The sequence below is a fragment of the Megalobrama amblycephala genome, linkage group LG17, assembly GCF_018812025.1.
Source record: "Megalobrama amblycephala isolate DHTTF-2021 linkage group LG17, ASM1881202v1, whole genome shotgun sequence".
NCBI lineage: Eukaryota > Metazoa > Chordata > Actinopteri > Cypriniformes > Xenocyprididae > Megalobrama > Megalobrama amblycephala.
The window spans coordinates 37,422,918-37,495,006 of NC_063060.1; the positions used below are offsets into that span (position 1 = coordinate 37,422,918).

At 35.7% G+C, this 72,089-nt stretch overlaps 3 protein-coding genes across 3 annotated transcripts; 2 read left to right on the forward strand and 1 right to left on the reverse strand.

Annotated features, from left to right (window-relative positions):
• Positions 1-2,792: 2,792 nt before the first annotated feature.
• Positions 2,793-15,689, forward strand: klhl20 (kelch-like family member 20). The gene is made up of 12 exons (XM_048163473.1): positions 2,793-2,945; positions 4,230-4,596; positions 4,743-4,949; positions 7,781-7,939; positions 8,701-8,795; positions 10,513-10,628; positions 10,746-10,929; positions 11,065-11,208; positions 11,337-11,470; positions 13,928-14,136; positions 14,211-14,317; positions 14,480-15,689. Exons 1-12 carry the CDS (start codon positions 2,851-2,853, stop codon positions 14,562-14,564), a joined length of 1,902 nt encoding a protein of 633 aa, XP_048019430.1. The 5' UTR covers positions 2,793-2,850; the 3' UTR covers positions 14,565-15,689.
• Positions 15,690-17,598: 1,909 nt separating this feature from the next.
• On the reverse strand, positions 17,599-21,778 carry cenpl (centromere protein L). The gene is made up of 5 exons (XM_048163322.1): positions 21,643-21,778; positions 21,170-21,332; positions 20,831-21,082; positions 18,606-19,157; positions 17,599-18,508 (listed from the first exon to the last, which is right to left on the reverse strand). The coding sequence occupies exons 1-5, from the start codon at positions 21,657-21,659 to the stop codon at positions 18,434-18,436; spliced, it is 1,059 nt and encodes a 352-aa protein (XP_048019279.1). The 5' UTR covers positions 21,660-21,778; the 3' UTR covers positions 17,599-18,433.
• A 153-nt stretch (positions 21,779-21,931) lies between these two features.
• Positions 21,932-48,055, forward strand: dars2 (aspartyl-tRNA synthetase 2, mitochondrial). Its single transcript, XM_048163321.1, has 17 exons — positions 21,932-22,432; positions 22,506-22,605; positions 23,924-23,990; positions 24,131-24,232; positions 24,331-24,426; positions 25,517-25,640; positions 25,735-25,781; positions 28,384-28,490; positions 32,668-32,737; positions 33,071-33,250; positions 35,062-35,169; positions 35,894-35,956; positions 38,783-38,935; positions 40,839-41,057; positions 44,670-44,780; positions 45,223-45,298; positions 46,528-48,055. The coding sequence occupies exons 1-17, from the start codon at positions 22,255-22,257 to the stop codon at positions 46,719-46,721; spliced, it is 1,995 nt and encodes a 664-aa protein (XP_048019278.1). The 5' UTR covers positions 21,932-22,254; the 3' UTR covers positions 46,722-48,055.
• The last annotated feature ends 24,034 nt before the right edge of the window (positions 48,056-72,089 follow it).

Below are 72,089 nucleotides of genomic sequence, written 5' to 3' on the forward strand. Positions count from 1 at the left end.
TGTAATATAAGTCTAAGGTGTCCCCTGAATGTGTCTGTGAAGTTTCAGCTCAAAATACCCCATAGAGTTTTTTTAATGAATTTTTTTAACTGCCTATTTTGGGGCATAATTAGAAATACGCGATTCAGGTTGCGGCCCCTTTAAATCGCGCGCTCTCTGCCCATGGAGCTCTCGCTTGCCTTAAACAGTGCATAAACACAGTTCACACGGCTAATATAACCCTCAAAATGGATCTTTAGAAAGTGTTCGTCATGCATACTGCATGAATGCGTCGGATTATGTGAGTATCGTATTTATTTGGATGTTTACATTTGATTCTGAATGAGTTTGAGGCTATGCTCCATGGCTAACGGCTAATGTTACACTGTTGGAGAGATTTATAAAGAATGAAGTTGTGTTTATGAATTATACAGACTGCAAGTGTTTAATAATGTAAATAACGATGGCTCTTGTCTCCGTGAATACAGTAAGAAACGATGGTAACTTTAACCACATTTAACAGTACATTAGCAACATGCTAACGAAACATTTAGAAAGACAATTTACAAATATCACTAAAAATATCATGTTGTCATGGATCATGTCAGTTATTATTGCTCCATCTGCCATTTTTCGCTGTTTTCCTTGCTTGCTTACCTAGTCTGATGATTCAGCTGTGCACAGATCCAGACGTTAATACTGGCTGCCCTTGTGTAATGCCTCGATCACGGGCTGGCATATGCAAATATTGGGGGCGTACATATTAATGATCCCGACTGTTACGTAACAGTCGGTGTTATGTTGAGATTCGCCTGTTCTTCGGAGGTCTTTTAAACAAATGAGATTTATATAAGAAGGAGGAAACAATGGAGTTTGAGACTCACTGTATGTCATTTCCATGTACTGAACTCTTGTTATTCAACTATGCCAAGATAAATTCAATTTTTAATTCTAGGGCACCTTTAATATAATTTGTGAGACTAGGTGTAAAATTATTTAGCTTATTCAAATAGATAAAATATTTTTCAATTTACTAGATTACAGTGACTCTTAGGGCAGGACGATTTACCGAAAAGTAATCGAAACCGAAATTCATTCACGTGACTCCGCCCTGTCCAGTCAGCAGCATGGAAGCAACACTGAGGCGAACTCAAATGCAAAAAAAAGTAGCATATTCTTAAAAGGCAAACAGACATCAAGTGCAAGTTGAAAAATAATCTTGTAATAATGCCATAACTCAGCTTAAAAATGTTTCAGAATGAAATGTTATAGTTATCATTTAATTGATGTATAAATGTCCATTAACACTATGGAATTTCAGCAACGATAATAGCCGATTTACAGAAAAATAATCCAAACTGAAATTCAGTCATGTGACTCCGCCCCGTCAAGTAAGCGGCATGGAAGCAACACTGAGGCGAACTCAAACGCAGAGTCAACACACACAGACAGCGCGCAAGCCCTGAAGCGAGATCACTTTCACTTGCGTCCTCACAAAATTTTCTCAATTGTATGTGTTTAAAGGCGTGCCAGTTTGAACGTTCAAGTGATTTTACACCATTCAAGAACAACAACATAGAAAACACCTCACTTCAGTGCTCGCGGACTGTTTTCTGTGACAGAGAGAGCTGAGCCACATCATGTCTCTGAAGCCAGATCACTTTCACTTACGTCTTCACTAAACGTTGTCAGTCATATGTGTTTTCAGGCCTGCCAGTTTGGACATTTAAGCAATTTTAGACCATCGGATGTGTATTATTATATTGAGCTACTGAACACTCATATAGACATTAGCCGCACATCACATGAAGATCATTAATATATTCAAATAAATGTACTGGTACTGTGCTAATTTATCTGTATATGATATTTTTCTGATATGACATTTACAACGAGCAGAAATCTATAAGAAATGTTACGAATCATAGATAAAATAACTACTGAAAGTGAGCTGTTGTCAGAGCACTCTTTCAATAGGAAAAAATATTAGTCAAGCATATTTACAGTACAAACCTTGTCAGTGAACTATGAGGACAAAAACCAAAACAAAAAAAAAACAAAAAACAAAACAAACAAACAAAAATCATTCATTAATCGTAATCAAGGTAAAATGTTCAATTAATCGAGATTTTGATTTTAGGTCATATCGTCCAGCCCTAGTGACTCTACTTGAAACCCAAAAGGCCTGTTATATACACAGAAAGAGAAAAAGTATGAATTTACTGTCTTTACAAACACTTGAATGTGCAACTAATATGAACACTAAATTTGAAGCAGTGTTATTTTAGCATTATAATAGTATTATAGTATTTATAAATAGTTTGAATAAACTTATTTTATTTAAGTTAGTTCCCAAGGTAACATTTGTTTTTTAACCTAATATTTATATTTTATTTCACCTTTATTTCAATGAACAAAAACAGTGTTTAATAGTTTTACTTTTAGTTAACAAAAAACATTGACATGATGAACATTCCCAAACAATTCCCAAAACCTTAAACCCTGTTTACATCAAAATCTACTGTGAATAGAAAGCTGTGTAATCTAGCATGATATATTATAAGCATTATTTACAGCTACTTCTTCATTTGCTGTTTTGATTATAGCTAGGTAACAGGAGTTTATGATTTATTTAAAGTAAATTATCCAGTTGAAGTATTTGTAAATATATTATATATAGGTGAAAACTGCCCTTATAAGGGTAAAATAAATAAATAAATAAATAAATGGTCTCTTAATTATAAAATAATGTCTGGCACTTCTGGTACAGTAGTCGTAGTAGTGCACGAACAGATACAGGACTTGTATTTTAAAAAGCCTATTTCCGGTCCCTGTCAGGAAACTCATCAGGAAAATAAAAAATAAAAGTGGATGGTGTCCCGTAAACCGAGCGGTTGTCTTGATATTATCTGGCTAAATCTCGACGACTTAAAATTCAATCTGGACCGATTTAATGGACAAATAAGGTGAGGGAATAACGTCTCTTTTCATACAAAGAGTATCGCCACCTTTGAAAACTGCTAAAACAGTACAAACCCAGCACTTCGATAAAGCTAAGCTAGAGCTAACTGACACTCACTTAGCCAGTGTGTAAACACTGAGTCTCGCTCACAGATGTACTCAAAACTTTGACGTTATGTGTATTAAAGCTCTACAATTATAGTCTTAGTTCTGACTAAAGGAGACTGCCTCTGCTAGTGCGCAAGGTTTGCATTAGGAATACTCTGGGCCCTGTCAAATTGGTCAACATTCACAAGAACAATATTCCATACTTTTAAAATGTCATTCCAACGTCCATAACAATTTATGTATATATTTGCCTAATTTAAGTCACATTTCTATTTTGCTGCATTGTCTTAATTCAGCGTTTCATTCTTCAGAGCAACTCGTATAAGTAGAAGTTATATTATGATTGAAAGCACTACAGTTAAATGTCAATAAATAATACGTCTACATGTATTTTATTGTTAAAGAACGTTCATAACATTCAGATAGAGTCAGTGAATTCATTTGTGATGTTTACTATGGGCGTGTGTTGCTAGCCATGCTGTTTTCAAACTTGTTTGCATAGACTTCAAACTGCTTGATCTCTAGATAATAATTTTTAAGGTAACTCAACATTTTTGGCTCAACATTCAGATGGCTCATGCATGCACAGAGGCACTTGCAATCATGTTGTCATGCTTTATAAGTATTTTAAGTATGGCTTTTAATCTTTTAATGACTTATCTGTATTAGGGAAGTATTTAAAGTCACCATGAAATCAAAATTGACACACATTTTTTATGGAATATTGCAGTATTTATTATATCCATGCACAACCATATATATATATATATATATATATATATATATATATATATATATATATATATATATATATATATATATATATATATAAATATTTAAAGTGCCCTCTTAATCTTTTATCAAAACTTCCCCTCCCTCTTGCAATGACCTTTCTTCTCTGATAATGTGTTTACTGGCGTGAGGGTGGGACAAACTGTCACTCACATGAGATCACTGCAATTGTAAACCACAACTATCCAACAATCCAGTCAATTCCCAATGGACAAAATCAAGTCCCGACTTACATTTTTGTCTGGTTTGAGAAACATTGTCATTTGGATATACATCACAATAGTTTGTTTTCATGTAGCAGATACTACATTCTTAACTTCTTGACTTCTCACAGCCTATGAGAATCGAACTAGCATAAACTAAAACATTTTTTTTTGTTTGTTCCTCAGGGGTACCAGTGCACGCACAGATACCACAGGAATGGATATCACAAGTCGTTGCACGCTGGGAGACCCCAACAAGCTCCCAGAGGGAGTGCCTCAGCCTGCCAGGATGCCCTACATCTCGGACAAGCACCCTCGGCAGACCCTGGAGGTCATCAACCTGCTCCGCAAGCATCGAGAGCTGTGCGACGTGGTTTTGGTGGTGGGAGCCAAGAAGATTTATGCACACCGTGTGATCCTGTCTGCCTGCAGCCCCTATTTCAGAGCCATGTTCACCGGGGAACTGGCCGAGAGCCGACAGACAGAAGTCGTCATCCGGGATATTGATGAACGAGCCATGGAGCTGCTAATCGACTTTGCCTATACCTCGCAGGTATGCATTTCTATTGCTGTGTGTTCAATATTAGAGCTGCATAATTTATCAACTACTGTCATTTTTAATATAAAGCTCCAATGCTTGCATTGAAGTTTAATATTAAACTTTAAACAAGCTGACGTACGTTGTGTGGTGTCCTGCAGGTGACTGTGGAGGAGGGAAACGTGCAGACTTTGCTGCCCGCTGCCTGCTTGTTACAGCTGGCAGAGATTCAGGAAGCCTGCTGTGAATTCCTCAAGCGTCAACTGGACCCCTCCAACTGCCTGGGCATCAGGGCCTTCGCCGACACTCACTCCTGCAGAGAGCTGCTGCGTATTGCTGATAAGTTCACCCAGCATAACTTTCAGGAGGTAATGGCTGCCCTCCACACACCCTCTATTGTGTTGACACTGAATGTACCATGACTTTGAACTTGAACTGTTTTGTTTTCTTTTCTTTTCTCATTTGTTTTTGCTGTCTTTGGTTGTGCAGCACAGGTCTAAATGTCCTCTTTCTATTAATCATAAATGAAATTACAATGTACTAGGTAACACTTTACAGTAAAGTTCAATGAGTTAATTTTAGTTAATACATTAAGTATCTGAACAACAATTGTATCATTTAATCAAGCATTTATTACTTTTATTATGGATGGATGCTGTTTTTTTTTTTGCTTCAAAATGTGTTAATTTATAAATCTACTGTTTATTGCTAATTCTTTTTGTTCATAATACGTTAATGTTAATTTATGCAATATAAAACATTACTGATCATTAAAGGTCCCGTTCTTCGTGATCCCATGTTTCAAACTTTAGTCAGTGTGTAATGTTGTTGTTAGAGTATAAATAAAATCTGTAAAATTTTAAAGCTCAAAGTTCAATGCCAAGTGAGATATTTTATTTAACAGAAGTCGCCTACATCGAACGGCCAGTTTGGACTACATCCCTCTACTTCCTTCTTTAATGACGTCACTAAAACAGTTTTTTGACTAACCTCCGCCCACAGGAATACACAAGAGTTGCGTTTGTAGAGTGTGTTTGTCGCCATGTCGTCGAAACGCTGTTATTTTCATCCCACAGTCCAATCACCGGGTCTGATTCCAGCTCAAATTGATAGGGTAAAATTAAAGACATGTTTACAATAACACTGAGCGCGTGCATCTCCACGTTATGGTAAGAGGCGTGACCTTTCCGGGCAAGATGCGCTAAGCTGCTGTCGAATCACAACACAGGAACCGCTGGCACAATCAGAACTCGTTACGTATTTCTGAAGGAGGGACTTCATAGAACAAGGAAGTCATCAGCCCGTTTTTATGACCGTGGAAACAGCGGTATTCAGATAAGTAAATTATGTGAAAAATACTGTGTTTTTTTACACGCGAAACATGAACACATGTTATATTGCACACTGTAAACACAATCAAAGCTTCAAAAAACCACGAAAAACGGGACCTTTAAATTTTTTAAAAGAAATGTATAGTTTTATTCAGCAAGGATGCATTAACCTGATAAAAATTGACAGTTAAAGACATTTATAATGTTACAAAAAATATATTTCAAATAAATGCTGGTCATTTGAACTTTCTATTCATCAAGGAATCTTGAAAAAAAGAAAAGAAAATGAACTTAAATTACATTTTAACATATTAAAGGCAGAATATGTAAGATTTTTGGATAAAATATCCAAAAACCACCAGAACAATGTTATATTTTATTGACATTATCCCAAAAGTTTCCAAGAATGTTTAAATCCAGAGAAATAAGCAATTTTAACCAGGACACGGACCTTGTCCGTGCGTCACCAATAAATGACATCATGACCACGTTACCCTCAATTTCTTTATTTATTTTGTAGAAACCATGGAAACACTAAAGACGCTTTAATATGTGTGTAATATGTTTTATTAGGCAGGTGAGCAACTGTTTGGATACATTCATTGACAGAAAACTAATCGTGTTATATAGCTCAACACAGTAAGTCTTATTGTTTAAATCTTGTTTTCTTGATTTACAGTGAGTACCATGTTTTACCATACATAAATCTAGCTTACTGCAGTGTACAAGTGTCTCATAGCAGCCGCTGAGTGAACGCAGAGTAGCATTATAACACCTTTCAACACACAAATGTATCTAATATGATAAAACTGAGCTGCTTTAGCCCACATACGAATGATCGGAAGAAGTGTCGACTGCGGCATAAATAAAAGTTCCACTGCTCTCGAGCCATGTGTCGCATTCGTCTCTCATTAGCAATCGCTCCAGCGGCCTCTTTCTGCTCTCACAGCACTCGGCCCTGCTCTGCTTCATACTACAGTAACGTTACTAATCTCATCCATGAATATGATTTCTGCCCGAGTCCTGTCCTGATTCTTTTCCACCGGCTGTAGATGTGAAGACAAGACATCCCATGATTCCGCAAAAATTAAGGTGTCAAGCTATACCTATGTTTTAGGGTTAGGGTTAACCCTAAACCCTAAAACAAAGGTAAACAAACCTAACCCTTAACATTAACATTGATTTATGAGTGTTGTGTACGTATGTTCCTGGTTCATGATGTCTAGTGTTTGAACTGATGTTAACGTAACATTATTGTACATTGATCTTGTGTGGTTTTGTTTAAAAAAGAAAGCTAGATTCGATTAGTAGTTCTGGTCGTGATTATCATAAGCAGGGTTGTTAGATTCCTGGAAAACCTGTACATTTCAGACAATTTAAAAAAGTTGATTTCAAGGCTTGATTAAGGCATTGAAATGTGTATTGTCAATATAAAAGTTTCTAATAATGCTAATTTAAATATTTCTTTAGTTAGAAATTACACTGGTCAGAAAGTGTGGGAACCCTGTATGAGACTTTAGTGTGACTTCCCTGTTACTAATTTTAGCCGTGGATTCAGATTTCCATCAACTAGTTTAGGGTTTCCCTGATGGCCGTATACCCCTGTTATTTTTGACTCATGGGAAGAACCCCCATTGCTGGTATCAAATGAACACCCTCCTTGTTTCTTTATTTAGTTTAAAAGAGTCATATGCACTGCCAAAGTCATAGGTTAGATTCCCAGGGAATATTTATGTGTAAATGTGTTTTTACAAATAATTGTGATCTGGTTTTTGAAAGAAATTGATACCTGTCAAATGGCCCATTCATGTTTTTAATTTTTAATTTTTTTTTTTTTTATTATTATTATTATAATTTCTGCCTTTTAGGTGATGGAGAGTGAAGAGTTCATGCTGCTGCCAGCCAACCAGCTGATAGACATTATCTCCAGTGATGAGCTCAATGTTCGGAGTGAGGAGCAGGTGTTTAATGCTGTAATGGCCTGGGTTAAATACAGCATTCAGGAGCGCAGGCCCCAGCTGCCACAGGTCAGATATAAGCACATGAATCACTGTGGACATACTGCTTCTGGTAGATGCTCATAATGTGGAAGAAAAATAAACTCAATTAGTTTTGTATATGTAGTGTATATCAACTATTGTCCCTCTATTAGTTAAAAAACAAAACTGCATGCATTTTTTTTTGGAAGAACATTGTTTTGGTTGTGCTTCGGCTCTGCATGACTGTGCGGATGAGTATGGTTCTTTCTCATAACAACAACAACAACAAAAAAATCACTACTAGGCTTAAGAGATATAACCAGTTTACATGGAAAGGATCTCAAGCTGACTAGCTGAAGATGTTGCTATAGCTCATTACTCACTACTCCTTTCTGTGTAGATGGTATTAATAGACACGGTACTTTGTTGAGAATAAATTCCGGCACAGCGCTACAACAACCATAAGGACAGTGTACAGTGAATTCTGTTAGAGAGCTCCATATTTATCTGTTCAATAAAATACCTTACTCACCTGTTGAGTAATAAAAACGTCATCTGTGTCGCTTTTTACAACTTTTTGAATCCCTTTTATTACAAGCTCTTTTTGCCAGAAGAATCCTCTTTTGTTCAGCGATTATTTATTTATTTATTTATTTATTAATTATATTATATTATATTATATTATATTATATTATATTATATTATATTTCAATTTTGGAAAAAAAATGTTATTATTTAGACTTGCATAAAAGAGATGAATGAGATGAATAATTCATGAGACATGTCATCTGGTTTTGTCATGGCAACAGGTTCTCCAACATGTGCGTCTTCCCCTCTTGAGCCCGAAGTTTCTGGTTGGGACGGTGGGTTCAGATCCTCTGATCAAGAGTGATGAGGAGTGTAGGTATGTGTGAACAACAGTGCTATAAATTACTTAGGTAATATTGTAGTATTAACTGTATTTCACTTTTGCCATGTCCAATATCTAATAAAAGCATGTTTGAATGAACTGTAATGGTTTTAAAGCAAAAAAAAAAAAAACATCCATCCATAATAAAAGTAATCCATACGGCTCCAGGGGGTTAATAAAGGCCTTTTGAAGTGAAGCAATGTGTTTTTGTAAGAAACACATCCATATTTAAAACTTCAAATAACTAGCTTCTGGCGGACGACCGTATGCATACTGCACAAGTCGACTTACGCCAAATCAGTACCCCCTTTTACTTGTCTCTTGCCATGAATATAGCCATAATAGCTGGCATGGTGCTCAATTATAAACAAACAAACAAGCAATACTATATTTTGAGGAATTTGTACTTTAATCACATACTATTCAAACTGAAAATTGTATTCAATAAATATTATATAAAACCTTTTCAGGCCCTTGCAAAGATCATATTTTATAGGTCATGTTGACGTAAATCTTTTAAGAAAAAAAAAATGTATCTGTCGTATTGAGCTAACAGCCATTTGCAATCAGTCTGAACTAGGCATGTGACGGTATCAAATTTTCATGTTGCGATTAATTGCTGAATCTTTTATCACGGTATATGGTATTATCACGATATTGAAATAAGTTGCAAAAAAAAGTGTTTTCATAGTATAACCGGTTTAAGAACTCTTTTTGTAATAACAAAAAGAACTCTGAATGTTTAAATACAATAATACAATACACAAAAAAGAATGTAAAGTCAAATTTACAAACAGATTAAAATGCAAAAGAATTAGGCTATAAAGAACAACAGGAAACACTTTACAATAAGGTCTCATTATTTAATGCATTAACTAAGATTGAGCAACAGCTACATTTGTTACAGAAAGTTTTATTTTTTGTTAATGTTAGTTAAGAAACACAACTGATCATTGTTAGTTTTATCTCAGGTCCATTAAATAAGTTATTTTGATTTTAGTAATGTTATTAAACAGTAACTAAGAAATTAACATTAACTAAGAATAATTCATACTTTATAAGTATTTTTCGTTGTCAGTTTGGTAATAATGAATTAACATCTTAACGAATGAAGACGTATGTCTCAAAGTTTTACTGAACAATAACAAATAATCAGAACATTTCTAATCATTAGGGCATGTTGTAGTCCAGACTAAAATATATGTTTGAAGCATTTTAAAAACTTCACTAGCGCAGTTGCTTTGTTTATGGGTTTCCGGGGTAACCGCTGCATTTCTGCTGTTCCATCAGCGCCCTCTGCTGTCAGAGAGTGACCGTGAACTTTCATTCAGCACATTTCCTTCACTTGTTTGGCCATGTGCTTCTCATGCACGTTGGGCTTGTTTACATCTGAGCGCGTGTCCCTTTGACGCAGAATACAGCGGTGTTGTGCATTTTATACGGTTGATGGGGAAAGTATTCTTATATGCATTATAAAAATTTTAATAATTGGTAATAAATTATTATTTACGGTATTTTGAAATGCCCACGATAACAATACCGTGCATATTCATCATCGCGATATATCGCATTACTGAATATCGGCACAAGTCTAGTCTGAACCATTAAAATAGATTTTTCAAAATTCTCTATTAAAATTTAAATGTAAAATTTCCATTCCAGGTTCTAAATTGTTAGAGCACAGATTAAACAACACTTTTTGTCCCTATAGGGACTTGGTCGATGAAGCCAAGAACTACCTCCTGCTACCCCAAGAGCGCCCCCTAATGCAGGGACCTAGAACCCGGCCCAGAAAGCCTATTCGTTGTGGAGAAGTACTGTTTGCTGGTGAGTGTTTTAGCAAACAGATCTTAGTTCTTATTCCACTGATTTTCCTCTGCCACATCTGATTTCAGCAGTCGTTGTTGTGAGTTTTGTTTGTGTGACTGTCGTCCTGTCTGTCAGTGGGAGGTTGGTGCAGTGGTGACGCTATCTCAAGCGTTGAGCGCTACGACCCCCAGACCAACGAGTGGAGGATGGTGGCATCCATGAGCAAACGGCGCTGTGGAGTTGGTGTCAGTGTTCTAGATGATCTGTTGTATGCTGTTGGCGGACATGACGGCTCGTCTTATCTCAATAGTGTGGAGAGGTGCTGCTTGAAAATTCATCCATATTCATCACACTTCTAGAGTGTAATGAATAAATCCTCACAGAATTATTCAATTAAATTATTATGGATAAAAAAATGTAACTGTACATTTCCGCCCTCTGCTGGCTCTGTCAGGTATGACCCTAAGACTAACCAGTGGAGCAGTGACGTCGCCCCTACTAGCACCTGCAGGACCAGTGTGGGTGTTGCTGTATTAGGGGGGTACCTGTATGCTGTGGGAGGTCAGGATGGCGTTTCCTGTCTCAACATTGTAGAAAGGTTAGTAGTAAAATAATTAGATGATTATCATTGAAATATCTCCATTGGCATGACATGCGTTTTCCTTTGGGAGGGGGTATAATGAGATATGTACCTTTTTTTTTTTTTTTTTTTTTTTTTTTTTTCAGGTATGATCCGAAAGAGAATAAGTGGACTCGTGTTGCCTCAATGAGTACCAGGCGGTTGGGTGTGGCTGTAGCCGTGTTGGGAGGTTTTCTTTACGCAGTAGGCGGCTCAGATGGCACATCCCCACTAAATACAGGTAAATACAGGAAGATGTAGAGGCAAAACTCAGTCAGACCAAAGTGATCAGATACTGCTATGCTTGCAATTAATACTTGATGTGTGTTCTGTACTTCTATGAATAAATGCAGCTGAGGAGATTTTGACAGTTTCATGTTGGCAGTATCAGATGTTATCCAATAAAAGACAATTACTAAGTTTGAACTTGTCAGTTCAGGTAAATTGTTCAAAGTATCAGTAGTTGTCTAGACGGTACTAGTATCAAATTGAATAAAAGTTGCAACTTTTGTGAAATTTCTCATTACCACAGAATATGAATAAAAATAATTAATAAATTAAAACAAAGGCATATATTTTTTTTCAAGAATTAACAAGAAGTAAACATTGCTTCAAGATTTTTCAAATAATTAAACCGTTATTAAAGGTGCTAAAGAGGATCTTTTCGTCGACTGAGAAACCAAAGACTGTTAGTGAGTTTTTACTCCTGTCTCCTGACAAAAACATTGCATGCGGCGCCTGTGGAGTGTGGAAAGTTACTGGAGCGCGCAGCCGCGCACGTCTCTTACAAGGAACGTCATGGCAGTGATTGACAAGCCAGAGGGCCAATCCGCACACGTCTTTCACAAGGAACGTCATGGCAGTGATTGACAAGCCAGAGGGCCAATCCGCACACGTCTTTCACAAGGAACGTCATGGCAGTGATTGACAAGCCAGAGGGCCAATCCGCACACATCTTTCACAAGGAACGTCATGGCAGTGATTGACAAGCCAGAGGGCCAATCCGCACACGTCTTTCACAAGGAACATAATGGCAGTGATTGACAAGCCAGAGGCTGATGTTTTTAAGGCCCTACCTCGTGCACAGATGATGTATATTAATATTATTCCTTTCAGTGCACCTAATAAATAGTCTTTTATCAGTTAGTAAAGACAGTTCCTAGTAATATTGCAAAAATGTATAAAACAAAACATCCTCTGTAGCACCTTTTAATAAAATCAAATTAATGAATTGAGACGTGAGTAGTTTTCTCTTTTTTGTCAATATTGCTAGATTAATATTAACATAATGGACAGATTAATTACATTTAAAGGGATAGTTTACCCAAAAATGAAAATTCTGTCATCATTTACTCAACCTCAAGTTGTTCCAAGCCTGTATGTGTTTCTTTCTTCTGCTGAACACAAAAGAAGATATTTTGAAGAATATGGGTAGCCAAAGAGTTGATGGACCCCATTGACTTCCATAGTATGGAAAAAAATACTATGGAAGTCTATGGAGCTGTTTGGTTACCGACATTCTACAAAATATCTTCTTTTGTGTTTTCTTCCTTTCAAAAACATTAAAGGCACAATATGTACAATTTTTGGATTAAAATATCCAAAAATCACTAGAACAGTGTTATATATTTTGTTGACTTGTGTACTTGCATTATCCCAGATGTTTCAAAAACTGTTTAAATCCAGAAAAATAAGCAATTTTAACTAGTGGCCTGTCCCTTGTCATTGCTTCGCCTATCGGTGACATCATACCTGCGTTACCCTTGACTTCCGGTTTTATTTTGTAGAAACAATGGAAACGCCAAAGATGCTTGAATAAATTATGTGTTTTATTGGACAAGGGAATAACTGGTTGGATACATTCATAGACAGACGACTAATCATTGTTGTATAGCTCAATTTGTTGTATAGCTCTGTTTTCTTAATTTTCTGAGAGTACCAAGCTTTTACTATGCCTCGGAGATGAACACTATTTTGTCAAGTTGCTAACATAGCATAATCAGATGCAGCTTTATTTTCAGTAACAGTAATACAGCATTTTCTCCATTGTACAATATTAATTAAAATTAATTGCATGCCATTTATCAACACAAGCCATCCAACATTTATTAATATGATATTCTAATATCGATCTATCTTACTGCAGTGTGTCTCAAACAAGTGTCTCACAGCAGCTGCCGAGCGAACACACAGAGTAACGTTATAACATCATTTTCAACACTCTCAAATGTGTCTAATATGATAAACAGCGCTGCGTTACCCCACATACACTTGATCGGAAGAAGCAGAAGCGATCGTCTGAGGCATAATAAAAGTTCTGCTGCTCTCGAGACGCATGTCACACTCGTCTCTCATTAGCAATCGCTCCAGCGGCCTCGTTTCTGCTCGCACAGCACTCGGCCCTGCTCTGCTTCATACTACAGTAATGTTAAAAATCTCATCCATGAACATAACTTCTGTCGGATTCTTTTCCACCGGCTGTGAGGTGAAGACTACAACTCCCATGATTCCACTGTCAATCTCGGCGTCATCAAGCTACGACTTTTGAATAGGTGACCTCTAGTGGCGAAAAATTACATATTGTGCCTTTTAAAAAAAATCTTAATCACCCAAACATTTGAACAGTAGTGCTGTTTACTGAATTTCAGGTATTTTAAAGGAAATGGAGGATGTTTATTAACAGTTATTTTGTTGACAGTGGAGAGGTATAACCCGCAAGAGAACCGCTGGCATACGGTGGCACCCATGGGGACCCGTCGGAAACACCTAGGCTGTGCCGTGTACCAGGACATGATCTACTCTGTGGGCGGCAGAGACGATACCACAGAACTGAGCAGCGCTGAGCGATACAATCCCAGAACCAATCAGTGGTCCCCTGTGGTCGCCATGACGTCCAGAAGGAGCGGGGTATGAGATTCTTATATCTCGTGTCAGCCTCTTATAAAAGAATCAGCCAACAAACAAACTCTCTCTTGTTCTAGGTTGGTTTAGCAGTGGTAAATGGCCAGTTGATGGCAGTTGGAGGATTTGACGGTACCACGTACCTGAAAACTATAGAAGTCTATGACCCCGATGCCAACACATGGAGGTAAATATGCACACTGCCTTCTGTTCTTAATGTATTTTTGATGAAACGTATGCAGCCTTGGTGAGCAGAAGAGACTTCTTTCAAAACCCAAAACGTTTAAACCTGAATCACATTATACGTCATTTGCCAGTAACTAATTGTTTTTTTTCCCCCTCCCTCAAGGCTCTATGGTGGAATGAACTACAGGAGGTTGGGAGGTGGTGTTGGTGTAATAAAAATGACTCACTGTGAATCACATATATGGTAACACCTACAGCATCCATCTCACAGATGCCTCACCATAGCTCGTGCCTCATAGAGACATTGTGCATCATGCAAGTGGAAATCCTGGTTATAAACTGAGTATTGTCTCCAGTTACTGAGATGGCAAAGGTATACTATCTCTGGAAGCTGCTCGAAGGAGACTCACCTGTACGGCCATAGAGCATGACTCCATTTTGTTTTTACATTTGGTTTCTCTTTCATACTTGAGCATAGCCAAAGGCAGCGATTTGAAGAGAGAAACAGCAGCCGGAAAAGCATCAGCCAGAGCATTTGTTTTTCTGGAAGGAACTATTTGTTTGACTGTAATTCTTCAATGCAGTAACTTGAAACCCATCACCGGGGATTGGTGTGAATGACGCTCGTGTTTCCCTGATTGATGTTCTGGTCTGAATTGGATGCACTGTGATTTCTTTACCATTTCTTTAACTTTAGTTTTTTTTTTTTTTTTATGAGTTGTACACTGAGCATGATCTGTTCCTCTGCATTCTTACCAGATGTAAGCAGATTAGTTGAGTTTCTATCTTTGGTGTACTGAAAATGCAGTTCCTCCGTGAAACTTTTGCAATCTAATGAAGGCTGTTGCAGAAGAAAATAAGTTATTTTTGAAGCAGTCATAAACAGGTTTTACGTATTATCAATTTGTTTACTTTTATACAACCGAATGCATCAATGAGTCAGTCCATGCACTTTAATCCACTAAGATTTTTTCTATTAAAGTCTGTATTGTTTTTTTTTTTCTTTAAAATATTGTTGGATGTATAGTTTTATGCAAGTTTCAGGACTAAGGTAAAAAAGTTTTTTTTCTGAAATTTCAGAACAGGATTGTAGTAGTAGCAGCCAGCACGTATGGTTGGAAATGTAATGTTAAGCTTGTTACTGAATATGAGATGAAACTGCCCTTTCATTTTTTTTTTTTTTTTTTTTAAAATGAACACTCATTTTCCCACAGGACAGTAATGTGTTCTAATCTTGGTGTTGAAAAACGGTTACATAAAGTATATATTCCATGATCTTACCTTTATTTAATTTTAAAGCTGTTCAACTGTCTAAACATTTCAAAACTTTGAAAGTTGAAATAAAATGGGAAAAAAAAAAAAAAAAAAAAAAATCCAAATGCTTTGTCAATTCTGAAATTGTATTGATAAGTGATCAACCTTTAAATGAGGTTTAGATCAGTGGTTCTCAACCTTATTGACTCCGAAAGATAATATTTTCTCTGGTACTTTTGCTGTTTTAAAACATATTACCGAAACTAGGAGTGGCAATATATTAATATAATAATAGTCAATATGAACATGACTTATAGTGGTTTTTAGCATTTAACTTCTTAATTTAAGTTTTTTAGGTTGATAACCACTGGTTTAGATCTCTCAAATCTAGAAACATATTCACTTAAAGGGATAGTTCACCCAAAAATGAAAATCCTATCATTTACTCACCCTCAAGTTGTTCCAAATCTGTATAATTTTCTTTGTTCTGTTGAACACAAAGGAAAATATTTTGAAGAATTTGTTGAACGGAACAGTTTTGGGGCACCATTGACTTCCATAGTAGTTTTTTTTCCTACTACGGAAGTCGATGGTGCCCCAAAGTGGCCTGGTTACAAACTTTCTTCCTTTGTGTTCAACAGAACAAAGAAATTTATACAGATCTGGAACAACTTGAAGGTGAGTAAATAATGATAGAATTTTCATTTTTGGGTGAACTATCCCTTTAAAGCAGCAACTTTTGACGCTCTAGTGGTTAATAAACAGAATTGCATGCGTCTTGTGGAAGAACATTGTAGCTGGAACTGTTTCTCTCTGTTTATGTCTATGACAAGTCACGCAGGTACTACGCTACTCCGCAGCACTGACGACCCGCCCGGTCTAAAATAGTCCCAATATAAACCCTTATTAGGTGTACCCAAGGGCATAGATTTGGTTTCAACATTGGGGGGGTTGAGCGTTGGTATGCTGCCTGCCCTGTTATTATTTTTTTTTAATTTAAAAAAAAAGTCTGTTTTATGTGTAGCGGTATTGGATAATTTATTATCTATCTATCTATCTATCTATCTATCTATCTATCTATCTATCTATCTATCTATCTATCTATCTATCTATCTATCTATCTATCTATCTATAACCATTCATCAAATTCCAACATAACGGAGTGATTCTAAAAAGAAAGAAATTATGTTAAATATTGAAACCGCCAGTAGGTGGCAGCGATTCGACGTTTTAATGAGTGAGCTACTTAAATCGTTCATTCAAGCCAATTCGTTCAAAAGTCAGATTAAGTAAGAAAACAAACACCGATGTGAATACTTTTGTCATTGATAAGACACTTTTGAAAAATGAAGTAACAAAACAGACGGCTGTTTTGGTAACTGGTTACAGTTACACTGATAGTTATGGCTAAATTGCAATGGATTAGCTAGCTAAAATATATGTGGAGTGTACCTAGCTATTACAATGTTTTCATACCTCCTTCTCAGTACATGCTTTATTCTTTTTAACGTCCCTCTTTGAACAGAAGTTTAATATAGTCGGCTGGGCAACGGTTCTCTTCATTTTTTGGTGCTACCCGTGCTGTCCATTCAAACAGAGCTCCACTCGCGTTGTTTTGGTGAAAGTGCAACGCGCATTGGTTGGGCGTTACCAATCGGTTCAATGGAAGGGGGGTACTTTTTTGACTAATTTATTATGACAAACTCATATTCGATTAGAAACAAAATTATTGTTACAAAATAAATGAATTATACATATGTTAGTATAGATCTACTGTGAGTTGGGGGGGGGGGGTTGTAACTGATGGATTTGAATATTGGGGGGGTTACCTCCCCCCCATCCCCCCAGCAAACTACGCCCCTGGGTGTACCGTAGTGATTCAGGATAAGACAAAACACGGTTTGGAAAATGAATTCATGATGTACTCGCTCATTATATAAATTTTGAACACAAAAGAAGTTACGGACTGCAGATTTAACCAAAAATGGCTGTTTCTCCTCATATGAATTGGGGATATAAATAAAATAATCAACTTAGATTTGTGCTTTATTGAGAGACAAAAGGTTGCTCAATTCAAAAACATTTTATCCACATCGTAGGTCCTTTACTTATCTAAATGTTTAAATGAAGGATGTGTCTTGAGTGCAAATGAATCAAAGTAATATCAACACAAAAAGTCCACCAAAATCAATTTCAGAATAAGAAACCAATCTTTTAAAATCCAAAATAACTATCCTTCCAACAAAACCATCTGCTTGCAAGTTCCACCTACATACTTAATAAAACATTATACATTTCAACTGTTAGATGCTGACATTAACACTGCAAGCAAAACTTAATATGATCATTTCAGAGACCCTGAACACTGTCAAAACATAAACATCCAAAATCAAGCCAGCCGCCATTCATTACGCAAAGATGACAGCTGTCCCTAAGTGATACATACTTTCAAGGGTACAAAATGTTTGTATAAAATATCAACATATGTTACAATATACTAATTACAGATATTAACATATTTGTGTGAACTATTTATAAGCACCTATACATATAGTAGTGATAAATTTACATAGTTGACAAATTTATTTGTGATTATTATCATCACAATAATATAAGCCTTATGGACTTATGTTATTTGTCTTGATAAAACTCTACTCAGTCTTAGAAAAGAAAACTGGGATCAAAAAGCAGGATAAAAACAAGCTCAATTTTAAAACTGGAAAACAGACATAGACATATTTTACAGCACAAAAAATAAATATGAGACAATAAGCCTTAAAAGAATTAAAAGTTTAGATGTCAGAGAAAAAAAATAAACCGCAACAAAAAAAATTATTTACAAATCTAAAATAGAAAGCAGATTTTAAGTTAGCATTTTCAGAAGGGCACATTCTGTCAGCATGGTAAGTAAGGTGGTGATGTAGTCACTGTTTCCAATCTGAAAAAGAGAGAAATAGTTAAAAAAAATAATAATAATAACACTGTAAAGATGCAACACATGCTAAATATGCAACGAATAGACCCATAGCAATTACCTTGATTTTCCCATCAAGCTGTGCTGATCCCAGAGCGGTAGATACTTTCACGAGCATACCAGCAGACAGGTAGATCTTAAAGTGTCTGAAAAAATGAGTCTCCAGCCCGTTCATGAAAGACTGGACCTCTTTAATATCTATCCGGCCATCTGTACTCTCCTCTGGGTGAATACTGTTCCACAGCTCCCACGCATCCTGTGGGTTCACTGTGTACGAGACATCCAGAGGTGGTTGTGACGGAAGGCTCCAGGCTAGCTTCAGATACCTGATATTGCAGGTGGGATGGCAGCCAGTCCACAAAGCAGCCAGCCAATTGAGAGTGGTGGAGTTTAAAGCCAAAGAACCAAAGTTGCAATCAAAAGCCCTCTCGAACCAGGATTTAACAAGTGTCGTAAGAGACTCCGGTCCACTCGTGCAAAACAAAGGCAAGCTGACAAAATCAGGAGGCAGCGCCCTCAGGTACTCTGGATCACCGTTGACGCATGTGAGCCAACCACGCCAGACAACTTTCGGTGCATCTGCTGCTGCAGCAAACACCGGTTTGGATTGGATCTGAGGGAATAAGAGAAGGAAAAAAAAAAACAGCATGAATGCAGGACAGTTATACACTAATGTTCAAGAGTTTGTGGTTGGTTTTTGAAAGAAGTCTCTTATATTAATCTAGGATGCATTCATTTGATCAAAAATACAGTAAGCCGAAATATTGTGAAATATTATTACACTTTAAAATAATTTCCTAAAATTTAATTTATTCCTGTGATGATAAAGGTGAATTTTCAGCAACCATTATATGGTGCTTAAGAAACATTTTTTATTATTATTAATAAATATTTTTTGTGGAAATCAATGCATTTTTTCAGGATTCTTTGATGAATAGAAAGCTCAAAAGAATGGCATTTATTTGAAATGTAACTCTTCTATAACAGATAAAAATGTCTTTATTGTCAGTTTAAAGGGATAGTTCACCCAAAAAGTAATTAATGCTGATTTGGTACTCAAGAAACTTTTTTTTCCCTATTATTATTAATGTTGAAAATGGTTTGCTGCTTAATATCTTTTGTGGAAATCATAATGCATTTTTTTTAGGATTCTTTGACAAATAGAAAGTTCAGAAGAATGGCATTTATTTGACATGGAACTCTTCTCTAACAGTATAAATGTCTTTACAGTCAATTTAAAGGGTTAGTTCACCCCAAAATTAATATTGTCATTAATTACTCACCCTCATGTTGTTCCACACCCGTAAGACTTTCGTTCATCTTCGGAACACAAATGAAGATCTTTTTAATGAAATCTGAGAGCTTTCTGCCCCTCTATAGACTTGGGTAAAGTTGGTTTTACATTCACACATTCGGACATCCGTATTCAATAGCCTTGTTAATCACACTACATTGGACATTCAGTGGACATTCACAAGTACCATTAAAACAATACTTGCCTATTTTGATCGACTGTGAAAAATGTTGGCACGATTGACAATCGTTGGTTGTCAATATCATGTCGCTGCTTAAAATTCGCAAACATTAATTTATTGCACATTTATTGGAAAGTCTGAATTTAACAGAAGTCCGAATGTGTGAATATAAAACCAACTTTACCCAAGTCCTCTATAGACAGCTATGCAACTGACATGTTGACACTTCAAAAAGTTCATAAAGAGATCATAAAACTAATCCATATTAATTGAGCGGTTTAGTCCAAATTTTCTGAAGAGACTTGATCATTTTATATGATGAACAGACTGAATTTAGGCTTCTATTAACATAAACATTCATCAACTCACACATCAGTTGTGGTAAACTGAAGCTCAAGCATGTTTGCTTGACGTGCGAGAACCAATGAGGTTCATTCTCATGCATTACATCACATTTGAGCTTCTGTTTATGTTCACTGTTCAATGTTTATATGTGAATAAAAGCCTAAATTCAATCTGTTCATTTGGACTAAACCGCTCAATTCATGCGGATTAGTTTTACAATCTCTTTATGAACTTTTTGAAGCGTCAAAGTGTCAGTTGCGTAGCTATCTACAGAGGGACAGAAATCTCTCAGGTTTCATCAAAAATATCTTAATTTGTGTTCCGAAGATGAATGAATGTCTTACGGGTGTGGAACGACATGAGGGTGAGTAATTAATAACAGAATGTTCATTTTTGGGTGAACTAACCCTTTAAGTATTAATTTCTCAAAAAAAAAATATATATATATCAAAGGCTTTAGACTTACCTGAATGAAAACAGTCTCAGCATCCTCACTGGTCTCAGCCAGTCCAAGAACTGAAGTAAACGTGACCTTGAATCCTGCCTCTAACCCGACTTCAACTGCAACTCCTTTCTGTCTCTCTGCTATGATGAAGGCTGAGAGATGCTTGGAATATGATTTCAGCTCTGTATGTCTGAAGCGATACAAAGGAGTGACATAGGACAGCTTCCACTCATTTTTCACCAGAAGAGCAATATGCTCAGGGTCAACCTTATTCTGTAGAAAGAAAAAAAAAAGATATTTGTCACTCATAGCTACTCTATGTCAGAAACAGCATTTAGAGTCATTTCCATGGTCTCTTACAGTGATGATTTGTGATTTGGCAGCCTCTCTACTGGTTGGGATCTTCAAGACTGTTAAATGTCCTGGTGTTTGCCAGAAATATGAGGGTGCTTCCACACAGCTCCGGCCATAGCTTTTGCTTCTACGAGTTACAGGTCTGCTGGTGGCAGGAGTATTGACGGCACTGCATGGGTAAGAGAAAAAGTTCAATACATTCAGTCAGTGTGTTATTTAATAAAATGTTACATGTTGTAACTATACATTTAAAATATACTTGAACTGTTATTTTGAGGTTTAAAGCACTTACGTTAATCAAACACAACTTGATCAGAAAACAAAAACGGCAGTTCAGACAACCGCTACTATTAGCACTTCGCTAATCCACTGCATGATTATCATACTAACGTTAAGTAAAATGCTAATACATGTTGTGTTTTAAATAACTCATTCAAAATTTATTTTTAAGAAAAGCTAAAAACATATATCAGCCGTACCTGCCTCTCCCCTCCATGATGAACAAAAACACACCGAGCCAAAAAAAAAAAAAAAAATCAGGAAGAGGATTTGAACATCCCGCTTTCCCATCGTGCAACGGGGCGGAGCAGGTATAATAATCGATTGCTGATACCAAGCGAGAAGAGTATTATTATATATTTCTACATTTAGTTGACTCTAGATCATGTTTACCAAAATGAATAAATTGGGGCGACCAATATACAATGATGGCACATAAATGTAATATAAGTAATTATTGACCATGTTTCAATCGATCATATCTAGTTTGATTAGTCGTGTCAAAGGCTGTATGTAGCACTTCTCAACTGTCACGATACAGAATGTCATTGAAGATTCAACTGGATTAAGATTTATTTTACTTATTGTTATACGCCATATAAGCCTATGTTTTTGTATTTTGTAGACTGACGTATGTACAAGATAAACGAAAAACTAATGTTTCCGTCAGTGTTACATTAACTGTAAGGATGTAACTGAAAGAACTGCGTACACAAAAAAGACATGGACACAGCTGAAAAGTATCTTTTCATTTCTTAAAGAGAACAAAGGTTAAATGAAGCCAGAGACACCAAGACCTCGCATAGCGGACAATGGCAGACAAATCCAGATTATTTTTTCTCAGATCAGCCCAGCAGGTGTTGAGATGTGTGTACAGCAGGAGATCAGTAGCTTCTGTCAATCAAATTTACTCCACAAAACCTCCTCTACCTACAAACTCGTTAGCATGGGCTTATAAGATCTCCAGAACCTGCTCTACTTACACTTCAGGTAATGTGACCTTGAACAAGACTATGTATTTGCAATTGTCTTTTTTAAAATCTTTTTTTCTTCTTTCTTGTAGGTCAAAGCAGTTTTTCACAGAGAAGCCACACATGTGGAGAACTGTGCTCCAGTCATGTAGACAAAGAAGTTACTTTATGTGGCTGGATTCAGTACTTGAGGTTTGTATGGCAGCTTGTTTCCACCACAGAATAAAAAAACAAAGGTAATTTGCAACTTTTGATCTCACAATTCTTAATCTCAACACTTTATTGGGAGTTTATGACATTTTTTTCCTCGCAATTCTTAGAGAAATGTCAGAATTGTGAGATATAAACTCAGAATTGTGAGATGTTAAAGGATTAGTTCAATTTCAAATAAACTTTTCCTGATAATTTACTCACCCCCATGTCATCCAAGATGTTCATGTCTTTCTTTCTTCAGTCGAAAAGAAATTAAGGTTTTTGATGAAAACATTCCAGGATTATTCTCCTTATAGTGGACTTCAATGGACACCAAGTGTTTGATGGTCAAAATGACAGTTTCAGTGCAGCTTCAAAGGGCTTTAAACGATACCAGACAAGGAATAAGGGTCTTATCTAGCGAAACCATCGGTCATTTGAAAAAAAAATACAACTGTATATGCTTTATATAAATAAATGATTGCCTTGCATGTGCTTCCGCTTTCTGTATTCTTCAAAAAGTTTACGCTGTATGTCCTACGCCTTCCCTATTCTACTTAAGAAAAAAAAAAGAAACTGGCGCCGCGTTCGTTTTGTAAATAGAATAGGGAAGGCGTAGGACATTCAGCGTAAGCTTTTTGAAGAATATGAAAGTGCTGTTTTGGCGGAAGTATGTTCAAGGCGATATTTTGTGTTTATAAAGCATATACATTTGTATTTTTTTAGGAAATGACCGATCGTTTCGCTATAAGACCCTTATTCCTCGTCTGGTATCGTTTAAAGCCCTTTGAAGCTGCACTGAAACTGTCATTTTGACCTTCAACCGTTTGGAGTCCATTGAAGTCCACTATAAGGAGAATAATCCAGGAATATTTTCATCAAAAACCTTAATTTCTTTTCGACTGAAGAAAGAAAGACATAAACATCTTGGATGACATGGGGGTGAGTAAATTATCAGGAAAATTTTATTTGAAAGTGAACTAATCCTTTAACTTGAAATTCTGAGAAGAGAAGTGAGAATTGTGAGATAAAAATTCACAGTTACTTTTTTTAACGGATACAAAAAAGCAAAATTGTGAGATGTAAACTCATAATTCTGAGGAAAAAAGTCAGAATTATGAGATGTAAACTCAAAACGCAATTGTGAATTTACAGTTCTGAGGAAAAATATCAATAGTAAGATGTAAACTCACAATTATGAGTTTATAACTTGCAATTGTGAATAAACGTAAAAATTCCTTTTTTGAGACACAAAGCTTATTTGCGAATATCACTGAGCCTCATCGCTATAACACATTCACTGTTCTTGACACATTAGGCAAGATCTTTTTGTGATCTTGAGAGACTTCAGTGGATTGGTGCAAATACTTATCCCACAGGATGAGGTAGGAACACAGCTCTCTTTCTTGTATTGTTTAATAAATTAAAATGTTATTAAAAAAATTATGGTGCTGCTCACATGTTGGTTTATTTTTTAGTGTTTTCATCAAAAATAAAAATTTTCTTTGACACTTCAATCCATTAGTCCAAATCTGAACTCAAGAATGCTTTTCTTGGCCTCACGGTGGAGTCGGTCATCATGGTCAAAGGACGGGTCAGACGTAGACCAGAGGGACAGGAGAATAAGGTTGTTATGCCTGTTCATATATGCACAAAGAGAAAAGTCTGATACTGTACTAGTCAATGTGAAATATATGTAAAACTGTCATTTTTATTCAATATTAGAAAATGTCCACAGGAGAAATTGAGGTCTGTGCTGATTGCATGAAAGTGCTGAATACCTGCCGAAAGCTGCCGTTTGAGATTAAAGAATTTGTCAAAGTAAGTAAATAATTTTTTTTTTCTTTAAAAAGTGTTGCATGCATTACTTTTTTAAATTAATTTTGAAGTATTTCTAATTTTGTCTGCAATAGTTCTAGGGTGAATCTCACAAAGAATATCTGTGCATCTGTGCAAATATGCATCACCGTTTAAAACTTTTGCTTCTTTGTTTATTATTTTAATGATTTTGAAAGAAGTCTCTTATGCTCACCAATGCTGCATTTATTTGATCAAATATACAGAAAAAAACAAACAGTAATATTTAAAATAATGGTTTTCTATTTTAATATATCTTAAAATGTAATTTATTCCTGAGCTGAATTTTCAGCATCATTACTCCAGTCTTCAGTGTCACATGATCCTTCAGAAATCATCATAAAATGCTGATTTGCTGTCAAGAAACATTTCTTTTTTCTATTATCAATGTTGAAAAGAGTTATGCTGCTTTATATTTTTGTAGAAACCGTGATAGATTTTTGATGAATAGAAAGTTCAAAAGAACTGTTTATCTAAAATAGTTTTTATAGCAATATAAAATAATTTACTGTCACCTTTTTATGTCATTTTAATGCATCCTTGCTAAATAAAAGTATTAGTTTCTTTTAGAAATCTTACTGACCCCAAATGTAGTGTATATTTTACAGAAAAAAATTTGAAACCTATTTTTAGGACATTTTTTTGTCCTACAAATAGTGTGTAATTATGTCTTGTCTGGAGACAGTGTTTTTATTGCAATTATTATTAAACTCAGCGTTAATTAAAGGCAGATTATTATATATATTTTGTAATTTATCATGAAAAATTGTCAATGAAAACCAAATTAATTTTTGTTGAATTGAAAAAATTGAATTAAATATGACCCTGTAGTGTTTCTTGACAGTGTTTGTGATATTCACTTTCTCTCATTTGCTGTGGAATAGCCAATGAATTTCATTACAGATGTTATTTTAATTATTTAAATAAGGTTCACTGGCTAAACAGTGTTTATGACCCAGACAAAAAATGTTATCCAAGTAGCATAAAAAAATCCCTGATATGTTTCATCTTAATCTTTTTGTTTCATCTTAATCATCTTATGTTTGCCTTGAAGAAATCAGAATCCCTCCGGATGCAGTATCGTTATCTTGATCTTCGGTCACCCGGGATGCAGTACAATTTACGACTGCGATCACAAATGGTGATGAAAATGAGGGAGTACCTTTGCAATTTGCATGGTGAGGATTAACAGTGGAATTTTCAAACTTGTGCATATATGCGCTTTGTTAATGTACCCCAATACTCACTAAGCATTACCTGTCTTTCCCTAAGGATTTGTGGATGTGGAAACACCAACGTTGTTTAAAAGAACACCTGGGGTAGGTATTTTTGCTGTATAAATCATTCTTATAACCAAAACCAAAGGCTTTAGATATGCAAAGACTGCATTTATATCACTTATATGATAACAGGAGAAAGTGCAGTGTGCAATATGATGGAATAAGTCCCACCCTCTTAATTAAGACACGTGCTACGGACAGCACATGCACATTGGTTGGTCTAGTGTAAAAAAAAGAAAAAATAGCTGTTTGAGCAACATTTATGTGACAATTCATAGCAGATTTTGTTTCTGAATTGAAATATGTTATCTAATTGTGAGTTCAGGAAGCGTTTTTTGAGATTTCAGGATTCCCTCAAGTAGATAAGACTTCTTCTTGGATGCCTGAAGTAGCTGCCCAGAGGAATTACAAATATGGCTGCCAATTGAACAGACTTTTCTTGAAAGGGACTTTGCCAAAACATAAGACCAGTTGCTAACTCAGATAAACACTATTTTGTGTTTCATAGGAATTTAAAAAACGTGGCCATGACCACCAAGATTCTATGGGTGTTTATTTATTAGGTGCCAGCGAACGTTTTTTTACAAGATGTAATATAAGTCTATGGTGTCCCCTGAATGTGTCTGTGAAGTTTCAGCTCAAAATACCCCATTGATTTTTTTTAATGAATTTTTTTAACTGCCTATTTTGGGGCATAATTAGAAATGCACCGATTCAGGCTGCGGCCCCTTTAATTGCTCGCACTTGCCTTAAACAGTGCATAAACAAAGTTTACACGGCTAATATAACCCTCAAAATGGATCTTTACAAAGTGTTCGTCATGCATACTGCATGCATGCGTCGGATTATGTGAGTATTGTATTTATTTGGATGTTTACATTTGATTCTGAATGAGTTTGAGGTTTTGCTCCATGGCTAAAGCTAACATTACACACTGTTGGACAGATTTATGAAGAATGAAGTTGTGTTTTTGCATTATACAGACTGTAAGTGTTTAAAAATGAAAATAGCGACGGCTCTTGTCTCCGTGAATACAGCAGAAAACGATGGTAACTTTAACCACATTTAACAGTACATTAGCAACATGCTAACGAAACATTTAGAAAGACAATTTACAAATATCACTAAAAATATCATGGATCATGTCAGTTATTATTGCTCCATCTGCCATTTTTCGCTATTGTTCTTGCTTGCTTACCTAGTCTGATGATTCAGCTGTGCACAGATCCAGACGTTAATACTGGCTGCCCTTGTGTAATGCCTTGATCATGGGCTGGCATATGTAAATATTGGGGGCGTACACCCCGACTGTTACGTAACAGTCGGTGTTATGTTGAGATTCGCCTGTTCTTCGGCGGTCTTTTAAACAAATGAGATTTACACAAGAAGGAGGAAACAATGGTGTTTGAGACTCACTGTATGTCATTTCCATGTACTGAATTCTTGCCAAGATAAATTCAATTTTTAATTCTAGGGCACCTTTATCTTCCAACAATGTAAATTGCACTCATAATCAAATAAAAGAATACAAATATAATACTTACTGAGCCAAATCCAAAAAAAAAATGAAAGATAGAATATAATGCAACATGTAGCTCGACATACTAAGCATAAAAAACATTTTGTAATTGCAGAATCGTTGCATTCATGAGAACTTATTTTTCATTGCCTCTCTGGTGACTCATGCTTCTGTTTCTTGTTTCCTGCAAGACACCCCTGTAAGGCTTGCCCAAACAACAAACTACAGCTGGTGCGAAATATTGCCAGATCATTATCCGAAACTTTGTGAGCAATCACATCACTCTGACTTCCTCCCTCTGGCTTTGTTGTGCTAGGAACTTTTACATCTGTGTTGAATTTGTATTACTTTTAAAGCTTTGACACACATGTATTATTGTCTGAATACAACACACTTAATCAAGGTAACCCCGCTGTTACTGGACACTTCAGGTTGCGGAATAAATGAATCATGGCTGAGTGAGAATAGTGAATTATTCAATGCCATTTTTGCATTTTTTTTACATTCACACATAATGTGTAACATGATCAACACACTTAAAATCGATTGCGTATTCCAACATTGAGACATGCATAACTACAGTGTTTTTTCTATACTGTTGTCACTTTTATTTTGGTGCATCACAAGAAACAGCCTTCAGTTGAGGAAAAGTCTAATTTGCAACATGACACAACAAGGCCTGGTAGTTGCAGCAAGGTGGTCTGTAGGGGGCAGATGATCATCTACAATGTTAGAATGTCTGCTAAATGAAATATGAATACAGTTTTAGGTGGTGAATAACCATCTATCTTACCTGTAGGAGGACTCTCTGTACACAGAGCCATCTATTTTTGAACAGATAGATAGATAGATAGATAGATAGATAGATAGATAGATAGATAGATAGATAGATAGATAGATAGATAGATAGATAGATAGATAGATAGATAGATAGATAGATAGATAGATAGATAGAAAAAAAAAACTTCTAAAACTTTAATGCTAAATTATTTTTGCTTCTCTTTTTATATTTCATAATGTGACTTTCATTTATCAGATTGGCTTGAGATATGCTGGCTGATTCAGTTCTCAGTCAGAGGCAGGAATACACAGAGTTTATTCAAGTGTAACTGTGTTTTTCAGGGTGCCAAAGAATTTGTGGTGCCATCTGGAGACCCTGGGAAGTTCTATTCTCTTCCACAGAGCCCACAGCAGTTCAAACAGCTTCTTATGGTGGCTGGCATAGACCGGTAAAAAAATCATATTTCATATCATATTTTCTTCATATTCATAGATTGTGGTCAGATGCTTGGCACATTCACTAAACTCTGCTTTCACTGACTGACAGCACCTTAAAAACAAAGCTACATCCTGTTGGCCAACATACTCTTGGAATCAGACAGTATTATTCTTAGCTTTTAAATTTGTAGAACTGCATTTGTTCCAATGCTGTGTGAAATGCCAAAACAGTGACATGTATGCGGCATATGTGGTGTGATATGCTTTAGAATGCTGCTTTGGATTGTAGCTGGGTTTTTTTTTTTTGAAGATTTTTCTCTAATTTGGAATTAAAAGGCAAGAATTGTGAGGTTGTATTAGCACATCAGTCACTGAGTGGGTTGCTGCTGACATGTTTAGCTTTGTTTTCAAGGGTTGTTTATTAAAGGGGTCTAGGTCCCATGCGAGTAGTTGACAAGGACACATTCATTCAAATGATGAAGATGACTTTGCTTCGCAGTCCAGTCAGTGACACTCTAAATAAAATTTTGGAGCCCAACAAGTTTAATTAAAAATGTAAAAATGTTGTAATGAGCATAAGAGGAATGTTTGAACATCTAAAAAATACAGCATTTTTAAAGATGCAGTGATTATTAAAATTCTGTCTGATACTATAAGCGATAAGCAAACTTTTTCTAAATAAATTAAAAGATAAAACACTGAAAATTAATGTATTGCTGTAATGTATTACTAGAGATATGCTAAAGAGTATTTATATATAAAGAAATTATTATAGTTTTTTATATAAATTTATATTTTATATAAATTTTCAATGTAAGTGGGTGTGAGATGATGGCAAATGCAAAATGAATGTAAATTTATGGGTTCACCTTTTATGATTTCCCTTTTTATTTATTATTTTTACTATAAATATACACTACTATTCAAAAGTTTAAATTGATCACATGAGACTGAACAGTGTTACATAAAGTTACTTTTAAAAGTAATACATTACAATACTGCGTTACTCCCTAAAAAAGTAACTAATTTCGTTACTTAGGCCCTGTTTCCGCCTAGTATTAAGATGTTTTTTGGTCGATCGAAACAAGTGAACAACGTTAAATACAGGTGTAAACTGGGTGTAAAACATTTTGAGCTTGTCCACCTTCGACCACTTCCAGAGGTAGTCTAAAACACATTCTACCGGATTGCTTTCATAGTGTAAACGCTCATGTGGAGGAATGTGTTCGAACAACCACTAAAGATGTCTACTCTCCATCTACTGACTTGCGTAAACTTAATGGGAAGTGTGCTAGCCAGATGGGATTTAAACTTTGTTGGTTGATAAATAACATAAAGAGAGCTTGGGATGAAGACCTTGACAGACCACTTTCTGAAGACACATGGAACTGTATTCTCAAACAGGTCCACTCATCGTCAATGTGTGCTCGCCATTCACTTATACAGTTCAAAGTAGTACACAGAGCTCATATATCCAAAGTTAAACTAACTAAAATGTTTCCTGGTACTAGCCCCATATGCAATAGATGTAAATGTGATGAGGGATCATTAATTCACATGTTCTAGACATGCCCTAAATTAGAGCGTTTCTGGCGATCAATATTTCACACCCGTTCTTAAACACAGTTTTGAGCCAGAACCTCTGGTGGCATTATTTGGAGTAGCTCCAGAGGAGTCGTGGCTGTCAGCATCTATGTGTAAAGTCCTAGCTTTCTCTTCCTTGTTCCCTGTTTCGAACTCCTGAAACGAACACAAAACGAACTTCGCTTTGGTCTGATTTTGTTCAAAATGACATCACACCAGTTCGTTCTTTGATTTCGCTTGAAGTATATATGCAAATATATGCCTGTATATATGCCTGTACAGTAGAGGTCGCATCTCAAACAAACTGGACCGCAGGAGAAGAAGTTTCAACACTCTTTAGGTTAACCCTCAGGGGTCTGAGGTTTTTTGGGGCCTTGGAGAAGGTTTGACATGCCCTGACATTTGTGCTTTTTTCAGTTGTTCATAAACATATTAATGGAAAAAGTGTCATTACACTGTATTCAGCACAAACTAGGCTACAATAATATGTGAGGAACATGTATGTAAATGTTTGTATTTTTGAAGGAATAATGTTTATGCATGGTTATTGAAAAAACAAAAAACTTAAGTCACTGAAATAAAGCCAAAAAATTAAATATTAAATTTGTGTTCACAAGACTTCTGGGTATTGGAGGTTGTAGACTAGAGTTTTTGCTTCAAAATGAGGTAAAAATTATGCTGCCTGCTTGTTCATATAAAACAATAGAGAGATTTAAATTTTCTAAAACATCTTTGGTCAAGAAACACAGTATGCGTGGAGGCGTGAATCATCATGAATAATGGGTGATTCTCACCTGAGAAGACAAAAGAATCGCATAAAGAGCTCTAATGACCTGCATAAATAATGAGCTCTTTCAGTCAGGTAGGCTGTGAAAAAACCCTCTGTTGATCATGTCTCAAGCAGTAAATACAGAAAAAACAGCAATACTGTGAAATATTATTACAATTTAAAATGATGGTATTCTATTATATTCTTTAAAATATAATGTATTTCTGTGATGCAAAGAGTCTGAACAGTTATGTTACCTCTATGGCATTTCATATAGGCTTTTAGCTTTAAAGCATGCGCATTTGGAGAAATATTGATGGATTTTCATATGTTTGTCAATTTTCTATACAGAGGAGTAATATTTATTCAATATTTATTGTCTTCACTATGAACGCTGGATACTGTTTTCAATTCATACATGTAGCCGGAAGGCGCTCTGTACACCTTTAGTCCACAAATCCATATAAAGAAGAACAAGAACCAGGAACTAACTGCATGTCTTCTAGAGCTCGCTAACCATGGCTTTAGCATCCAGATAAACACTTTTCAAGACAATAAATACACGATTGAGACGATGAATGCATGCATTGCCTCAGAATTTGCCTCTGAATAGCGCTGGCTCCGTGGGTGTGGCCGCATTAGCGGATAATGAGCTGAATCACGGATTTCTGACATGGCTCTCTTTTCATACAGATTACATAAACACAGAATTTTTGTTTTCGATTTGACTTACATGATTTAAAAGATGACATTTCAACGTTTCTTTAGACAGAAGTCTCATTTTTTTGTGATTAGTATTCACTAAGTTACAGTTAATTTTCTGAGAACTATCAGATTGGACTTTGTTCAGAGGGAGATGAGAGATCACGCATCATGTTAGTTTTCTTTATTTTGCAAAAAGCACAACATTTTGTTTTTACTCTGAGTGTACACAAATGGAAGAAGATATTCCACAGATTAAAATGGTGTATAACTCTTAATTGTATGTGCAACATTGACAGAGTATTTTGAGTCTCTTTCACACTGGTTAGAAAAAAACGCGGTGGTCACGCCGGTGTGACCGCCGACCCGAGAGTGTTAAATTAATCAAAAATAGATCACGGTTTACAAAAGTTTCTAACATTGATAATAATAAATGTCAAATCAGCATATTCAAATTATTTCTGAAGGATCATGTGACACTGAAGACTGGAGAAATGGCTGCTGAAAATTCAGCTTTCCGTCACAAGAATTAATGACATTTTGCAATAGAAAAACAGTTACATTAGAAAACAGTTATTTTAAATTGTATTAATATTTCACAGTATTACTATTTTTATTTATCTGTATTTTTGATCAGATAAATTAGCCGTGGATACTTCTTCTTTCAAAATTCTCACCGACCCCAAACCTTTGAATGGTAGTGTATATTATTTATGTATTTATTTATTTATTTTCTTTAGTGCACCTTTAAATACTTAAAAAGTTTTTTGTGAAATAAAGTTGGGGTGAAACCAGGCGAACCAAAGTGTGAGAGAGGGTGGCAACCACCCAGAACACACTAGCATTGTGTTGACATTTTTACACAGGCAAGCACCTTTGTCATTGTCAATTCAGAAAATGCAAACGTCTAGTTTCTATTAGATTTTGAAAAATGATAATGACCACAATAGTCTCATTTTCATTTCAATTTTGGCAGCACGTCTCTTTGAATTAATAGTTGTGCTAAGCCAGGACTGCAGGCTAGTTCTATGAAAAGTCTGTCAAAGGAAAATGATATGCTATGCATGATTTAAAAATGTCAGTCAATATTGGCCCACAGTCACTTACGTGCTGGTTATCTCCTGCAATCTCAGGTACTTTCAGCTCGCTCGCTGCTACAGAGATGAGGGCTCCAAGCCTGACAGACAGCCTGAATTCACACAGGTAATGATGTGCTAAAAGTTGGGAGGAAACATGCAGCAGCACGTTTGACATATCTGTGAGGCTGGGGCTCGCTTCTGATGCAGATGAATATTGAGTGTTTTAATGATGTGTCTTGCTCTAACTCCCATTCACAAGGTTGAGAGCTGCTAATAGGCTTTGCCGGATTCTCACTTCAGACTAAACACCATGATCTGAATTGCAAAAAACACATATAAATATCTTAAACTGCATTCAAAAGCAAAATCATGTTATAGACACTGTCTGAAAAACAAATCTGATTCATGTGCAGTGTGAACAAAGCTCATTTCTCTCTTCTGTGTTGACATCTCCTAGGTGGATATTGAGATATCCTTTGTAGACCAGGCTGGAGTCATGAGTTTGATTGAAGGCTTGGTTCAGTACTCCTGGCCAGAGGACAAAGGACAGATTAATGTTCCCTTTCCCTCCATGACTTATGAGGAAGCCATGAGAGACTACGGAGTTGACAAACCAGACACTAGATTTGGGATGAAGGTGACCGCACGTTCTTTCTTTGTACACATCATCCTAGATTGGACGTAAGACATCAATGAGGTTGTTTGCATGCTGGCCGTCCTTGGCATCACGCTGTGCTGGCATCCTGTTTCCCCGCACATCACAGATTTTCATGCGGTGCTCAACAATTAAAAGTGAATCTCTCATGATACGTTCCCTTGCACCGTTGTGCGTCCTGAATGCGTTCAGTTCTGCTCGTATATTTAGAGACCTTTGCTGAATCTGTGATGATTTCGAAAAATAGGAGATGAAAGTCCCCCTGTGGTGAAAATCAAGTTTTTAATGTTGTTTATATGTCTATGTGGTGTTTTTAATATGCTTTAAGACAAACCATGTGCAAATTCATAAGTCAACACCATTGCTGAGTATTTTCTTTTTAAAACTGCATTGATCTAAAGACGCGGTTGAAATTGCTGGTGTTTGTGACGTCACAAACTACTTTGTAACCAATAACATCAACATGCCTACGGGCTTTAGCATATCATTAACTGCTCTGAAGCAGGGGAGTCAAGAAAAGTCAGGTTATCCCAGTATATTTTTCTGTTGATATGAAAAATTGGGTAGATTTAACAATATAGTGGGTTTATGATGTATATTATGATGTTATGATGAACTGTATGCCTTTCTCCACTGACGTTCTGAGTTGTTCAAAGGGTTTCTAAGAATACTGATTGTTAGAAGGCAGCTGTCTGACTCTGACATGGTGAACGGGAACATGGTTTGTGTAACATTAGCAACACATTATTAGCTGTTTGATAATGTAGTCAAGCAAAAGGCTAATCATATTAATTACCGTTATGTGTCCGATGTTGTAAAGAGCGATACCATTGTGCAGCGTTTACCTCAGTAAAGTTGACTGCGAGTGAGTGGAGGCGGGGCTAATTAGCATATTCATAGATCAGTGTATATTAAATGAGGTAAGGGTGTAGAGTTACTTTCAAACTATTTTAAGGCATGAAGATTTTTTTTCACAGGAAAAAAACATTTAAATATTTCTTTTTGTTGATCAAAGATGAGTTTTTTTGGGAGGGGGCTTTAAATACACTACTGTTCAAAAAGTTTAGGGTCAGTAAGGGTTTTTTTAATGAAAGAAATGATACTTTTATTCAGCAAGGATGCATTAAATTTATTATAATTGAGCGTTTATTTATATTATGTTACATATTTATTTTTTTTCAATTTAAAATCAATGCTGTTTTTTTTTTTACTTTCTATTAATCAAAGAATCCTGAGAAAAAGATATGGTTTTCACATAGATTTTAAACAGCTCAACAGTTTTCAACATTAATAATTATAGAAATAGAAATATTTTAGATCACCAAATCAGCATATTATAATGATTTCTAAAAGATCATGTGACACTGAAAACCGGAGTAATGGCTGCTGAAAAGTCAGCTTTGCTATTACAGAAATAAATTGCATTTTAAAATTTATTAAAATAGAAATTAGTTATTTTAAATAGTAATAATATGATACAATATTACTGTTTTAATTCATATTTTTGGTCATATAAATGCAGCCTTGGTGAGATACTTCTTTCACTCCAAACTTTTGAATGGTAGTGTATATATTTATTTTAATTACATTTTCTTTTATAGTTTGCTTTTCTATTTGTTTAAGTTATATTATTTTTAATTTTTGAAATATATTTGTTTATTTCATAAGGTATTAATAAGTAAATTTACACAAATTATCTGGTTAATAAGTTTACATTCTCTTTGTGTATTGCCTTCTTTAGGCTGATGTAATAGTTAACTCAATTTAATTCTGATGTGTTTTCTTGTATTCAGCTTGTGGATGTCACCACAGCATTCCAGGGAACGCAAATTGAGTTCATCAAAGATGTACTTCTTGAACCAAGTGGCTGCATTCAGGCTATCTGCGTCCCAGAAGGAATGGTAATCCGAAGATCCTGTTTCTGATGCTCCAACACTGAATCTACAGCACAGTGTAGACTGATTTCCAAACAAATGAATCTTTTGAGTCGGTTAATTTTAGTGATTCAAAACAGACAGCGCAATTAGTGTAGCCTGGTTTATGAACAAATAATTATTATGAGCTGGTAAAAAAAGTTACCACATTAGTAAATTCAATATGAAATGCATTTTATTTATACCTCAACTAAAAGAATTGTTAAAGGTACACTATTAAACAAAACTACATGCGTCTTGCGAAAGCAAAGCTACTTCTCTCTGTTTATGTATATGATGAGCCACGCAGGTACTGGGATACTCCACAACGGTTGTCGCCCCGCCAGGTCTAAAATATTCTGAATATAAACACTATACCGAGTATACCGAGGTGATTCAGGATAAGACAAAACACGGTTTGGAAGATGAACAGTTTTGAACAAAATTTTAATATTAATTCCTTATAATTCTCATTCCTGTTTATCGGGAATGTGCCAAACCAGAAATTCATTCCTTTTAACTCATACTGGAAATCAAAGAGCATAATCATTAATATAATTCACATGTTCACTATTGTATTTAATCACTTTCAAGCTTCTTTAAAAAGTTACTCAGTTTCTGCCATTCATATTTCAATGAGTGGTCTATCTCTTTCACCTTATACTGTCTCTGAAGTAGTTGAAGCTAACTGTGTGTGGCATTTCTTCCACAGAAACACCTGAAGGGCAAAGACTTAGAGTTCCTGAAACAAGCAGCCAAGACACAGTATGGTCAGGTGAGTTTTGTGTCTTTCTCCCTCTGTTTGCTGATGGAACATCACCAGCATTCAGTCTATGCACATCGTGGGAAGTCTCCTGAAATATTTATCTGAAAGTAATCAATAAGTCAGGATGATTTGGTAGTAAAACAGTCAAATGTAACACACAGCATACTTACCCCGAGGCAAGGATTCACCTCACTAGAGGAACACAGTTCTGTATATCTGTTTTAGGCCATATATGGAGTCTCATAAAGGGAATGCTAAATGTATTTTTCCCCTTGTCCCCATACGTAGGACATTCATATTTTATAGCTTATAATATATAATATAAAATTGTTTGATCAATTTTTCATGTTAATTAATGTGTTAGTGCTTTGTACTAAGATAAAAATTAATACTAATTTGCATTTTGTCTCAGTCTGCTCTTGTTAGTGATGCTTAAGGCAAGAATCTATATTACTATTGCTCATGATGATAATTATTTTCACATTATTTTCAGTTATTATGATTTTCTTTGGGCTGCCGAACACAAAAGAATGTGTTTTGATATTTTGTTTGTGTTTTTTTTCCATATAAGGAAAGTCAGTGTGGTCCAAAACAACATTGGTCCCCTTTGACTTTCATTGTATATACAAAAACAGTTTTTCAGAATACCTTCTTTTTTGTTTCACAGAATACCCTAAGTCATAAAGGTTTAGAATGACATGAAGGTGAGAAAATTATGACAGAATTTGTCCCTTGAAGGTTAGGAATTTAAACAAATCACACAACTGGTTCTATAAAAAATTGAATACTGGAACCAAATTATGTTGGGTGCAGTTATTGCACATGCATTCTTACAATAATGGAACTCTTTATTGCATTACAAAACAATAAATTCCCAAAACAAATGGCTCTTATGAGCCATTTCAAGTGGATAAAAAACATATTCCACAACCAGTCTAACCAATTCCCAAATGATTGACTATTCTCATTTGTTTCTTTTTGGTGAATCAAAACCATAAAGCATAATCATTTTAGTTTAAATGAAACCCAGACGAATGACTCTCATGAGCCATTTTTTTTGTGTAGTGGATAAAAACATAAAGCACAACCAGTGAAGTCTGACTACCAAATGACTCTTATTAGTCAGATCTTTTTAGTGAATCAAAACCATATAGAACAACCAGTGTAGTTGACTGATTCCTGGATGAATGACTCTTATGAACTGATACTTTTTAGTATATCAATGTAGTTTTGCCATTAGTATTTTACAAAATATAAATTTATAAAATATGTTACCATATTTTTTGTTTGTTTAGTATTATTTAACATAACCTACCCCCAACTGTAAAGTGTATAGTAATATAATATATTTAAAGGGATAGTTCACCCAAAAATTAAAACTCACCTCATGTCGTTTCAAAACTGTAAGACTTTTGTTCATCTTTGAAACACTATTGAAGATATTTTGAATTAAATCTTAGAGATTTCTGTTCCTGCATTGACAGTCTATGCCCCTACCACTTCGTCACTTCAAAACATTCATAAATAAATTGTAAAACTAATCCATATGAATTGAGCAGTTCAATCCAAATTTTCTGAAAAGACACAATTGCTTTAAATGATGAACAGATGCAATTTAGGCTTTTATTCACATAGAAATATTGATCAGCAAACATAAACAGAAACTTAACCGTACTTGCTTGATGTGTGAAAACGACATCTTTGGAAAGCTCAGATGTGCTGCGTAACACACGAGAATGAACCTCAGTGGTTCTTGAAGAAGCGCAAACGTGATGCGTAACACGAGAATGAACCTCAGTGGTTCTCGAACGTCAAGCAAACATGTTTGAGCTTCTGTTTCCTGTGTCTGATGTGTGCGTTGATTAATGTTTATTTGTGAATAAAAGCCTAAATTCATCTTTTCATCATATAAAGCGATCATGTCTCTTCAGAACATTTGGACTAAACCACTAAAATTCATATGGATTAGTTTTACGATCTTTTTATAAACTTTTTGAAGCATCAAAGTGTCAGTTGCATAGCTGTCTATGGAGGGACAGGAAGCTCTCAGATTTCATTAAAAAATATCTTCGTTTGTGTTCTGAACATGAACAAAAGTGACATCAGGGTGAGTAATTGATGACAGAATTTTCATTTTGGGGAAAACTATCCCTTTAATATCCTTCCTAAAAAGTACATCTTGATCATATTTAAAAAAAAAAAAAAAATCAAATCAAATCTAATTCCTGTCAAAAGGGGAATGTTGTGTTAATAATAGTCTGTTATAAATGTCAAGAGTAATGATGAGGGACATAACTTGTTAATGTTCTTAAATATTTCTGTCAGAGCCAGAATCCATGTGGACACTGCTTCGGGGGTGACTCAAGTTTGATTTCTGGTCCGTTTTACTTTACGATGCCGTACTTCTCTCTCTCCCACTTTGCTTCCTGTCAAGTCTCTACTATTCAATAAAATAAAGGCAACTTACCAAAAATAAATACAGTAAATAAAAAACAAGAAAAATGTTCTTTAATACTTATGATAGCTGACTGTTCTGCTTAGTTTTCCCACTGCAAACACTCTATATATGTTTTTCTGTCTGTATGTATAAATGAAAAGTGAACTTTGAGCAAGTGTTCTTGGCTTGAACTAAATGGCATCGTCAAAGGTGATTCTCCATTGCTATCGGTTTTAGTCCAGGTCTTGGCTACGTTTGTGTCTGGGAAACCAGCCCGCAGTGTTCTCGAGACTGATGATTGCTCAAGAGTTTGCGCCCTATGCTGTCAATGGAAATTGAATACGGGCCGGTGGAGGAAATGGATGATCATTGCTGTGCTTGCGCCGTGTGTTGTACAGGAGGTGAGCGTGGCTCCAGTAAGGGCAGATGGTTCACTGAAATCCCCTCTCAGCCGACTGCTCTCGGACACGGCCAAACAGCAGCTGCTCCAGATGGCCCAGGCCAATGCTGGAGACCTGATCTTCATCACGGCCGGACCCCAGGAGAAAGTGGTGCGTATCCGCCTCCAATTTGTTCCCTGCTCTCACAGATTCATATAACCATGCTGATTCAGTTTCATAAACACATCATGAGAGCGAATATTCAAGCAAAACTACAGTTGGACCTCAAACCATTTTGTGTTGGAGTAAATAATTCAATGACCAGCATCCCTATTTATGGTCCTCAAGTACCATTCCATCAATATGTGTGCCCTAAAGTGATTGATGACTAAGGGTTTTCAGAAAATATGGCTTCAGAGGAATGCTGACATGATCTAATCACTTTTAAAAGAATATTCATCTTTTCCGTGCCTCAGCTCTCGCTCGGGGCTGGTGCAGATGGTGAGCTTGGCACAAAGTGAGACGGCTGTTTAGTGACAAAGCAGAGATGTGGGAGATGGCTTGGGATAACTGGCGAGCTTTGTGTGCTGAGGTTGTGGGATGAATGGAGATGCTGGTGCAGAAAGCAAGAGAAATGAGAGCTGAGGGAGATCTGGCTCCTCAAATATATTTTTAGAGATCTTGGCATCCATTAACATGTAACTGCCCCCAAATGCATGAATTGTAAAAGCCTCTTGCAGTTTCATTTTTAGCTGTTTCATGAATGATCAAAAATGTTTTTAATTTTTAAAATGACAAATCCATGGTTAGAAGTCACTCTCATATTATCTGTAGCACCTCAGTTTGTGTCCTTTAAGGCTATCCTGAAGTTTCTGTTTCTTACCCTGAAACATTCATGATCTTTTATGTATGTTTAAGGGATAGATCAAACAAAAAAGAAAATTCTTTCATTATTTCCTCAACATCATGTTGCTCTAAACCTGTATGACTTTCTTCTGTAAACACAAAAGAGGATAGTATGAAGAATGTTTCTCTGTTTTTGTCCATAAAATAAAGGTCAGTGGGGTCCAAAATGACACCGAACCCCTTTGACTTTCATTGTATGGACAAAAAAAAAGAAAAAAAAAAAAAGTGTTGTTATAAACTAAAACTTACAAATTTCAGATTTCATAATAAAAATGCTGAAATAAAATATAAGTATTAGATGAAAAACCTAAACTTAGAAAACTTAAATGAAAATTAGACATGTTCTCAAAATCTGTTGAGTTGAAGTAATAAAATGATTAAATTACTAAAATTAAGCTATAAAGAAATACCCCCCCCAAATATAAAATGACTAAAACTTAAATTTAAAGGTGCAATGTGTAAAATTTGGGAGGATCTATTGACAGAAATGCAATATAATATAGATAACTATGTTTTCAGTGGTACATATAGACCTTACATAATGAACCTTTATGTTTTTGTTACCTTAGAATGAGCCATTTCTATCTACATACACCGCGGGTCCCCCCTCCATGTCAAGTTGCAGTTATGCACCGGCATGTTTCTACAGCAGCCCTAAATGGACAAACACTGTACAGAGCACGTTTCGTCACTATGTTGGTCTTCTTCTAAATCGTTCCTGTTTTTAGAGGCTTGCATTGTCACTACGTTGAATATGCACAAAGTAGTAGTAGTAATAGTTGTCGTCTGGTCTGTTAGAAGCAGAGACCGTTCTTTGTTAGAAGTAAGAAGAAACCTCATTGCTTCACACAGGCTACTCTCTGATCTCTCAGACGATGACATGTCGGCCAGACGGCCACCGTAGCTTCTCCGAAAGGGAGGGGTGCATTGCAGTCCGCAACCTCACCGCTAGATGCCACTAAAATTTACATACTGCACCTTTAAAATTAAACATACAATTGAAAATATTAAAAAACAAGCTAATTCATGTGGGTGATGCAGGTTCGAGTCCAGCCTGCAACATGTCCCGAACCTATTACCTCTTTCCGATAATTTCTTGTCAGTGTTGATATCTGTTTACTATTATCTATAAGTTAAAAAAAAAAGACATTTCTTTTGTCATGTTTAGCGCCCTCTGCTGGGGAAGCTGAGACTGCAGTGTGCGGAGCTGCTTGAGCGTTACGGCGTGCCTGTTCGTGACCCCTCTGTCTTTCACTTCTTGTGGGTACTGGACTTTCCCCTTTTCTTACCCAAAGAGGACGATCCAGAGATGCTTGAGTCTGCCCACCATCCCTTCACGGCTCCAGTCCCCGAGGACGCCCATCTGCTGTACACCCAACCCAACAAGGTATGTACCGTCCCATCACAGATTGTCTTTTTAACCTTACAGAATTATAGCTTTGCATTTTGATGGAAACAGGACAGGAAACCTTGACAGTTATGAAGATTAAAATAGTGAATATACAATATTGTATATGGTGTATGTGGGAGTGCACTATTTTTCGATCTATTTTATTTTTCTGTATCTTACTAACAGGCTAGGGTTTTCAGATAATGCAATTTGCAAGACCTGTTTCCAGTTTTGCTGTCAGAGGTGTAGACACTCCCCAGTAACTGGGAACAAGAACTGTCTGCTTGCATAACACCCACATACTATATAAATATCGACTTTCTCGGCTTCTTCTTCCTCTCTGCTGATTGATATACACTAGAGATACACTATGCATACATACACTACATATACAGTATAAACTATCGTATATGTAAATGTACACAGTGTATATAACTATTTTCTATTTTAATATTTTTAAAATGTAATTTATTTTTCTGATGGCAAAGCTGAATTTTCAGCATCATTACTCCAGTCTTCAGTGTCACATGATCCTTCAGAAATTATTCCAATATGCTGATTTGGTGCTCAAGAAACATTTATTATTATTATCATCACTCTTGAAAAAAGCTATATATTTTTGTGGAAACAGTCATAAATCTTTTTCAGTATTCACTGATGAATAGAAATTTCACGAAGAACAACATTTATTTTAAAGTCCGCATAAAATCAAAGTCTTTTGGCTTTTTGTTGTTAGCCTTACTGTTATCTATAAGCTAGTGTGCTCCAAAACAATGAAAAAAATTGTATTTAGAAGATATAAGCATTCAAAACTTACAGTCTCTCACTTCTGCCAATATGGATCAATGATTTTGATGACGTCACGCTGTACTTCTCATCAATTTTCTGTCCAATCAAATGCTCTCTAAAATCTGAAGCATCCCGCCCCCTTCATTATAAATAGATGCTGAAGCTGCAGCTGAAATCGGTCACTTGTTCACACATTTACTGTTTTCTACATGGTGAATGGCACATAGTGCACTATTAGGGCTGGGCGATATATCGCATGCGATTCTCACGCGCATTTCGTCAGTAAACCCGGTTCCCTGATTACCGCTAAATCGCCATCACCTGCTTTCAAATGGAGCGCCATTTAATAGACAGAACCGTAGATCACTGAAAAGCCACGCAATATCGCGTTCATATCGCAGATGAATCGCCTTCGATAATGAACGCGATATTGCGTGGCTTTTCAGTGATCTACAGCTTTACTGACGAAATGCGCGTGAGAATCGCATGCGATATATCGCCCAGCCCTATGCACTATATAGGGGATAGGGAACGATTCAGACAGTGTAAATATGCTTTCCATTGGGGCGAATGAAGTCTGGTTTCACGTTAAGCCGTGCACACACTTAACGATTGTAAGGCCGATTATGAATGTAAATTAATACTTATGACTGATCGATCGCGCTCAAATGCGTCCAGTTAGAGCCAGTTGCGCTCAGTCGGCGATTACAATCGGTGTTCAGTTTCCGTGTGTAAGTATGTTAATCTGCTTCAGTCGAAGGAAACAATCGCTGTGTGTTGAGCTCAGTCTTAGAATGTTTTAGCTAGTCGTTAAATGTGTGCCCAGCTTTAGTGTCACGCGAACCACAGCAGCTAAAATGTATCGGACCCATTTGAATTCTGCACAAAATGCTATATTTTAAAGCAATATGGAGGAGATTAGAAACCGTTAGAGATTAGGGTGAAATTGCAGTTTTGCTTAGCCCAACGACTCTGACCGAGCTGTGATATAAACAAAATGCTATTTTAAAAAAGGGGAGGAGCTGATCGATATGTCATACTCTGTCTTCCTGTTTCAGTGGAAATTATGTCAACTCATTAAATAATGCTGTGGGTTTCAAGGAACTTTAGCGCGCCTTTAAATAACATTATAAATGTATACTGTTACTTTTGATTAAAGGTGCCATCGAACGTTTTTTAACAAGATGTAATATAAGTCTAAGGTGTCCCCTGAATGTGTCTGTAAAGTTTCAGCTCAAAATACCCCATAGAATTTTTTTAATTAATTTTTTTAACTGCCTATATTGGGGCATCATTAACTATGCACCGATTCATGCTGCGGCCCCTTTAATTCCTCACACTCCCCTGCCCACGGAGCTCGCGCTTGCCTAAAAAAACATAAACAGCATAAAGTTCACACAGCTAATATAACCCTCAAAATGGATCTTTACAAAGTGTTCGTCATGCAGCATGTCTAATCGCGTAAGTATGGTATTTATTTGGATGTTTACATTTGATTCTGAATGAGTTTGAGGCTCCATGGCTAAAGCTAACATTACACACTGTTGGAAAGATTTATAAAGAATGAAGTTGTGTTTATGCATTATACAGACTGCAAGTGTTTAAAAAGGAAAATAGCAACGGCTCTTGTCTCCGTGAATATAGTAATAAACAATGGTAACTTTAACCACATTTAACAGTACATTAGCAACATGCTAACGAAACATTTAGAAAGACAATTTACAAATATCACTAAAAATAACATGGATCATGTCAGTTATTATTGCTCCATCTGCCATTTTTCGCTGTTGTCCTTGCTTGCTTACCTAGTCTGATGATTTAGCTGTGCACAGATCCAGACGTTAATACTGGCTGCCCTTGTCCAATGCTTGAAAATGAGCTGGCATATGCAAATATTGGGGGCATACATATTAATGATCCCGACTGTTACGTAAGGAGGTTCTTCGGAGGTCTTTTAAACAAATGAGATTTATATAAGGAGGAGGAAACAATGGAGTTTGAGACTCACTGTATGTCATTTCCATGTACTGAACTCCTGTTATTTAACTATGCCAAGATAAATTCAATTTTTAATTCTAGGGCACCTTTAATTTAATGCACCCTTGCTGAATAAAAGTATTCTTTCTTTTGAAAGGAAGTGAAATTTTTTCTAGTTTTGTTGTTCTCTAAAGTTTGCTGATTTATGAGTAAATCATTCTTTGGAATCATTTTATTTCAATGAATTAGTCAAATTGGTTCACAAATCGGTCTAAATTACTCATTAGCGAGTTGGTCCGAATCAAATTTTTTTTTTTAAATTCCTATCTAGTAATCACAATCGACTGGTAATGTAATGGAGAAGTCACAAAAAAGTTGATTTGTTTTGTAACTAACCAGTCAAAAGAACTGACCTCTGACATCAAATGATCCAAGTCAAGGACAAAAGTGAAGTTTCATGATATCATCATGGTTCATCACAATGTATTGAATCATGACATACAGTAGGGTCCACAAGACATCATTAAAAATGTATTTGTTTTTTATTTAGACCTGAAAATACATGTAGCATTAGATAACATAACAGAATTTGTAATGAAAAATTGTGTATTAAAAAAAAAAAAACCACACAATAGAAGCATTTTCTCTGGTAGTCTCAGGCATTTACACCCCACTATGTGTTTAGATGTGCATCGTACCGTGAGGTAGTTGGTGACACCCAGCACTACTCTGTGGTTTTATCACTTTGTAAGTCTAGTCAGGAGCCTAGTTTATCATAAAGGAAATGTATGATCTCGGTCTGAATTCCACACGCTTCCCCTACTTGTTTATCTGCTTTCCCAGGTGCGTGGCCAGCATTACGACTTGGTGCTGAATGGCTGTGAGATCGGAGGAGGTTCAATTCGAATCCACAATGCCTCTCAGCAGCTGTTTGTCCTGGACAAGATTCTCAAGGTAATGGAACAAGAGTGAAAAATTACATAGCAAGCAAAGTGCATCATTTAATGCTACTCTGACAGCGAGTTAAAGCACTTGTAATAGACATGTCCAGATACCTGACTGCACCATTTTCTTATTTGTGACTCTTACTTAACACCCCCGCACCACCGACTACCCTTTTGGTCGCTGTAGCAACCCATCAAGCTATATTTAACTGTCTTTAAACAACACAAGTGCTTTGGATCTTAAGAGCCAGGGAGAAGAAACATCACATTATGGTGTTTTGTCTACAAAAGAAATATTTCTGAAGGTCTATTTACTCTCTTGACACTAATCTATAATTGTATGGATCTGTACGATTTATACATGGCGAGAATATGAACAGTTCCCTTTCAAGCTGAAAAGGCTGTCAATTACAAGGTCCAATGTGTCTTTTTTGATGTTGTCTGTGTTATAGGAAGACCCATCGCTTCTTTCTCATCTATTGGAGGCTTTGGACTCCGGGGCCCCTCCTCATGGTGGAATCGCATTAGGTGAGTGAGCATTCAGCACATGCTACCTTGGACTTTCGCAAGGTTGTTGGGTACCACTGTGACGAAAGGCCTTGTTGATTACATTCTCCTGTTGGTTAAAGTGGAACGGTCATGCTCAAAAACTGAAATTGCTTGCCCAGCCAAGATTTTTTGGCAGCTTTGTTTCAGTTTGAGACAGTAAACTGAAGCATGAAGTGCCCTTGATCATTCGAGAACTTCTGTTTGGGTTTATTTCTGTGTATGGCAGAACTAGAGTTGTTTTTACAGCTTGCATAACCTGTGATAAACTAAATTAATATGTTCTTGTTTACATTATAAAGATTAAAGAGTATAAAATATGTCTTTAACATTTGAGAGAATATGTGTAATTACTAGGGATACACTGATTTTGAAATTCGAATAATTTTTATGTGATAGCCAGTAACGGATCAATAGCTGTAAAAGCGATAAAATTATATACTACTTAAAAACTAAAATCAGTTTTAAATGCTGCAAGTGAATTTAGGCATTACAACATTATAATGTACAGTATGAAAAATGGATATTAATTTTGAGATTTGCTAAAGATTACATTTACAGTGTTAGTACATTTTATGTATTTATATAATTAATTATTATATATATTTTTATATAGTTATAATTGTTTTTAAAGACTTAAAGTGGGCATTTTAATATAAAAACTCTATCATTCAAAGGTTTTTGGTCCATATACAGTAATTATTTTTTAAAGAAATTAATATTTTTATAAAATAAAATTTGTATTTTTAATGAATTTTATTCATTAAATAGAATAAAAGTGACAATAGAAATATTTATAATGTTGCGAAAAAAATCTATTTTAAATACATGCTGATCTTACAAATTTTCTATTCAAAGTATCCTGAAAAAATGTATCACGGTTTCCATAAAAACATATTAAACAGAGCACAACTGTTTTCAACATTGATAATAAGAAATGTTTCTTGAGCAGCAAATATTAGAGTGATTTATGTGACACTGAAGACTGGACTAATGATGCTGAAAATTCAGCTAATATTTCACAATGTTACTGTTCTTACTGTATTTTAATAAATGCAGCCTTGGTGAACAGAAAAGACTTCTTTCAAAAATATTTAAAATTCTCTATATCAATTATATTAATGAATTACACATAAAATGCATAATCAATATGTAACCAATATGTTGTGCGTTCCTAATAATTATAAAATTGCTGTTTTTCTTCTGAACAGGGCTGGATCGACTGGTGTCCATCATTGTAGGAGCTCCCAGTATCAGAGATGTCATAGCTTTTCCAAAATCCTTCAGAGGTCACGACCTCATGAGTCACGCTCCAGACTTCGTCTCTGAAGAAGACCTGAAGCCGTACCATATTTCTGTGGTCTGGCCCAGCGCAGATACAGAGGGTCAACAGAACTCAATGTAAGCACTAAAATGGTTAATATGTGTATGTTTCACCATCTGTGCCCACGCTGGTGATGGACCTAAGAGCAGGATCACTCCCTGTCCTGAGAGAATTGAGCACCATCTTCAGTGTGAAGGTGACGTCTGTGTCCTTCACATCAGGAAACTCTTCTCGTCTGCTGCTTGAATAGATCAGTCATGTGATTTCTCATCATATACATACTCTGTAATTAGTGCTTTCAACTGTACATTTTTTGTAATGAAATTTGTTTCAGTGAAATCCAGAGAGAACATGGATGAATATTTCAGTAGGGGGCAGTGTTGTTCCATTCCGTCATTTTACATTGCTCCCCCCCCCCCTCTCCACATGCCCTGTGGTGAAGTCAGCATGCATCATATCCTACATTTTTCTTCCCACCACCAGACATACCAAATAAAGCTACATTTCAGTTTTTCTCAGCGATGCCTTATCTGCAAAAGCAGATGCTCATTTTTCATGCCCAGGTACAGCTACTCATTACAGCCAGTGTTGTTTTAAAACAGACCTGTGCGCTGGCCACCAAGCTGTGAACAAAGTTCTTTGTGTATGACATGCTGTTTTTGCTGCTCTTCCAATGACTTTTTCTTAAGTACCCACTCATCACCTATTTACATGACCATGTTTACTTGAAGTACCTGCCCATGTTCGGTACATTTCTATTAGTGCTTTAGAGACAATTTCAACTTGGTTGTTTTAAACAGGCACAATATTTAAGATTTTCAGATTATAATATCCAAAAACCACTAGAACAATCTTATATATTTTGTTGACTTGTGTACTTATATTATCCCAAATGTTACCAAAAATGTTTAAATCAAGAGAAATAAGCAATTTTAACCAGGACACGGACCGTGTCCGTGCATCACCTATAAATGATCCTCGATTTCTGTGTCTTTGGTGGAAACACCAAAGACACTTTAATATATTGTGTTTTATTAGACAGGTGAGCAACTGTTTGGATACATTTGTTGACAGAAAATTAATCATGTTATATAGCTCAATACATTAAGTCTTATTGTTTAAATCTTGTTTTCTTGATTTACCATTGAGTACCATGTTTTACCATGTCTAATATCGATCTAGCTTACTGCAGTGTGCAACGAGCGTCTCATAGTAGCTGCCGATCGAATGCACAGAGTAGCACTATAACAACTTTCAACACACAAATGTATGTAATATGATAAAACAGAGCTGCTTTGGCCCACATACAAATGACTGGAAGATATGACGTCTGCAGCATAATAAAAGCTCCACTGCTCTCCAGCTGTGTTTCAGCCACACCCTGCTTCATACAGTAATAAATCTTTAATACATTAGCTCATTCATGAATATCATTTCTGCCCGAGTCCTGTCAGATTCTTTTCCGCTGGCTGTAGACGTGAAGTCTACACCTCCGATGATTCCACAAAATCAAGGTGTCGTCAAGCTACCTCTTTGTTTTGAATAAGCGACCTCTAGTGGATAAAATTACATATTGTGTCTTTAATATAGAGCTCTTCTTCTAGGACCAGGATCTGATTTCATTCTGGTTTGCCCTTTTATCCTGTAGTCATCTTCAAAAGGGATAGTTCACACAAAAATGAAAATTGTTATCATTTACTCACATTTTGTATTTCCAAACCTGTTTGATTTTCTTTCTTATGTGGAACACAGATGTTCAAAAATATATATATTTTTTGTCCATACAGTGTTTTTCTTATTTTGTATTCCCTAGAAAAAAAAAGAATTGTATACAGTTAGTGATGCACTGAAATTTCAGCAACCAAAAATACTCTCTTGAAACAGCACAAAAATTAATTGTCAGTTTCAGTCAAAAAAGATTTGGAGGGCTGAAATCAGCGCTTCTCCTGATGACATGTTGTGACTGTCTATTTCATAAGCTGCAACAGGTGAACATGTTCGCAGTGTGTTCCCACTTCATTGTTCCTAAAAATAACGCTAGAGTTGCAATATGTGAAATTTGTTCGTCTGAATAATAGAGCTGCCAAAGATTTTTGCTACGACCGGTTTAATTTATAATCTGAGAACAAGACACCCTAAACAGCACACAAGAGTTCAGTTACCCAAATTTAATCACTGAATCAATGGATAACTGTAAAACTTTTGGTGTTTTGGTAAAAAAAAAAAAATTACTAGTACAGGTTTCACAGTAAAATCCCCAGAGTTAAATCAGCTCTGCTCAGAGTACATTTGGTCCCTCTCTAAATAGTGTTAAAGTAACACTGAAGCAGAGTTAACATTAATGAGATAATTAAGCAATTAATAAGGCTGTGACTGAAGTAGTTCTTGTGTTTCTCTTTTTTGCTTGTTAACAGCAGGTGTTCATCACTAATGCACAATCATCAATTAATTCCTTAATTATCTCATTAACTTTAACTCTGCTTTAGTGTTATTTTAACACTATTTAGAGAGGGACCATATGTACTCTGAGCAGAGTTGATGTAACTCTGGAGATTTTGCTGAGTAAATGAAGATTGTGCATTTTTGGGTGTTCCCGTTAAAGGGTTAGTTCACCCCAAAATGAAAATTATGTCATTAATTACTCACCCTCATGTCATTCCACACCTGTAAAACCTTCATTCATCTTCAGAACACAAATTAAGATATTTTTGATAAAATCCAATGGCTCAGTGAGGCCTCTATTGACAGCAAGATAATAAACGCTTTCAAATGAAAAGCTACTAAAGACGTATTTAAAACAGTTCATGTGACTACAGTGGTTCAACCTTAATGTTATGAAGCAACGAGAATACTTTTTGTGTGCCAAAAAAACAAAATAATGACTTTATTCAACAATATCTAGTGATGGGCGATTTCGAAACACTGCTTCATGAAGCTTCGCAGCTTTACAAATCTTTTGTTTCGAATCAGTGGTTCAGAGCATGTATCAAACTGCCAAAGTCATGTGAACTATTGAAATTTCAAAACGTTTCGAAACACTTACGACGTAACGACGCCTTGTTTACTGAAATCACGTGACTTTGGCAGTTTGATACAAGCTTCGAACCACTGATTCGAAACAAAAGATTTGTAAAGCTTCAAAGCTTCATGAAGCAGTGTTTTGAAATCACCCATTACTAAATATTGTTGAATAAAGTCGTTATTTGTGTTTTTGGTGCACAAAAACTATTTTCGTCACTTCATAATATTAAGGTTGAACCACTGTAGTCACATGAACTGTTTTAAATATGTATTTAGTAGATTTATAGGCATCTGAAAGTGTTACTTATCTTGCTGTCAATAGAGGCCTCACTGAGCCATCGAATTTCATCAAAAATATCTTAATTTGTGTTCCAAAGATGAACAAAGGTCTTACAGGTGTGGAACGACATGAGGGTGAGTAATTAATGACAGAATTTTCATTTTTGGGTGAACTAACACTTTATGGTTCGCTAAACGTAACACTGATATTGCACAAATAAAACAAGTATGTATATATATCCTGCTGCATCCTTTTTTTGCTTATGCTAAGTTTGGTTACATGTGTGACAAAACTGCAATGCTTACATTATAATCAACCGCCTGTCTACATTTTAGTTGACTGATGGCCTATTTCTATTTTTAAACACACTGCAGCTACTCTAGCCATTTTATTTTGTCATCCACAATACAATAATTTACAGTATATAATGTGTGAATTGATTGTTGTGTATTTGAATCTTTATTTATGTTTAAATACCCTCTGACCATTACGTCAAAGCAAGCGTGATGTTTCTGATCTCTTAATGGAGCTGCTACCTGCCTGATCTGCAAGAAGATGGCAGTTTTCAAGGAATGCGATATCAGGCATCATTACTCCACTCAGCATGCAGTGCAGTCTGTTAGGTATGAGGCTGAAATGAGCTGCTCAACTCCAAAAAGGTCTAACCATGCATCATTAACTGTATATAGTTAAAGTCCATGGTCTTAAAACCCTATATTTGTTGTAAATTTTCATCTGTCCACTGATAGAGAGCACCACCTGATTAGTGGCCACTAGGTATTTTGAGTCTAGGAAGATAGTGCTGTTTCTGCTGTTGTCCAACATTGCCATCAGCATCCTCTTGCGTTCCAGCAGACCTTTACCTCTGCTCTACTGTTCTGGAGGCTGGCTTGAGCAATGCTGCAGGGAATTTAATGTCTAAGAAACCTTCCTGATCACTATCAAGAGAATTGACTGGCTGTCTCCGGTCAACTCCATTCTCATCTTTCTTTCTGGAGTGCAACGCATTTACTTGTCTGGCTTGTCTCTTATTGGCCTACATAACCAAAAATGGCCAATGGTTTGTGGATGGTATACACAGCAAACAAGTCAAATAAAGGACAAGGAAAATTTCCTCTGGATAAACCTTATTTTGCAGTACATGACTTTAAAATGACAGAAAGGTAATTATAATGTATTCCACCATGAGACACTTTTAGGCCTCCCTAATTTGTTTCGTTGTAATTCTTCCTGTTTTGTAATCTCGAGGGAACACGCTCTGTGGAGAATAAACCAAGCGATTTGACGGGAAGACCCTTTAGGTAACTTGCTCACACGGTGGGGGATAATGAGCTCACTGGCTTTATACCTTTTGTTTCAAATTACTTTTTTTAAAGCACTCCCGACTAAGGAAATAATTGGCTTGTTCTCGTTCTGTTCATCAATAAAGAAATATAGGTTGCCTGGCCAGTGAGATTCACATAATTTATTTCTGCAAATGTGTGAGACGCAGATCTCCTTGGTGTTTTTTGTTGTTTTTGTTTTTAACCAACAAACAAACGATTTCTCCTGTTTTAGTCTGCAGTATAAATGCAGTTGCTTTGTGTGGAAGTTTAGAACAGTATTGCTATAATAGCATAATTCCTTCATGGTTTAAAAGGATACCCATAAAATAGCATGCCATTTGGAGAAGCATCATGGATGTCATAAAAATGCAAGGTATGTATACATAAACACAGATAGCACACGTACGTCTGCAAGACGTCTGTTAAAGATCACTTCATCTGGAAAGCATCTGCTGTTTACAAACATCTGAAAAACTATGCCTATAGGCATAGTTTTTCACTTTTTCCCTGCTGCGCGTTTGCGAGAGACCTGGACAACGTTTAAGCTCAAACCGGCGCGCAACGTTTTGCTACGGTTTCCGGTTGAACAATATGTTTCCTGGAAACGGTGTGCAACAGGGATTGAGATACGTTTTCTCTTGTTTGGTGGGTGTCAAACATGTCAGCGCAATCAGCAGCAACATGTATAGAAACCACACGGTATTAAAGGTGCAATATGTAAGAATTTTGCAGTAAAATATCCAAAAACCACTAAGCCAGTGTTATATATTTTGTTCATTTGAGTACTTACAATAATGTTTCCAACTATTTGTAAATGGTGAGAAAATTGCAATTTTAACCAAGGCTCTGGGATGTGTGAGGAATCGCCTGTCAATTGCGTCATACCCGTGTTACCCTCGGTTTCTGGTTTTATCCTGTAGAAACCATGGAAACGCCAAAGACGCTTTAATATATTACGTTTTAATAGACAAGGGAACAACTGTTTGGTTACATTTATAGACAGAAAACTAATTGTTGTTATATAGCTCATCACGTTTAGTCTTATTGTTTAAATCTAATTTTCTTGATTTTTTTGTGAGTACCATGCTTTACCATGCCTCAGAGAAAAACACTATTTTGTGAAGTAGCTAACATAGCATAATCAGATGCAGCTTTATTTTTAGTAACAGTAATGCAGCATTTTTTCCATCATACAATGTGTTTTAAAATGTATATATGTTTTTCATCATGCTCCGAAAATTTAAAGGTGCCCTAGATTCAAAAATTTGTTTTACCTCGGCATAGTTGAATAACAAGAGTTCAGTACATGGAAATGACATACAGTGAGTCTCAAACTCCATTGTTTCCTCCTTCTTATATAAATCTCATTTGTTTAAAAGACCTCCGAAGAACAGGCGAATCTCAACATAACACCGACTGTTATGTAACAGTCGGGATCATTAATATGTTTGACCCCAATATTTGCATATGCCAGCCCGTGTTCAAAGCATTAGACAAGGGCAGCCAGTTTTAACGTCTGGATCTGTGCACAGCTGAATCATCAGACTAGGTAAGCAAGCAAGAACAACAGCGAAAAATGGCAGATGGAGCAATAATAACTGACATGATCCATGATAACATGATATTTTTAGTGATATTTGTAAATTGTCTTTCTAAATGTTTCGTTAGCATGTTGCTAATGTACTGTTAAATGTGGTTAAAGTTACCATCGTTTATTACTGTATTCACGGAGACAAGAGAGCCGTCGCTATTTTCATTTTTAAACACTTGCAGTCTGTATAATGCATAAACACAACTTCATTCTTTATAAATCTCTCCAACAGTGTGAAATGTTAGCTTTAGCCATGCAGCATAGCCTCAAACTCATTCAGAATCAAATGTAAACATCCAAATAAATACTGTACTTACGCGATTAGACATGTTGCATGACGAACACTTTGTAAAGATCCATTTTGAGGGTTATATTAGCTGTGTGAACTTTGTTTATGCTGTTCAAGGCAAGCGCGAGCTCCAGGGGCGGGGGAGCACTAGAATTAAAGGGGCCGCACTCCCTGAATCGGCGCATTTATAATGGTGCCCCAAAATAGGCAGTTAAAAAAATTAATAAAAAAAAACTATGGGGTATTTTGAGCTGAAACTTCACAGACACATTCAGGGGACACCTTAGACTTATATTACATCTTTTAAAAACATGTTCTTCGGCACCTTTAACACTGTTGCCACGGGTTGTTTATCATGTCCGCTGGTTGAAGAGACCCCAATTAACATGATATTTAGCCCCTGGAATTTCACCAAAAAAACCAAAAATTTTACCCCCCCGAAACGTTAGTTTTGAGAAGCAATTTTGTTGTAAAAACCTGGTAACCCAGGACTATACTCAAAAAATCTGCAATTTTTAGGGCTGTGTTTATGCCTTGGCTTCACGTGCTAACAGAATTATCGTAATTACGACTTTCCTAGTGATAAGTTGGACATGAACGCCCTCTCAAGTAGTAGCCTATTTACAGCTGGGAAACTCTGGGATAATTTTGATACTCAAGTTCCTGAGTTGGGCGGGCCATAAACTGTAAACATAGCTGCTGTGCTATATTGCCTTTTCATTAAAGTAGTGCATATTTACTTATATTAATGATTATTTGAAGCATATTGTAAGTTTTATACTCAGCAAAAATAGCCTGTATTTTACTGAAATTCCAGAATCACCAGTAGAAAGCTGCATATCTAGATTATGCAGTTAATGTTCATATGATTGTCAATTAATACGCTAAATATCATTTTGTCTTTAATACGATTTTCCCAATAAATAGGCAGTAATTTGAGGGGAGTTGTGGCCTAATGTTTAGAGAGTCCCTCTCTTCCACTCCCATTACCCACAACTGAGGTGCTCTTGAGCAAGACACCTAAGCCCCAATCGCTCCCCAGACACCGCAGTAAAAAAAACCCCAAAAAACAACTGCCCACTGCTCTGTGAGTGTTCACTACTGCGAAGGATCCATTCACAGGAAATAGCTTACTTAATTGTTGGAAATAAGGTGGATACCAGAAGGATATCAGTGACTTATTATATGTTGATGCCCTTGACTAATAGCCCTAACAGACAATCACGATGCAGGAAATTGAGTCTTCGGTATTTCAAACTTGTTTTTGTGTTGTTTTTACTGGTATAATGATTTACTACGTAAACTAGGGAGCAGAATGAAACATATTTTTAGCTTGACGTGATCTTGATGCAATCTCACTAATCAACTACTGTTGGAAGACTTGTCGACCGTTGTGACTCCACCTTACTTCAAAGCAGAATCCCTATGGATTTTTATACAGAGCGAGATAGAGCTAAGGAGATGAGATAAATGTATATTTCTTAGATTTAGGCTCCAAAGATTGATTCAGGGGTTTTACAGTATAGTGACTTGTAGCTGAAATCACTTTAGTACCCAGAGCAGAAGACGTGTACTACTGATATATCAGCCCTGCAATCAAGTTCCTGACAATCACAAAAAAAGGAAAGAAAAAGAAAATCACAGAATTTTAATCTCTAAAAGCTTAAAAAGCTTTCTAGTCCTATGCTGCGTAGTATGCTTCACGATGCTGCAGTGTTATAAATGATCTTGTATCACTCATATCCTTTGGGACAGAATCAGGAAGGTTCAAACAGGCAATAGGAGAGAATTATTTAAAGGTACAGCACAGTGTTGAGCCAACCATAAAATTCATTAAGCAAGGCTTGCTGGTAAATTCCTTAAGGCTTGAAGAAGATTGCTTTAATGATGTCTCATGCCTTGTAGCCTGTTCAATCTCATACAACCAAATTAGCTTTAGTCGACTCCACTGGTATTTGAGGTAGTTCTTAGAAGGCGAACCATACAATTGGTTGATTAAGATGCAAATATTAAAATATACCCCTAGGAATACAGGCATGATGTCTGTAGTCATATAATTGTGTCTGCCAAGCAATACTTGACACTGTGACAAGTGTAGCGGCTCTGCTGTTGACATGGAGTCAGCGATGTCAGCTGTGTTTCTTTCTAGCAAAAGAGATTGAGTATTTGTCCTCTGTCCTTAAATCCATCAAATTGCAATGTGACTTGAATAATAGATTGTCTGTCAGGCCTCCTGATGTCATTTTTTTTTTTTTTTGTCAATATTGAAGCAGCTTGTGTGTTGTGGTACGCTATGGGAGTTGCTGCTCAGTATATGCCTGTTGAATTATTCTGAGCACAAAGATAAACACATCCAAAATGTCTAATTTGGAGACATGCTGACTGGTTTGGTAAAGAAGCATGAATGTTGATCAATGGGAGCTGTGTTGCTAAAATAGAAAGAGGATCAATAATGCAAGCAATGTTTGCTTACAGAAGCCGCAGTTTTGCGGTACAGTTTGAGTATATCTAGAGACGAATGGAGTGTTTCTTCCATTTCTTGATGATTTTCGTTTGACTGATGTGCATTGTGAAGGTCACAAGACCTTGAATGCTTGTAAACAACAAGTACTCTAGCTGGAGAGTGCTTGTTCTCTTGCCAGACCAGGAACCAGCCACTTTCCATTTGTAAATGTACAACAAAGTGAGACAGAGCTCTGAAAACCTAACCTCACGGGCAACATCCATTTCAAGTGCATGTTAAATGTATTCCCTCCTGCTATGTGAAATTTTGCTTGTAAATTTAAACTGATAACACCTACAGCCGTTTTGCCGTATTTCTAAGTCTCAGTCCCACATGTCTAATGCTCTGAAACTAGCAAGGAAGAACACTTTTAGAACTCTGTCATGTACAGTTCTGCTCATAAGCTTACATATACCCTTGTAGAATCTTTAAGATGTTTATTAGTCACATATGGCTAAAATAGAAAACATTAAAGTGCCCCATAATGGATTTTTTGAAAATTACCTTTCATGTAGTGTGTAACATAGCTTTAAGTGAATGAAAACATCCTGCAAAATTTTAAATCTGAATGTGCACCGTATATAAAGTTATTGTCTCCCAAAAGTAAGAGTCGACTCTGAGTCAATTAAACGAGTCGTTTGTTAAACGAATCCCAAGCCGTTTCGTTGTGACGTCACAACGAAACATTAGCATATTACCTGCCCACTTATCGTGCACACACTCATTTTTTCAACAATACCACAGCAGTACAATCTTTTGTTGTGTTCCCGTCATTTTACTGACGACTGCTTCTCAAACCTCGGTGAGTTTAACGTAGGATTCACAAAACTCTTGGTCTTAAAATATGGATCAGTGCCCAGTTTATTTGGACCAGCTTGCTCCTCTGAATCTCAACCTGTAAGTATGATTAATAATTGATGTTTATATTTTCTAGCGATTGTTCAAAATTCGTAGTTTTGAATGTTATGTTGTGTAACGTACACCCTAGTCTGTATGTCTCCTGCTAACCGGCTAACTCACGTTTCTGTAGTTCTGCTATTCAGATGTGGGTCCAAAATTGTCTAAAAATGTGTCGATTAATGCAGCTTGTCTGTCTTATTATTGGAGTAATGATCAAGGATGGAGCACGACTTAATGCATTATCAGCTATTCACGTTTGTGCTCGGCTAACGTGGGAGTTTACAACACAGCTGTGGGGCCGGTTCACTTACACAACTTTATCCTCTGCATTTTTATTATTACAGTAGTATGGAGCTCTATCTGTATTGTAATAGGATGTTAAGATGCTAGTTCACGCTAATGTCCACTTGAACCCATAGTGTGCTACAAGTGGTAACTAAATACATTTTTAAATACAGAGATGGTATTTTAAAAGCATAATTTTAGTTCATATTCATCAAAATAGCACAGTTGAGTTCTTTAGATTATCTTAGAGGGTTAGTTCACCCAAAAATGAAAATGATGTCATTAATGACTCACCCTCATGTCGTTCCAAACCCATAAGACCTCCGTTCATCTTCAGAACACAGTTTAAGATATTTTAGATTTAGTCCGAGAGCTTTCTGTCCCTCCATTGTAAATGTATGTACGGTAGACTGTCCATGTCCAGAAAGGTAATAAAAACATCAAAGTAGTCCATGTGACATCAGTGGGTTAGTTAGAATTTGTTGAAGCATCGAAAATACATTTTGGTCCAAAAATAACAAAAACTACGACTTTATTCAGCATTGTATTCTCTTCCGGGTCTGTTGTAAATCCCGGTTCGTGACTCCGCAGTGACGCTGCTGACGTAAGACGCTGCTGACGTGTTATCCGGTGCGCCAGAGCTTCGTTTACAGTCTGAGGGAGACGCACGCTCTATTCTACATTGTTTGTATTTTGGTATTGCTATATTTTTTAAAATGGTGCATAAGTGTGCATGTCGCGGATGTCCTAATCGCCAAAAACAACGACGTAAAAGTGCATTACCAACGCCGACAGATGAAAGGATTCAATGGAATCAATTCAATGGAATCAATTCAATGGAATCAGTTCAATGGAAAGGATTCCGGAAGAGAATACAATGCTGAATTAAGTCGTAGTTTTTGTTATTTTTGGACCAAAATGTATTTTCGATGCTTCAACAAATTCTAACTAACCCACTGATGTCACATGGACTACTTTGATGATGTTTTTATTACCTTTCTGGACATGGACAGTCTACCGTACAAACACTTTCAATGGAGGGACAGAAAGCTCTCGGACTAAATCTAAAATATCTTAAACTGTGTTCTGAAGATGAACGGAGGTCTTACGGGTTTGGAACGATATGAGGGTGAGTCATTAATGACATAATTTTCATTTTTGGGTGAACTAACCCTTTAAGAAGAATTAAAGAAGAATTTTTAGTATATTAAGTACAAAATTAGTGTGCGAAAATGAAGTACATTATGATGAGTGTACTTTTTTTTCACCTGGGGTTAATAAAGGCCTTCTGAAACGAAGCAATGTGTTTGTGTAAGAAAAATATCCATATTTAACAAGTTATAAAGTAAAATATCTAGCTTTCACCAGACAGCCTTCCATATTAAACTTAGGAAGAAAGTGTAACACCTCTCGCAGTTCAAAACGCTTATGCTATGTCCTACGCCGTCCATATTCAACTTACGAAAAAAGCTTAACTGATGCGACGACAGCTGTGGGGCATGTCATTTCATAAGTTAAACTGTATAATAATGAAATGCTAAAGGTTGTTGGAATTTATGTCTGCTATTATGGGCTGAATATAACTTGGATAGAAAGGAACTAAGTTCCAATCAGAAAACAAGTGAAATATGAAACTGAGTAAAGCCAGGCTATATATCGAACTCTGTGAAAAATGAAAATGCAGAACATTTAATTGTCCTCCGGTGTGTCATTCATTTCAGTGCGAGACCTGGTGACAAAAGACATGTGAGGTATTTGTTAAAAGCTTTAGGGATTGCAGTGTCCCCACCCAGCCGCAATAGTTCCCAAGCATCAGAGAACAAGCTTGCTGGTATCACTTACTCCATTCACAGCTGGTGGTCTCGACATGCTACGTTTAATTTTAGTAAGAGCTTTTTTTTCTTTCTTTTTTTTTGATCAAGCCAGCATCCAAAGGCATTCATCCTAAAGCAAAGTCAAACTTTGATATGAGATGGAGCTGTAACTATAGATGTTTGAGGAACTGCTGCTGTTGTTATTTTCAAGCTATATACAAGCTCTAGTTTTGATGGTGTCCTTAAAGTCGAAGTGTATCATTTTTGTGATATTAAAATGCTTTTTCCTCTCCTGTCCTAGCTTGATTTACCCCAAACTGTGCAAATACTGTGGTGCTGTCACCATCCAGACACAGCAGGTGAACGTGATTTCACCAAGCACAACATGTTCCTGGATCAACATCTTTGCTGATCTTGGAATAACATTTGTGTCACAATATATCGCAATACAAAAATTCAACAATATCGTATCGTGGATAGTGGGAATATGTGTTGAGCATAGTTCACCCCCCCAAAAATTAAAATTACTGTGAGAGAAAAAAATCCAAGTCTACAGAGTTTAGTGTCAGTACTACATTACATATATCTAGTCAGTGACAGAGTGCAAACATATTCATCTAAAATAATTCAGCTTCAGCGTTAGAATCATGAATATTTTTATTCTGGTGTCACCATTGTCCTGTGCATTGGGTCACCAACACCAAGTCCAAGCCTATTCATTTCCACCCCAATGTAAAACCAAATGTAGCATTTTAATCAACAGTACATTTTTTGTTATCCTTTTACCATATGTCTTGGCGTGTGGCAATAATATCATATCATAAGTTCAGTATCGTGATATGTATTGAATCGTGACATGAGGGTATTGTTATTCCCCTTCAATCAACCAATCAGATTTGAAGTTTACAGTTTATGTCAAGTTAAGACTTACAACCGGGGTTAGGTGCTTCTACATTAGTGTTATTCACTTATCATTTCCCTCTGATAGGGATAAGTTATGGGTGGGTTAGGTCGTTTAGGGGTAGGGATATAGGGTTAGAACTAAATTTTCAGACAAGAATGTTGCCTACAAGTTTCTAGTATGCCTAATTAGACCTTGATTAGCTGGTTCAGGTGTATTTAATTGGAGTTGGAGCTAAACTCTACAGGACCGGGTTTGGAGACCCCTGATCTAGAGCAGAGATGGAAAAGACCATTTACAGCTAATACAGGCAATTTACTATATGGTATTATTTACAATTTACTATTTAAAAATATGGGTTTTAAAGCTTTTTAACATGTATAGCGCCACCTCAACAATATTCTAAATTGTTCAAAGCATTTGAAGATGAGCATGGCGAACGGGAACGTGGTTTGTGTAACATTAGCAACACATTATTAGCTGTTTGATAACATAATCAAGCAAAAGGCTAATCATATTAATTACCCATATGTGTCTGACATTGTAAAATACGATACTATTGTGCAGCGTTTACCTCACTAAGTTGACCAAGTGGATCTCTGAGCTTGTGTGAGTGAGTGGAGGCGGGGCTAATTTGCATATTCATTGATTCGCGTATACTGAATGAGTCAAGGGTGCAGAGTTACATTCAAGCTATTTTAAGGCATGAAGAATTTTTTTTCACATTTAAATATGCCATTTATGGTATTCAAAGATGAGTTTTAAGGGATACAATTATTGACTACAGGGGGACTTTAAATCTAAATATCTTTAAATGTAATTGAATAAAAGTACTCAGTATTCAGTTTGAATAGTGCTCAAGCACAAATACTCTCAATATATACCACTGCTAAGTTAATATGACCCTTTCAAAATGTGTGGCTCTTATAGTGCTGAAATGAATCCATGATCCACACTGCCTTTATGTCACCATAACTGACATATCAAACACATCTTCAGTCACTTTAGTCATTTACTAGCTCTTTATGAACCCTGAGAGAATCAGGCGTCATCAATCACACTTCATACCACTTCAACATGTCTTATGATAATGCAGCACATGACAATCAAAAGTTTAAATGCTGCAAAAAATTCAGATCAGTTGGGTTATCCAGCGTTTAATATATGAAAGTGTTTCCAGCCTAAGTTAACACAAGCTTATGATGGATATCTACTGGATATTTGATTAGGGACTAAGCTCTGGATGGTATGGTTTTGCATGCACAATTATGCCTAGAGGAAAACTGCTGTAATTTGTGCCAAGAGTCTGACCAGGTGACTAAATCACAAAGGGTGACTTTGTTCTGAAAGTCATGTAGCATCAGATTAATGTTCAGTTGTTGATGAAAGCTTGTTTGAAACTTAACCTTTTTACAAGATATGCATGAAGTTGGTGACATTTTTTTTTTCTATGTGTGCAAGCAGATAACTTTGTTGACAATGACAATTTTCACTAACTCTGCCTGACATTTTAGTAAATTTTTTTACCTTTAGTACAAATAGCATATGTCTATTTACACTTTGTATGCACTTATATAAACAAAATGCTATTTGTTGCTGTTTATTCCTAGTGCTAACAGTATCTTCCACAATTGACACTAAATAAATAGCATCTAAAAGGCCTCTGTCTTTTTTAATTCAAACCTGTCCTTTGCTCTAACATTTGATTCATGTCTTGTTAAAGCTCTCATGCAAAGTCTTTTGAAATGCATTTAAATTGAAATTGTTTTTAAAGATTTTCACATCATGTTGCTTTGATGTTGAGGAGAATTTTACAATAAACTCCTATTAGTTAACATTATTTGAGGCATTAACTAACAATTACTAACTAATAAGAAATACATTTGTTACAGTAATTATTAATCTGTTAACATTAGTTAATAAAAATACATCTGTTCATTGTTAGTTCATGCTCAGGTCTATTAAATAAGATTAACCGATTGATTTTTAAAATATATTAGTAAATGATGAAATTACCATTTAACTTTATATTTTCATTGTCAATTCATTGTCAGTTAACTAATGTAGTTAACTCTTGATGGATTAGTTCACCCCCATGTCATCTAAGATGTTTATGTCTTTCTTTCTTCAGTCGAAAAGAAATGAAGGTTTTTACGGAAGAGGATTAGGGCCAAGCAATAATAAAAAAATAAAACCATCTCGAGATTAAAGTTGTTAAATTTCGAGAAAAAACTTTAAATTTCGAGAAAAAAGTTGAGATAAAATGTTGAGAATGAACTCGTTAAATTACAAGAAAAAACTTGTTAAATTTCGAGAAAAAAGTTGAGATAAAATGTTGAGAATAAACTCGTTAAATTACGAGAAAAAACTCATTAAATTTCGAGAAAAAGTCGAGATAAAATGTTGAGAATAAACTCGTTAAATTACGAGAAAAAACTCATTAAATTTCGAGAAAAAGTCGAGATAAAATGTTGAGAATAAACTCGTTAAATTACAAGAAAAAACTCGTTAAATTTCAAGAAAAAAGTCGAGATAAAATGTTGAGAATAAACTCGTTAAATTACGAGAAAAAAACCCATTAAATTTCGAGAAAAAGTCGAGATAAAATGTTGAGAATAAAGTCGTTAAATTACAAGAACAAATTCGTTAAATTATGAGAAAATGTTAAATTACGAGAAAAAAGTCGTTAAATTACAAGAACAAATTCGTTAAATTATGAGAAAAAATTTAAATTACGAGAAAAAAGTCGTTAAATTACAAGAACAAATTCGTTAAATTATGAGAAAAATTGTAAATTTTGAGAAAAAAAGTCAAGATAAAATGTTGAGAATAAACTCATTAAATTATGAGAATAAAGTCATTAAATTACGAGAAAAATGTTGTTAAATAACTTTTTTCTCATAATTTAATGACTTTATTCTCAACATTTTATCTCAACTTTTTTCTCGAATTTTAACGACATTTTTCTCATAATTTAACGAATTTATTCTCGTAATTTAACGACTTTTTTCTCGTAATTTAATGACTTTATTCTCAACATTTTATCTTGACTTTTTTCTCGAAATTTAATGAGTTTTTTTCTTGTAATTTAACAAGTTTATTCTCAACATTTTATCTCGACTTTTTTCTCGAAATTTAACGAGTTTTTTTCTCGTAATTTAACAAGTTTATTCTCAACATTTTATCTCGACTTTTTTCTCGAAATTTAACGAGTTTTTTCTCGTAATTTAACAAGTTTATTCTCAACATTTTATCTCGACTTTTTTCTCGAAATTTAACGAGTTTTTTTCTCGTAATTTAACAAGTTTATTCTCAACATTTTATCTCGACTTTTTTCTCGAAATTTAACGAGTTTTTTCTCGTAATTTAACAAGTTTATTCTCAACATTTTATCTCGACTTTTTTCTCGAAATTTAACGAGTTTTTTCTCGAAATGTAACAACTTTAATCTCGATATGGTTTTATATTTTTATTATTGCTTGGCCCTAATCCTCTTCCGTAGGTTTTTGAGAAAAACATTCTAGGATTTTTCTCCATATAGTGGACTTCAGTGGGGTACAACTGGTTCAAATTGCAGTTTCAGTGCAGCTTCAAAGGTCTCTACACGATCCCAGCAGAGGAATAATTGTCTTATCTAGAGAAACGATTGGCCATTTTCTACAAAAAATAAAAATGTATATACGTTAACCACAGATGCTCATTTTGCACTGCTCTGCGATGCGCCACGCATTACGTAATCATGTTGAAAAGGTCACACGTGACGTAGGCGGAAGTACAAACCCAGTGTTTACAAAGCGAACGTGCAAAGTCAAATGGCCTTTACAAAAAAAAATAAAACAATGATGTTGGACGATTTTGGAGTTTTCCACCCTACCACGGTACTTCCGACTACATCACGCACGACCTTTCCAACATGATTACGTAATGCGTGGCGCATCGCAGAGCAGTGGAAGATGAGCATTTGTGGTTAAAAAGTATATACTTTTTTTTTTTTTAGAAAATGCCTGATCGTTTCGCTAGTTAAAACCCTTGGGATTGTGTAGAGCCCTTTGAAGCTGCATTGAAACTGCAATTTGGACCTTCAACACGTTGTACCCAAGGGAATATTTTCCTCAAAAACCTTAATTTCATTTTTGACTGAAGAAAGAAAGACATGAACATGTTGAATGACTTGGGGGTGAGTAAATTATCAGGAGATTTAATTCTGAAGTGAACTAATCCGTTAACAATGAGACCATTGTAAAGTGTCACCGAATCCCCATATGTAGTGCATTGAAGATCAATCTGCGAAGATCAGAAGCAGTGTCGGTTTGAGAAAAAAAAACCACCCTTGATAGTTCCATGTTTGCGTATATGCACTCACAAATCCATTATAAATAAGATGGACTTCATCGAGGTAACAATAAAGCAGTTTGAGGTAATTTAATTAGCCCTTTGCCTGGTTGCTCGCTCACGAACAGAATGAACAAGTAAAGCGCTCCAGGGACGAGACGGAGATTGCGAAGGGTGCCTGCACTGAAGTGGGCCCCGCTTCAGAATCCCGATGACTATTCATCGATAGCGGTCCCTGAGCAGTGAAGGGTAAGAGCAGTGCACTCTGGGATGGAAAACCATCCACACCAGAATTGGAATATTATTCCGCTGCATGCCTCCAATAGACTGCAGTTTCCTTTCTGAAGTGCGTTAAGCCTCACAGCCTCTCTGAATTCAATCAGTCATCAGGGCTGGTGGCAGGTTAGTGCTTCTCTCTATTGATTTCAACCTAGGGAAGTCAGCAGCTGACAACATGCATTTTCAATCTCGACGGCTCTTGTGCTACTGTGAGAAGTTGCATAAATAATACATCCAATGAATTTTCATCAGCCTCTGTATTTCTGTGCGCGCAACGCACGCCGTGACGAGGCCAAAAGATGTGCATCTAGAATCGCTGAATAGAGCTTCACTGCTCTGCCGTCGTCAAGATCATGTCCCGCAGCGATGTTTTTGTTTTAAGATACATCGATACTTCATTTCTGAGGTGTGAAGAGAGGTAATGAATAGTTAATATTTCTGCCATTCACTGACAGTGATTAACTAGAATTATTACTAGAGTCCTTTACCACCACACGCAACACTCTCCATCTGCGGATGATAGATGACGGATTCATCCGGAGACTTAAACACCCCAGACATCCGTTCAATGAGATTCCATCTGCCAAAGGCATCCTCTTCTATTTCTCCATAATAAGTGGACATTTTTCATATTGGTCTGATTTGTCTGTGGAAGACGCAATCATTCATTGAGATTTACAATGGAATGACAATCTATAAAAAAAAATACAAACGTTAGGAGCGGTGGCCCCGGGGACAAGCTAGATTTCTATTCACACTATAAATCTGGTGTTGGGAACAGCATGGCAGACAATATTAAAACACTGCTGAAGCCATCACACCTTATCTGGGTTAACCTTGAGCTTGTGTCATCTTCTTCGCCATTCTGGTTGCTGTTAATGAAAACTGTTCAACAGCAAGCTAAATTGTGAACGTATGTTTGTCACATTCTCTCTGTTTCTAATTTGCATGTGTTTCTTTATCACTTCTTTAATGGTGTGTGCATATGTGAGAGAATATGTGTATGTATGTTATATATATATATATATATATATATATATATATATACATAAATGTATTATGGGACATTAAAAAAAAAAAAAACTTAATGGAGATACAATTCATTTTGAAGTTTTATTAAGTGTTAACAATGAGATCATGTGGTTTTTATAATCAATTAACGCTGCTTTTGTCATTTTTTACAAGATTAGTCACCAAAAAAGTCATTCGGTTTAACCAAAATTCAGTTTTACTGAATGACACTTTTGGTTATACCGAATGACGATATTTTCAAACAATGCTAACAGGCTGATATCTAGCTATCTGGCAAAAGGACAATCAAACATTTTATATTTAGTACAAGTTTTTTTTTCCATGTTTCCACAACATTTTCCATGTTTTATAGCGGTTGTACCGAATGACCTGATGTTTTGGGACATACGAATGAGCGAGTGAAAACATGAATTTTTCAAATAAGAGAGAGTTAGTTACTTTGCTTCATGATCATGTGGTCCTTTGCAGGTGTTTGAATGATGTCACATCCTGTCACATGATATTGACCGCATGACTTGATTCAAAATGGTCCCTTTATATTGGTTACTCCAAATGACATCAATGAAATCCATTTTTCCGGACACTCTTTCTCATAACAAAGCAATGACTTCTACACATAATTTTAATACCATTTTGCACTATGTTGATATATGATGTTATAAAATCATGCCAGAATAAAAAATATATACATTTATTACATTTTAAGATATTCTAATCACAAATGAAATGGCTGTATTGGCCTTTGGACGGTTAAACCGAATGACCTTTTGACACTTCAAAATCTTTAAAATACCTTTATATGTAGCAAAATATAATTAAAACCTTTTGTATTCAATAAAAGAGATCTAGTTGTACTACCTTACATACTTTGGATGTCATATCTTTGTTTTTTATTATTAATAAGGCCTTTGGACAAAAAAATGACCTGTCATGGCATTGACCCTTAGACACTTTAAAATGTAGCCTAGTATGCTCTGCTGTTCAAAGGTTTTGGGTCTGTAATATTTTTAAAAATGCATTTAAAAAGAAGTAAAAATGCAGTAAAAATAGTCATAATATGCAATATTATTACAATTTAAAATAACTCCTTTATATTTTAATATATTTTAAAATGTAATTTATTCCTGTGATGTAAAGCTGAATTTTCAGCATCATTACTCCAGTCTTCAGTGTCACATGATCCTTCAGAAATCATTCTAATATGCTAATTTCATTTTTATTAATATCGCTATTAAAACAGTTGTGCTGCTTAATATATTTCTGATAACTGTGAGGACTTTTTTCAGAATTATTGGATGAATAGAAAGTTTAAAAGAACAGCATTTATTTGATTATTATTATTGTTTTTGTAACAGTGTTTTACTGTAGTGTACTTTTCATCTTAGATATACTTTTGGATATTTTTCTTTTTTTTACAAGTGCTTCTTTATCACTTTTTTAACTCTACAGGAAATGGTCACATGTTCAAAATGCATTTGTTCTCTATATATGTAGCTTAATTATTCCTTTTTTTTCTCAGAGTTTTAAATTGCTGTCTTAAATTACTATAGAACAATTTGCACAAAATCACGCTGCCCACAGTCACTTAATTGCACCTCATATATTGATTAACAGGGATTTTGCATATATATATTTTTTTCTTCCATGGGCTGCAATTACTTGACAACCTAATCCCCATATCTAATCCTCCTGCCATTTTCTCTGGTAGGGTTGACCTCTATCACAGATAAAGAGACCACCTGCTTTTCTATTCCTCATTAATAGTCCTGAGCCCAGCCTGATAAACTCTCTCTTTTAACTACGCTTTGTCAGACAGTGAACCTTGACCTGTGGAACACAGTATTCAAGTGTTCACATTTACCACATGAACCAGAGATGGAGGTCTCAAGGGAGCGATGCATTATCTATAGAGGGCAGTTTTGACCTGGTGACAGCCATTGAAAGAGGGATTCTAAGTGGCTCAATGAGCAATGTAATTTTTACTCTACATTGTCAGTAATGACAGGACTGAATATTGTGATGGTGCCATAGAAAAGTAATGGTTTTAGATGCTAATTGTCGCAGAATTGCTGTTCATTTGGTAGTATGGTCTTAGACTAAGTCTAACCAGGCTCAGCGCACTTGGTTTTCAGCTACAAGTATTTTGCCCACACATAGTTCTTTTTTGCTTGTACTGTTTCAGCCATTCACTGCAGGTTCCTTAGTGGCTTTTACCTTAAAAGTTTAGTTCACCCTAAAATGAAAATTCTGTCATCGTTTACTCATGTCGTTCCAATTCCCGTAAGACTTTTGTTCATCTTCAGAACACAAATAAAAATATTTTTAATAAAATCTGAGAGCTTTCTGTCCCTCCATTGATGGTCCATGCAACTACCACTTTGATGCTTCAAAAAGTTCATAAAGAGATCGTAAAACTAATCCATATGAATTGAGCGGTTTAGTCCAAATTTTCGGAAGAGACTCGATCGCTTTATATGATGAACAGATTTAGTTTAGGCTTTTATTCACATATAAACATTCATCAACTCACACATCAGTTGTGGTAAACAGAAGCTCAGGCATGTTTGCTTGACGTGTGAGAACCAATGAGGTTCATTCTGGTGTGTTAAGCAGCACGTTTGGGCTTCTGTTGGCTGATGAATGTTTATATGTGATAAAAAAGCTTAAATTAAATCTGTTCATCATATAAAGCGATCGAGTCTCTTCATAAAATTTGAACTAAAGCACTTGATTCATATGTTTTTTTTTTTTACAATCTCTTTATGAACTTTTTGATGCGTCAAAATGGTAGTTGCATAGACTGTCAATGGAGGGACAGAAAGCTCTCAGATTTCATTAAAAATATCTCCATTTGTGTTCCGAAGATGAAATCAAGTTTGGAACAACATGAGGGCGAATAATTACTGACTTTTTAATTAATTTTTTAATGAATTTTCATTTTTCAGCTTTAAGATCTTAAGGGAGAATCTCCTACTTAATGGGCTTTCCATAATGCATAGGCTTGCATCATAAAGCAGAACCACCACAACTCCCAGTGACAATGTCCAAAGTGCTAATTAAGCTAATAAATCACTGACACATTGCGCAGTAGTTCAGACAGAGAGACAGCTTTTGTCATTAAGCATGCAGTCTGTTGGTGTTATCCGGTAAGGTCACATGAAATGAATTGTCACAAGCTGATGTACAGTCAAATCAAAAATTATTCAGACATTTTTGATATTTTTGATATATTTTTACTATATGGTGCAGGACGCTATAGTTCATTTATGTAAGTGAGGATAGCAAAATAAAGTAAACAGTGACATTTTATACCCAAAACTTCTTCATTACAGTGGACTACTAGTAAAACTGATAAAAATTTGAGACCAAAAATTATTCAGACACTTTGACTCACCATGTTTTGATTAAGTGTTATCTGACATATTTAAGATAAATTTTTTTCTGACACAGTTTAACTCAATTTTATTACCATTTTTTTAAACTATAGTGAATAAACTGTATTAATGAATGAAATGTTCAAGGTGTCTGAATAAATTTTGGTTTGACTGTATATCTCTCTACATGATTTGATGTTAGCTTGAAGAATGGAAGGTGCAGAAAGTGCTAATAAAATAATTATTAGTTCAATTGTATTGTAACTGAATTAAAATGTTCATATTGTAATGTTAAAGGTGCCCAAGAACGTTCTTTCACAAGATGTAATATAAGTCTAAGGTGTCTCCTGAATGTGTCTGTGAAGTTTCAGCTCAAAATACCCCATAGATTTTTTTAAATTAATTTTTTTAACTGCCTATTTTGGGGCATCATTAACAATGCACTGATTTACACTCGGCGCCGCCCCCTTAAATCGCATGCTCCCTGCCACACCTGCTGTCGACTATATTACAGCGCATTTACAAAGTTCACACAGCTAATATAACCCTCAAATGGATCTTTACAAGATGTTCGTCATGCATGCTGCATGCATGCTTCGAATTATGTGATTAAAGTATTTATTTGGATGTTTACGTTTGATTCTGTATGAGTTTGAGGCTATATGCTATGTGGCTAATGGCTAATGCTACACTGTTGGAGAGATTTATAAAGAATGAAGTTGTGTTTATGCATTATACAGACTTCAAGTGTTTAAAAAATGAAAATAGCGACGGCTCTTGTCTCCGTGAATACAGTAAGAAATGATGGTAACTTTAACCACATTTAACAGTACATTAGCAACATGCTAACGAAACTTTTAGAAAGACAATTTACAAATATCACTAAAAATATCATGCTATCATGGATTATGTCAGTTATTATTGCTCCATCTGCCATTTTTCGCTGTTGTTCTTGCTTACCTAGTCTGATGATTCGGCTGTGTGCAGCTCCAGACCTTAATACTGGCTGCCCTTGTCTAATGCCTTTCATAATGTTGGGAACATCATGGGCTGGCATTATGCAAATATTGGGGGCGTACATATTAATGATCCCGACTGTTACGTAACAGTCGGTGTTATGTTGAGATTCGCCTGTTCTTCGGAGGTCGTTTAAACAAATGAGATTTATATAAGAAGGAGGAAACGATGGGGTTTGAGACTCACTGTATGTCTTTTCCATGTACTGAACTCTGGTTATTTAACTATGCCAAGGTAAATTCAATTCAATCAATCAAGGGTGCTAAGTCTAACAATATGCATTCAGGTTTAGACTTAAAAGAAGAGTAAAAAAATCATGAAAATAAAGTTAATTCAATTTACACTAGCCTTCAGTAAGATTTTAAAAGCAATTAATACTTTTAATTAGCAAGGACACATTTAATTAAGATTAATTTGTAGATATTCATAATTTCACAAGGCTTCTATTTCAAATGAATGCTGTTATTCATCAAAGAAAAATGTATCACGGCTTCCACAAAAATATTAAGCAGCACATCTGTTTTCAACATTGATAATAATAAGAAATGTTTCTTAAGCAAATCATCATATCAGAATGATTTCTGAAGTATCATGTGACACTGAAGACTGGAGTAATGATGCTGAAAATTCACAGGAATAACACATTTTAAAATATATTATAATAGAAAACATTTATAATAATATAATATTTCATAATATTACTGTTTATACTGTATGTTTGAACATCATAAGAGTGTTCTTTCAAAAACAATACAAACAAATCTTACCGACCCCAAACATTGAACGGTAGTGTTTATTTAAGAAATATATTCTCTTAAAAGTGTCTTCTTTTACACAATTTTTGCTTCTCAAATGTTTCTTTTCTGAGGATATTTATATTTTTTTATCAGAAAAATGCTACAAAGATACTGATTAAGATGTGTATTTTTTCCAGTGCAACAGTACTGTGGATAGCAATGCAGAGCAGAGCTTTTCTTGTTTGTGATGACAGGTGCTCGGACTGCTAATAGAGAGCTTGGGTACTGTCGGACGCATTTCAAGGCCACGTGGTGCACTGATGGGTATCTTGGGAGCTTTCAATGACTTCCAACAAAGCCTTCCTTACACCATCTAAAGCACCACACATCCACATCCTGTTAGCAGTCATTGGCAGCTAAAAATCAGTGGTTTGATGTTGTAAACAACACACTGATTCTAGCTTAGTGAGGAGTGTAGATTTTGTTTTTTTAATATTATTATTATTCCAGCAATTTTTATGTCAATATTTATGTGGCTTTCTCACCAAAACAACTTGAATAAGTGACAAATCCAGGACAGGTAGTCAGATACAAGTCATATACTAAGCTTAAGGCTAAAAAAAGGAGAAAACAAATGAAATGACACAAGGCATTTGCATATACATTGAAATGATGTTTTTCACAGACTTAGAGTTATAAATTATTTTAAATTAGCATTATTTGTATTTTTCTGAACTTTTTTTATTATCACTTTCATTTGCAGAAAGTGAGTTTCATAATACTAATAATAATAATAAAAAAAACAAACATTAGGACCTTACTGGCCATGAGAGAATTGAAAGAAAGATACAGAATGACAATAAGATGTATTTTCGGCGTTGCTCTAATTGTAATGTTAAAGGGATAGTTCACCCAAAAATGAAAATTATCCCATAATTTACTAACCCTCAAGCCATCCTAGGTGACTATATTTTTTTTAGATGAACACAATCAGAATTATATTAATAAATATCCTGACTCTTCCAAGCTTTATAATGGGAATGAATGGTACCCTAGATTTTGAAGCCTAAAAATTTGCATTCATCCATCATAAAAATAATCCATATGGCTCCAGGGGGTTAATAAAGGCCTTCTGAAGCAAAGCGATGTGTTTTTGTATGAAAAATACCCATATTTCTATCTTTATAAACTATAATAACTGGCTTCCGGTAATGGCCGTATGCAAATCTAGTTCCGGTCGAAGAGTGGAAGCACAGAGGATAGAGCAAAACAAAACACGGTGTTCTACTTGTTTTCATGAATTAGAAGTCTAAAATGAGAACTTTTAAAGAGAAATGTCAGAAGAGCTTGAGTTTGTTGTCTACTCTCACCAAAGCTTACGCTACTCCTACATCGTACGACATACGCCGAAACTCGACATTCTTGTGAACGTACGGATGGCCATTACCGGAAGCTAGTGATTAAAGTTTATGAAGTTGTAATTTTGGATAATTTTCTTACAAAAATGCATCACTTTGCTTCAGAAGGCCCCCTGGAGCCGTATGGATTACTTTTATGATGGATGGATGTGCTTTTTTGGGCTTTAAAGGTCCCGTTCTTCGTGATCCCATGTTTCAAACTTTAGTTAGTGTGTAATGTTGTTGTTAGAGTATAAATAAAATCTGTAAAATTTTAAAGCTCAAAGTTCAATGCCAAGCGAGATATTTTATTTAACAGAAGTTGCCTACATCGAACGGCCAGTTTGGACTACATCCCTCTACTTCCTTCTT

Excerpts from the sequence above, each read along its gene's own strand:
- klhl20 (XM_048163473.1), top strand. The coding sequence starts at position 2,851 with ATGGTGTCCCGTAAACCGAGCGGTTGTCTTGATATTATCTGGCTAAAT. Across the intron at positions 7,940-8,700 it reads GCAGGCCCCAGCTGCCACAG|GTTCTCCAACATGTGCGTCT; the intron begins GTCAGATATAAG and ends TCATGGCAACAG. Across the intron at positions 11,471-13,927 it reads CACATCCCCACTAAATACAG|TGGAGAGGTATAACCCGCAA; the intron begins GTAAATACAGGA and ends TTTTGTTGACAG.
- cenpl (XM_048163322.1), bottom strand. Across the intron at positions 21,083-21,169 it reads CCAAATCACAAATCATCACT|AATAAGGTTGACCCTGAGCA; the intron begins GTAAGAGACCAT and ends TTCTTTCTACAG. Across the intron at positions 18,509-18,605 it reads AGCTTGATGGGAAAATCAAG|ATTGGAAACAGTGACTACAT; the intron begins GTAATTGCTATG and ends TCTCTTTTTCAG.
- dars2 (XM_048163321.1), top strand. The coding sequence starts at position 22,255 with ATGGCAGACAAATCCAGATTATTTTTTCTCAGATCAGCCCAGCAGGTG. Across the intron at positions 35,170-35,893 it reads TCTGCGTCCCAGAAGGAATG|AAACACCTGAAGGGCAAAGA; the intron begins GTAATCCGAAGA and ends TTTCTTCCACAG. Across the intron at positions 41,058-44,669 it reads TGTACACCCAACCCAACAAG|GTGCGTGGCCAGCATTACGA; the intron begins GTATGTACCGTC and ends CTGCTTTCCCAG.